The sequence below is a fragment of the Rhipicephalus sanguineus genome, chromosome 11 (assembly GCF_013339695.2).
Source record: "Rhipicephalus sanguineus isolate Rsan-2018 chromosome 11, BIME_Rsan_1.4, whole genome shotgun sequence".
NCBI lineage: Eukaryota > Metazoa > Arthropoda > Arachnida > Ixodida > Ixodidae > Rhipicephalus > Rhipicephalus sanguineus.
This window is the reverse complement of record NC_051186.1, coordinates 64,732,119-64,804,207: the sequence shown is the minus strand read 5'-3', so window position 1 is coordinate 64,804,207 and position 72,089 is coordinate 64,732,119. Positions and strand designations below refer to the sequence as shown.

The 72,089-nt window shown below is 44.7% G+C and overlaps 4 long non-coding RNA genes across 4 annotated transcripts in view; all 4 read left to right on the top strand.

The window, feature by feature from the left end:
• The window catches only part of LOC119373354 (uncharacterized), a 12,424-nt gene extending 8,011 nt beyond the window's left edge, over nt 1-4,413 (top strand). The window contains exons 4-5 of the long non-coding RNA XR_005179836.2: nt 1,229-1,333; nt 4,266-4,413. This is a non-coding gene — a long non-coding RNA (uncharacterized LOC119373354). The remainder of the gene's footprint in view (nt 1-1,228; nt 1,334-4,265) is intronic.
• An 8,371-nt stretch (nt 4,414-12,784) lies between these two features.
• On the top strand, nt 12,785-16,350 carry LOC119374739 (uncharacterized). The gene is made up of 4 exons (XR_005180280.2): nt 12,785-12,847; nt 13,693-13,779; nt 14,591-14,674; nt 16,287-16,350. It is a non-coding gene; the product is annotated as an uncharacterized LOC119374739 (long non-coding RNA).
• A 10,743-nt stretch (nt 16,351-27,093) lies between these two features.
• Nucleotides 27,094-29,484, top strand: LOC119374736 (uncharacterized). Its single transcript, XR_007414389.1, has 3 exons — nt 27,094-27,251; nt 27,748-27,817; nt 29,413-29,484. It is a non-coding gene; the product is annotated as an uncharacterized LOC119374736 (long non-coding RNA).
• Nucleotides 29,485-34,423: 4,939 nt separating this feature from the next.
• LOC125756347 (uncharacterized) lies at nt 34,424-46,625 on the top strand. The gene is made up of 3 exons (XR_007414405.1): nt 34,424-34,533; nt 37,606-37,707; nt 46,380-46,625. It is a non-coding gene; the product is annotated as an uncharacterized LOC125756347 (long non-coding RNA).
• The last annotated feature ends 25,464 nt before the right edge of the window (nt 46,626-72,089 follow it).

Genomic DNA, 72,089 nt, shown 5'->3' with positions numbered 1-72,089 from the left:
GGCATTGCTGTCGGTGTCAGCGTTGATATCGTTGGATGTGAGCGAAAAATCGGCGTTCTGCTTAAGCGAAAATTTGAGATAGATGCAAATAAATGAATACAAAAGAACACTGGTTTGGATTAGGTATCGAACCCATCCCTTCTACGTGGCAAGCAGGTGTTCTACGGCAGAACTACGTCACTGCTCAGAACTTTCTAAAAAAAAAACCTCTAAGAGTGTCATGTATGCGAGGAGTCTCCTTAACGCATGTAATGTTGCGTGGTAGAAGCGTAAAATCGGGCCATGCACAAAAAATCTGACTTGCGCAACGAGTGTGTGGCTTAAAGGCCCACCCATTACAAAGTACTATGACGTATGTAACCATCGACAGCAGCAGCAAAAACATCAAATTAGCAGCTACGTAGCTTCACGTGTTGCCTAACGGATGCGTTGTAGGTCTTTCGCTGATTCGCAAAAGCAGGAATTATGGCGTACTGGGCACTTTACTTGCAGTAGGCACTGTGGGAGAAGGTTGAATAAATAATTTTTGCGCGTACAGATGTTCCTTCCCTTCCGACACAGTTGAAGTGTCCACCAAGAAGCAAAGCGAGGCTACCGACTAAGAAGGCGATGCCAACGGGGCCCATTTACGTTATCGCGTTCTATTCTTGAGGCGAAGCTCATGCGTCCTCCTACTTTCATTCGACAAAAACTAGGAACACGACCACTGGCCGGTCATTTAACTTGACATAATGAAAAGCAATTTTCTATATGTAAGGTCACCATTGGATTAATGGTGCGTTCCACTCTGTAAAATATGATTTCCTAGTAGGTACATTTTTTTAGAATGCGCTGACAAATTTTCAGATCTGAACGTGTAAAGGTTATTCGTCTGTAGTATACCCAATCACTAAGTTGCTGCAGTAAATTAGCTTCCCTTCCCATCTATTTATCCGTCATTCGATCTCTTCATTTCTTGCGCCACCGCCATCTGATAAATAGCGTTTGTAACAGGTCATGGCTTCAAGAAATGTCTCAGTTTTACTTCTCGGTCCAGCGGCCACACGCCTAAACATCCGTTATTTACGTAAGCCGCCTAGGTGATGCGCTTGCTCCAAAGGTGCAAATTTTGCAAATTGCTGCACAAATGCATGTGCTCGTAGTTCTGTTTCGCTTTCATCCATAGTTCACGCTATTTAAAAAGTACTCGAAACTTTTTCCATTACCATTACATATTTTTTTTCTGCAGCTCCACCAAGACAAACATGTCTCATGAACTTCAAAGAAAATTGTGATGGTTTTCCTAACATTCTCACCTGCCATAACGCAGGCCCCTATGCATTGTGCTTTTGTGGTGAGTGTATCTGGCCTTCGCGTATGAATTTAAACAATTAAACAACTGTTTCATACTCGTCAGCCAAAGTATATTTCTGCGTGGTAAGTTAACTTATTAAAACAAACTCTGAGAGAAGCCCAGACAATATGGGCCAATCCAGGAGATATTGCCATTACGAGCTAACACTTGTTGAGTATGTTAATGGGTGTACTGTCGGCGTCAAGTGAAGCCCGAACAGCGGCAAGCATTCGCAGTTCTATAGTGCATGTCGTCCAGTTATCACCATGGACGGGAGCGCATATATGCGCCATGCTGAAGAACCGGATGCCCGCGCCGGTCAATAATGATGACTGGAGGGCTCGCTCTATAACACTGAGAATGCTTGCCGCTGTTCGGGTTTCACTTGACGCCGACAGTACCTAAGCACCGCACACACACGCACGCACGCACACTTACACATGCGCACACACACGCATGCAAGCACACGCATACACGCACGCACAAACTGTGAAGGAGGTTTGGGATTCACCGGAGGCGTTTATGTCATCACAACCGCAAACAAACAGAGTTGTACGTAATGCGTTACAAGTAATCGATTGCGTTCAATCAATTGCATTTTCTTGTTATTGATTCCGGTAATCAATTACTGTTTCCGAAATAATGTTGTAACCAGTCTTCTGCGGCAGTTCTCTTGCCATAAAATACGCGACCGCTCTGTAGGGACTCCCCGTCCTGTCAGGCAGGGGGTCCCCACAGAGATTATTTCACACCTTTCCATTGGCCTTACCTGTAACGCGTTACCCGAGCGCTAGCAAAAGCAAAGAGCGACGCTTCATAGAGGACATGGATACTAGCATCGAAGCATTCTGCAACTACGTACTGGTGCGCAAGGTGTTTTTACGTTATAATACCATCCTTCCCTCCAGCGCATGCATTGAGAGAGTGTTTAGTGTAGCAGCTGACCTCTTAACGAAGAAACGGGGAGGATAACAACGAGTAATACTATATTACAGAATCCACAGTAAGCTTCACAGCCTTCGCGCAAACCTCCAGCGTTCCCTCTGCCTTGCAAGTCACAGTAGCTTCTTGGAGTTTGAATAAACTTGTGTTTAATGTGTAACGACAGTAAAACAGTGAAGGAAAGTAAAGGAAACGTAATCGATTGAACTTCTGTAATCGCTGAATTACTTTTCTGGGGCGTTAATTGACCAGTGGTAACAATTCTACATTAAATGAATAATTTTAATTGTAATCGGTTACTTATTTTCTGTAACGCGTACAAATATGACAACTAAGAGTTACTGCAATAATCAGTATTTTACATATCCATCCCCGTTCCCGCACGTACCTCCCCACAACAACAGAACTACTCACATTGACTTACATATAATGGCCACATATTATGCATGAACTACCTGGATAGATTTCGTGCAGTTTTTACTTTATGTTTGGGAACGTTTTCCTCTTGAACGGAGATAATCCTCATGTAAACGCTACGAGAACCGGATGGTATATTTAAACAGACCATATATGAGACAAATGGCCATTTATTGGTTGGTTATAAACAACTAAGAATGAAGGGGATGTGGCTACTCTAAGCGCAATTATGTCAGAGAGAACTGCGCCGCACATACCACACCAGAAAAGGGAAATGGCTGGTACACGCACATTGTCGTATTAGTATTGCCTGTCAGTACGTCTGCGCTGACGCATCATTCGGGTGTATGCTATACAGCTCACTTCTTAAAGGCCAGCATAAGTTGGCAAAAAACGAGTTCACTCACTGTGACTCAGTGAAGGCGTTTTCCACTTAGAGGTTACTCATACTGAGCGTCATGGAAATTTTCCTAAACCCGACTCACTCAGAGTCACCGAAATATTAGTCACCCGGGCTCACCCGGGCTCAGACTAACGGATCGATCTGAGTCTGAGTGAGCCCGAGGGAGTCGACTCATGAGTGAATTTGCCGACCTATGAAGGCCAGTGATCTCGCCCACTGCCTCCTGCCCATATGTGCATGGTAGTCAAGCGGTCATGCCTCGATTAAACACCTTACATTTACTTGTTCGCCCTGTTAATTCACTGTTGTGCTACAGTAAACTATTTGTGAAGAAAAGGCTATACGAGTGCTGAAAAGTCTCCAGCTGCTTGACAGTGACATTTCTCAGTGTATTTTGTGCGATGTACCACCGTGTATGACGAGCTAGCCCGAGTTGTAGAGTAAATAGAGTTTTTCCGAAACCTATCATTGGGATTTACCATCGGAAAAACGGGTTCCTTAGTGAAATTGCCCCCTACTATTCTCCCAGCAAGCCTCCATAACTGGGCAACCTTGTAGAGTATTTCACAATTCAAGTCACGCATGACACAGTAATAGTATTAAAGGAGTATGGCGCACAAGCATGAATATAGGAGAACCAGAAAACACAAAATTAAATTATGTTTGTTTCAATGTAAAACTGTGCACAGGGATTAACCGCTGTGCTAGTTGCGCCGCAGTGTTTATTGAAAATTTGACATCACAGTAACAAATATTTTTCAAGCAGATCTACACAACGCGCACAATCGCCACGGAGGTTTTGTGGTTATGGTGCTCGACTGCTGACCCGAAGGCCGTGGGATCGAGCCCCAGCAATGGCGGCCGCATTTTCGATGGAGGTGGAAATGCTTGAGGCCCGTTTGCTTTGATTTAGGTGAACTTAAAGAAACCCGGAAGGTGGAAATTTCCGGAGCCTTCCACTACACGGCGTCCCTCATAATAGTATCGTGGTTTTGTGACGTACAACACCAACAATTACAAAGTGCACAAACTTATCATGAATCGCTGATTCCTAAGGCAAGTGCGGCATGTAGGCATGTAGCTGTGAATGTTTACGTGGTTAAAAACTTTTCTTTTTATTGTTTTTAATCATGTTAATACAAACTTTTGTGCTCTGTTTCTTGTTTTCAGTCCGTACTCCGGGCAGATAGAAGCTTCAGGTGAACCTTGGATTTGTTTCATGATGAGTCACATAAAAAATTTTCAGAAATATTACAAAAGCCCTTTTGTATGAAATCATGCGATAAGTGACATCTAGCCAATAAAAAGCTTTTTGAGGGATGTTGTTGAAGCCGTAACTCTATTGTAGCTTGATTACATAATTTTATATATGGAGTCAATCTTCCGCTCCGTGCGACCATATATTTAGGGGTATATGGGTTGCTCTGGTGCCGTTACTAGGACACCAAGTGATACGCGTTCATTTACCAACCGAAGTGCATGTCTTGCGTGCATAGATACGCCTGCAAAGATATGTGTGGCACATCATTTTTTTGGTCGAAACGCACTTTGAGCATTCGTGGAAAGGATCTTTTACAAGTTCATTGCAAAAAATATTTCTACTAAACATCAAAACGTCTAAAGCATGTGGAGTGTTCCCATAATTGCAATTGCAGTAACTACGTGTACCGCAGAGGGCATAACTATATATGACTACTCTATGTCCAAGATATATAAAACAAATGCGGTAGTATTCTGTTTCTTTATTCTTTGCGTGAGAGTAAATTCTTCCGCAGAAATTTTTTTAGAGGTCACGACATTTACTCGCATGGTGTCATTCTTTTATTTGCAATTTGTGGAAACAATAAGCAAGATGTGCGCAAGAAACAAATCGTTCGAGAGGCTGTAACTCCGCCCTACCACAGCAATTTATATGTTTCATTTTTTTTCCTTGTTTGAAACGCTATCCATGTAATGCCTATTTGATTCCGGCGCTGATTTGCTCACTCTTTTTTTTTTGCAATATGTACCGTTATTGTAGCCCTCTTATCATGCTGAAACAAGCTGTTCACTGTCAAAAAATTACACCATCTCCCGCTATAGGCACCCGGCAATGCAGTTTCCGAAATACGATGGTAGCGCCAGAAAACACAGCCTAGCGAGTAGACGCTGCAAAATCGAGTGTCTATCCTCCGCATCCTCCATGTTCAGAAACGCTCCTTGACTTGAACGTGACTTCCCACCGCCTCAATGCAGTGCGTTTGAAACGCGTTTGTAGCGTTTGTGCTGCCTTGGCAAAGCCTGAAAAGAGCGCGTTCAAAACGCGTTTGTGCTGCATTGAAGGCGGTGGCAACATCCGAACGCACGTAGGAAGCGTTCGTTGAAAGAGGCGCCCAAAAGGGAGACACTTGAGCACGTCCATGTGTCCAGCGAGCGTTTCATTTTCTTGGTATCCCTGGCGGCTGGTGCCCTCACCACTTAGGCGTTCGATAAGAGCTCCATCGCGCCCTCTGGTCAGTGACGGGTGCCTAAAGGGGACCATGAGGCGATGCGAAGCCGGAGCAGTTGCACGATCGCGTTCCGTTGGCGTTCGTTGGGCATGCTACCGACCTCGCGTCGTGGAACGCGAAGAGGGACGCTACGCGCGTCGTATCTTCCATCTAGCCTGGCCGTTAATTCTCACAGGGCGAGCGGGGAACGCGGTCGACAGGCGGGAGAGAGGGGGGCAGCGTAGGAGAGGAGAGAGAAGGGGAGGGGACGCGCATGCGCTCGAGCTCATCGCGGCGTTGCGCAGGAGAGAATTTCGGCATGTCTAGGCCGCGTTTCATAGGAAGAGTGGAAAGGGGAAGTGGAGAGGGAGTATGGGAGAGGGGAAGGGGAGAGGGGAGTGGAGAGGGGGTATGGGAGAGGGGAGGGGAGAGAGGGAAGTGGAGAGGGGCAGGGGAGCGAGGAAGGGGAAGGGGAGAGGGTGAGTGGAGAGGGAAAGAGGAGAGGGGTAGAGGACATGGGGAATGGTGAGGGGGAGTGGAGAGGAGGTGTGTGGAGAGGGTATGCGCATGCGCAGTAAGGGTGGTCACGCCGCACACCACCACCACCGGATTGAGCTCCGCCTTAAGATACTTCGCATCTAATAAAAGGTGTTATTCGTAGCTGACGCAGTAACATTTCTTTCGTAATGTCCCATTTCTAAAGGTACATAAATGTGCGTTCCAATGTGCGTTCCATTGGTTACGATGGAATGCGGCGTCACGTCAAGGGCGGTCGACAAATTTGTGTAGTGTCTTCAAACCAGGGGCAGCCCCGCCACTTTGATCTAGTGGTTGTGGCGCTTGAATGCTAACACGAAGGTCGCGGGATCCAATCCCGGCCGCGGCGAATGCATTTTCGATGGAGGTGAAAATGTTTGGGGCCCGTCTACTTAGATACAGATGCACGTTAAAGAACCACATTCGGTAGAAATTTACGGAGCCCTTCACTACGGCGTCTCTCATAATCATATCGTGGTTTTGGGACGTTAAATCTCAGATATTATGATTATTAAACAAGAGGCATCTTCTTTCATTTGTTTGTCGTTCACTGAGTGCTGAAGTGCACCCATGCAAGAAAACTGTCAGAAACTTTTGCTCAAGATATTTTTAGAGGAACGGACTGTTTAAATTCCTTTTCAAGCATTTAATGTCTACACAAATCATCCTTTAGAATAATAAGCACCGCGGCCTCTGAGACTAGCTCCAGCCGAGCGCCTTAGAACAACGCGGCTGGCGCTAATCGCTAGGGCCAGGTGTGTAATCATCATGGTTGGCTTCAGGGTTGCCACTGACTTTCGAGTAAATGTCGCCAAACGACGAGGAGAAAGTCGCCAAAAGTCGCCATTTTTTTTACAAATTTCGCCAAAAAAGTCGCCATTCTAGATATGTGCGGCATATCCTAGTAATAAGAACTTCCACAGATGTATAGCCCTGTAGAATACAATGCCATTCAAAGCCCTGAAAGTGTATTGACATTTCACAATGCCACGCACATCGCCCCTTCACCATGGGAGTGCTTGGTGCACGTGGTTCTCCGACTAGCCGCAAGATGTGCGCGGAGGCGCAAGTATGAAAGGATAAAACGCTCATGATATCCTTCCATCCCTGTCCGCTCGTTTCAAAGGTAAAAGTGTGGTAAACCTTGGGCGAAAGCCGCGAAGGCGTTGTTTGTAGACAGTTTTACAACCCCTTAAATGAAAAAAAGGATTAACAGGTTTATTGAAAGTAGTAAGACAGAATTCTTACAGGTATCGTTCATTAGTGAGTCTTATACCTTTCAGTGCGAACTAATATGATACCGGACGCCACTGTCCCTTTCATATATATTATATCTACCCGCGTCAATCCAGTGCGTTATAATTGAACAGGTACACATTGTAAAATGTTATATAGCAATTGTTTTCATTGCACACGCTCACAGAGAACAGTAGAAAATGCCTGAATAAATAATTTTTTATTGCACGAACACCCGCGTATCCGCCCATCTTCGCTATACGAGCTCGATTAGGGGATACTGCAGCGGTGAATAGGTCGCCAAGCTATTCAGAATAGTTGGAGCTTTGGCGGAACAAATGGCCGGAACACACGACCAACCCGTCATCTAGCCCCTTTAGAAGCGAAACTTTAGCGAAGCTCTGAAGCATCTAGATGAATCTAGATGAATTGAGTTAGAAGCACCTAGATGAACTGAGGATGTACACACGAATTACAGGACGGACATACAGAACGGCGCGCAATGTGCACCTCAAAACCCAGAAAAATACAGAGAATAGTGCCGCTCATTCGTTGGGAAAGCACTGAGCTTAGGATGCATAACTCAGTGGAGACCCAAGCTGAAAATCGCCAAAAATTCGCCATGTCGCCATTCATAATTTTAGGTCGCCACGGGCCTCTCAAATTCGCCAATTTGGCGAAAAGTAGCCACCATTGGCAACCCTGGTTGGCTTGTACATTCTACCGCGTTGCTCAGCCGGTGCGCGCCCTCTCCGTCGTCCTATTAATCGTCTGCTCGCTCCCCGAGCATGTGCGCTTGGCTGATTAGCTAATTGGCTTGGCGGTATACCTAGCTAATTAAGTCAGGACATACTATGACCGAGCTAATTAAGTGAGATCATGCTAAGATCGAGCTAATTAAGCCACATCGTACGAAGACCATACTAGTTAAGCCGTGTAAAGCTGAGATCGAGATAACTAAGACCGTGTTATTTATAATTTCGGGGTTTAGATTAATCCCCTACTAAGTAAAGCTTTACTAATTAGACCTGAGTACTAAATGTCGTGTTAATTAAATTATAACAAAAAACAAGACTAATAAATACCATGTTAATTAAGGTCTAGCTAATTACTAGAATCAAAATTGAAACCGAACTGAAGTGGTCTTCAATCCGAAGCAGACCGAGCTGACTGAGTAGACGACCCACCTAAAAGCTGGAAGACGCTAGGTGATCAAGAGCTCCATCGATGGCTCCAGCCTTTCACAAGTAGTGCAGGCTGACCAAATTATTTTATGTGCGAAAAAGCTGCTCCGTAGCGTCCAGTGCATGAAACGCTTGACAGTCATTCCAGCACTATGACAGTCACGAGTTGAACTGGGGCCTTTCCAGAATCGACGAGTTTGTACCCGAGTTTGCGCGTCAATCAGTTTAATTGAAAGACATCCGCGGTGAAGATCGGGTTCGCCTACCACGTTTGCTCTTGCCGAGGAGCACTGCTCACGCCATAATGTCAGTGAGCGGCACGATTAATCTATGAGCTTAATCACACAGACTACGCACACACGCACGAAGAACTATATGTTATATCATCGCGTGGCTACGACGCCTCACACAAAATTTCACCGCGCTCACGACGTACCACTCACAGGCATGAAGGAAGCGCCCGTTGTGGCTGTTGGCATTTGCGGCGAGTAATGTTACTATTTACTTGTTTGTGGAGACATTTTTCTACCGTTCGTTACTGCCGAAAAATCTTCAGATGTGTAATATAAGTAGCAGTAACCTGTCCATTTATTTATCTATGATATTCGAGGGAAGCCAAACGAGGAGAGGAGAAACAGCTGGCGTCTTTTCGTTTTGCTTTAGAAACATCTGGCGTCTTTTCGTTTTGCTTTTAGAAAACATCTGGCGTCTTTCGTTGGTTTATTTCATCAATCAACGGCGTTTTGAACAAAATTTTTATTGTTTAATCACGCAGAGAAGAAATCTCACCAGGCACTACCTTGGAGGTAAACAATGGCTGCTAATGGGAATGAGAGACAGAAGAAGTCGGCTTTTAGCTAACACTTACAGTTCTACTTCTACTAACGTTTCCTACTGGAACATGCCAATGGCTGCTAATGGGGAATGAAATACAGAAGAATTCGGGTTTTAGTTAACGCGCACGCTGCGAATTTTTTATTGTTCGACAACGCACAGGAGAAATCTCCCACCGGCACCACCTTGGAGGTCAAGATCTGGTACTAGCGTTAAGACTGGTTACGCACTACGACGGGGACGAACGGCATGGCTACGACGAACCACGTGCGTGGTCTAGCTGCCAGTCGCATAGTTTCTCGTGTAGTGCAAACAATGAGTCTGGGTGACCTAAAAAAACCTTGAGCGCGAGATCTTGCGACGCAGCAATGCCCTGCATGTAGTGCTGTATCCGGACCAAGGAGGTTTTAAAAAAAAATTCTCGCAACATCTTGCCAGCAAAAGTGAAGCCAGCTTTTGCCCACCGAAGAACTAGGAAACATGCTCTTTTCTGGTGGTGCCTACTTAGAGATCAAATGGTTTTGATCTGTTAGTGTAAGTACTACGTTAATTATAAAATAAATGATCGTTGTTGACGACAAAAGGAACCCATCGAGATGAGTATTGGCGATTGATCTCCAATAAAATTTGCCACGACTTTGAGGCTTATTTTGGAAAACTAGTAACTCAAAGAACACTTGGAGCAGTATCTGACCCGTAAACGTTGCTATATTAAACTCGACTGGCGCGCGATGATAACGCTCGCTTTCCTTCGCCGAACGCCGATGGTTTATCGTGCCCCTACTAAGATGGCGGGCGCAGCCGCCATCGTTTGGTGGGCACGGCTTCACTCTTGCGCAATAATGGCCACTCCAGCAATCTTTTTTTAACCTCCTTGATCCGGACACATCATTGTAAATTGAAAGTGCGTCGCTGAGATCCGCGCAACGCGAGGATGGCTCCGAGGGCTCGGAAAAAAACGCTACCGCCCTATGATGCGGAAGGCGTCGGTTGGTAAGCGTTTAGAATCTTTCTTTTATCGTTGACAGCATTGTGCCGAATAGAGCGCCGCGTGTTTCGCTTCTGCTGGTTTGGCAAATATCGCCCGATGCCGCAGAAGGCAAAACGCGGAAAACTATCGTTTGATTACCATTCCCACCAGTTCGACAGTGCACCTCGCGTCCTGTCCGTTGTATTGAAAGTACATCAGATAGAAACCGAAGCGACTTGTTTCTGAGAAAGCATAAAAAAGGAGTTTTATATTTTAAAGCTTGGTAATATGGCCTAGCTGACACATATGAATTTTACGTGCTACTTGTCGCGTCAAGCCAATCAAAACGCACGGCGTTTGTCGTGACATGACGAAACATCACTTCCCATAACCAAAATAGCCGACGTGTGTAGCGATAGTCCGAAATAAAGGTGGTTTATCCGGTGAAATAAAATGATAACAGGTTCGTTTTTGGCGTTGCTACTTGCGCAACGATGTCAGAGCATTCCGCAGTACCAGAACAAGCCTTGAAAACGACAGGCTATTTATTTGTGTCGCAGGGATCCCTTAAGTGGAGAAACGTTCTGCGACACGGAGTTAGGAAAGTTCCAAATGCCGCTCGCCTTAACCGCCATCGGGAGGAAGCAGCTATGGCTGAAGATGCTCTAGTGGTTCAACGAAATACCATGCAGCTCTAATGTGACGCAGGCGTTCTAGTAATGCTAAATTGGTGAAGACAGAGGCAGCATACCACAACAGTATATCAGCAGAGAGTTCCCCGCAATTTGTACTCGTCACAGCAAATACTGCTGGCGGCGACTCTGAAATTTTTATTGGAGGCTTAAGACAGCATGTTCTAGAAAGCCACGCCACGCTTTTTAGCGCTGAAAAGCGATACGCGGAGGAAAAAGCCAGGCTAAAGGCTCTATGCTAAGCTTTACAGCGTTGGCGCAAGATATCGCAGGGTATGTATAATGAAGTGCTGGACGGGACCGCTGCCATGGTGCACGACTCGTATGAACGGGCACCGTTCTTTTCAAATCCCAAAGGAACCGCAAGCGCCTTCACGGGAACTACGATGAAGGAACGTTAGATGGCGCAACGGGTCCTGTGGAAAGCACGCGAGAGGAATTCCGCCGCGGTAAGCACCTCATACATATAGTGCGGTAAGTATTTGGCAATACATTGGGTAACGCTAGATAACGCGACTGATAATCACTTTATTGGTGACATACGTACACTACAAGGAATTGTTTCAAACAGTTATTTTTTTAATTGTTCCGTACTTTTAATGGACCATTAAACACACGGCCCTTTATGCATTCGCCTAAGACAACTGGAAGACGAAAGCCATCTTCTTTTTGTTCTCAGTCGATATACTGACTCTACCCCGCCGCCCTCGAAAAGCTTTCTGCACCTAAAGTGCCCCTGCACTACTTTCAGGATCGGAGGCATTGCAAGCTTTGCACACTTCACCTGATTTCTGACTGCCTCAGTGATCGGCCCATCTTTGACCATGCGATGATGTAAGCACGGGACGTCACGTGATTTGACGTCATAGGGACATCACAAATTTTGACTGCCTACGACGTCATGATAGCGCATCTGTTGACGTCAACTCTGGAGGATGATTTTCTGTATCGCCCGTGATGGCGCCGATGCCGATTGTCATTTCTCGCGTTTCCTGATACGTCTAAAACGTTCACCTAAAAAAAACATTTTTGCGCTGACATTGTCTGCTCCAACGAATTAAAAAAACAGTAATGCGGGAGAAATTGCTCGAAAGAAGGTCATCCAAATTTGCACTTATATAGCTAGATGTATTACGCATGAATTGACTTCAATATGCCTACGAATCCCGGCACAAATACCCATTTATCAGTTTCCCCTTGGGTTCTTTTGCGCATTTGTAGAAGCGTTTATGAAAGGTGACACTTGAATTTTCTCTCTGAAATATAGTATATTTTCTGGTAAGTTCATCCCCCTAGACATTTCTTTAGAATAATTTCCAAAACTAGAAGATTTTCTCAGCGGCGCAAGCTGTAGTCACGCAAACATCTGCTATACTTTGCCCATGACCCGAGACGTCCCAGCTGTCGAATTTCTTTTCTCGATTTACAGTAGCTGTTTTCCCCCAAAAAACTGCAAAATCTGGATGCCTCCTTCGGGTCTCAGAAAGCACTGAAATTCGGGAGAAAGTTCTTTTTAGCCGCGCAGACACGTATTTTTTAGCGTAGGCAGCGATAGTCGCATGTAATGTATCTGGGCTACCTACTATTCACGCAATCGAGACTAGTGGCATATTCGAAATGTTATATAAAGGGCGAGCTGTTTCGCTGCGGAGTTTTCGTTGCTTTCATGCTTGCAGCTTATCAACAGGCATCACCTGTGTGCATACGCAAGTGGAGCAGCTGTGGAAGGAGTCATTGTTTTCCTCGGGAGTTAACAAAGCAATAGAAGATAGATCTCCATGTCAGAGAGAGAGAATAAACGTTTATTTGGAGCAAGCGCGCTGTTCTCCATGTAAGTGATCATATATTATATTCTCTAACCTGAACAAATTATATACGTTCAGAGTAGAAATAGTTTATCTGCTATTTTGTAAACTCAATCAATATTAACCTAACGCACGTACATTTATTGAAATAGACAACTGAATATTCAGCGACTATCATTTGATATCACTGATCTTACACTACACGCGATTTTAGGGACAGCACGTGCGAAAATACCAGCAGAGTGCACTTCAAAGTGATGGACCGTGCAGCAATATTATTGCTGTGATAGTGAAAGTATACCGGCTTCTTGCATATATCTGTGGCGCGTTTTCGTCAATTCACGTCTCGCTTCCTTCAAAACGAAGGACCTCCAAGCGTGATGGTGTTATGATCACTGTAGAAATGCGTGCACTCGAATTCGGCCGTCAAACAGACTCTGTAAAATTTTTATAAATTTAGTGGGGACGTTAAAAGCTTCATCGAACATTTCGCTTGTGTGCTTTCTTCTTCTTCGAGAGAGAGAAAACTTTTATTTGCGGAGGCCTCAAGGATTATCCTCATTGGGTGGAGCCCTTAGTTCAGGGCCCCATTGGCTCGCGCCAAGGAGAGAAAGTTATGGTGAGATGCATGCTCACCGGTTAGTGGTAGATCAGCACAGAGCTCTCGATCACTGAGCGCTCATTGATATTGACTGTGTGACGAAGAGATGTCAAATTCATGCACGCGGTGATACTAACTTAATATGCTATGGTGTCTCTTTTTATCTGGTTCAAGGGGCCATGACAACCAATTTTCGGTCAAAATCCGTGTTATGTGGGTTAATCATTGTGCGTTCACAAAAAACCTGATGACATTTTAAAATATTTTCAGAGGCCATTATGAGAGGGAGTGCCGTGTACGTTGGTGGCATTCTGCTTGGTTCACTTTTTTGCATATACGGAGGAACGCAAACACATTGTGAGTAGATGCTGAAGTCAGGGGCCGTTGACTTTTGTATAGTTCTCTTTAATGACATTATTGAGACTCAGATTATCTGTCACACAATATCTCTATTCTTAAGTTATTGAATCGGAAAGTTGTAAGTGCATGTCGTTGAAAATAATGTTGAAACATGTCGTTGAAAATGTTGTGGAGTAACTTTCCGAAGATGCTGAATAGCACTACTGGATCAACTGTTCACAATGCCACGCTCAAGACACCTGGCGATTCTATTCGAAGTTGACATTCTGCAAAACACTGTACTTTGGCGTAAAATGTCACATGAATTATAGCAAGGAAACTTCTGACATCTCGCGCTTCTTGAGTGTCTCTCGTTTGCTCTTGTTTGCTGAAAGCAATTAGGTACCTTGAGAACTTTTTCTCTTCCCTGTTATATATGGTGAGTTAAATCTCTTGGTGGCAATAACTATTCAAAGAATGAATGTGTCTGCAGACCTACAATTTGTAGCTCGTAGAAACTACTGACTTCTGCAAGGAGGTTTCTTTAATTTTCATATGCAAAGAGCGTGTCATATTGCCAATAAAACGTCTCAAAACTGTACTTTTTATGTGCAGCCAATTTTATAATATATTTTCAGTTGTTGCGTCCCTCATAACCATATCGTGGTTTCGGGACCCCAATAATTATCATTACTTTCAATTTTTTACTTAGATGAAGCGTTGCTGGTTCTGCTAATTTAAACTGTGAATGACGATTTCTTATAGAAGAAATATTTAATGCCCCGCGGTATGCTCTACTTTTTCTTTAATAATTTACTTTTTCCTCCAGATGGCCGTAGCTGCAACACTTCTGCTCAGCAAGGGGGAACACTCTGCTGCTTTCAGAATGTCACTGCATGTTATTGCACACTTGGTGAGAGCACATATTTAGAGTTCCAGATCTTTAGTTGGCCGTTCAAGACGCTTTTTCACATTAATAATTTCCATACTAGTAAAACAGCGCTTCTTGAAAGATTGTCACACGCACATACACTGTTTGGAAGGTCACTGACTGCGGGACGTGACGTCAGTTCAGCATCTAATGCGTAGCGCGCTACCCCGCCGCTGACCGTGCGCCGAAAAGCACAGTCAATGAAGAAAATAAGAAGAAAGTGAAGTCTAATCAGGTGAATATCATGTGCTGCCCCGATTCTTGTCAAATGAGGGAGAATTCGGAAATAACGCCGCTTGCGGGACTAGGGGAGGAACGAAAATAGACCGCTTGTGCTCACAATAGTCCGTGCATCCTGGTGGCTGGCAACATGACAGTTGAAGTTCTTCTTTGCCAAATAACGAACGCATCATAATAGATATGTTTGGCAATGTATTACCCAGACGGAGCGTAAAAACCTCAACGTTTAACCGAAATCCACAATTAAGTCTGGTGAAGGGGTGTTTAGGTCTAAATAAAAGTGAAACTTTGCAGTCCCACAAAGCTGCTTGGCACCTTATCTTCACTGACTGAATCAGCAGTGTCAGATTGCCCAACACATTCTTTCTTGCCATAAGTACTCTATGCCCACAGGCGGTCATACAAACCTGTGAAGAGGCGAATGCGCACCAAATGCAAGTTACGATTGGCTAGTTCTGAATAGCACAACAGCACCTAAATATGACCTTCTTCAATATGTGGTGGCTTTATTAGAGCGTCATAAGCACTTTGTTGCCAAATCAAAACGACGGAAGTACACTGCGACGTTAGGAAACTAAACAGGAACCGGATTTCCCCAAGTACCTTATATAATGTGTTGTGATCACGTTTTAACACATTCTTCACATGGCTTTGGCGAAAGTGAATATTGCCGACCTTTCACGTGCTTCCACCTACTGTACGCGATGGTTAGACCATGCTCACAAAATTAAGTATCTTGTCCATATGTTTTACGTTTTATTTTCTTATATATAAAGGAGTCATACGATAACTAACGGCAGCCAGTAATACTCTTCATTAAAAAGCGCTAATTCCGCACATATAATAGAGTAAGTGTGAATACTCAGCAACAAAATGTAAAAAAAAGAACTCTCACAACTGCGTCGTTCAGCTATACATAATAAAAGAAATCTCCTAATTGTGAGACCACCATTACATCAGTGTCACGAAGGAAATTAATAAAATACGCGTTTTTAACTAGTAATTGCTTCCAAGAATTTTCAGCCATGAACGCATAGAGTTCATTCGTTTATTGGTATACATGTTTGCTCAGCTACAGTTTTCAGTTAGTTGTCTTTCTCATGTGTATTTTTTTAATTGTCATTTCGCCTGTGCATCGTTCTCTCTTTCTAGTTCCCCTAAATTACATAATAAACATGCCACGGCATCGAAGAACGCCTCATCTTTATTTGTTTGTCCGGCTCTCCCACGCCTACTTCCGATATTAATGTCGAGCGTTCAGGTGAAGCGAATAGTGCTAAATTGCAAATTCTTCTGTACACCTGGTGAAAATTTTCCATTCATACAAGAAGAAATCCATTCTGTGTTCTTGCAGCTCTACAAGGAAAATCATGCAACGACATTTTTCAAAACAAATGTACGTTTCCTCGAATGCTTACCTGCCGTAAAGAATACCAATATAATTTGTGCTATTGCGGTGAGTGCCGCCGTCATTTTTCATATAGGTTTCAACATTAAACGCAACTATGTGACGTTCTTCCAACAACATAGAGTATCTTTTTCAGCAGTAACACGTCTAGGTTAATTAATAAAAGAGAACCCAGGAGAATAGGGGCCCATTCAGGAGACATTGAAAGTTGGAGCTAGCACCGGCTAGTTGCTGCTAGGACGGTAATTCATGAGCATGAGCTTTTGTTATTGTTCGGATGCAGGTGGTAAAGTTGATGGCTTTAGCGATACTGCGTCGTTTGCGGTCATCTTCGTTAATACGCAGCACTCACGGTAGCCGCAAAACCATGACTATTTGAGAAAAACAGCTATTTTCATTATTTATTTCCGGTAAAACACTCGCATTCATCATAATATCGAGGGGGGGGGGTCTCTGCCCTCCGGAAACTTATAAGCAGACATACAAGCAAACATTCTTCTAGCCCCAAACTTACATATGTCAGCGTATTACTTCACATATGAAAAAAAAGCAAACAGAGGTGCGGATAAATTACTGGTTTTTTGTTAAACTTACACTGCATCTGTGTTTTTTTTTCTTTCTTGTTTGAAAGTTGGGCCACATTCTTGGAACTGGTATTTTATAGATGTCTGGACATTTTTGTGAGGCATTCATGGAAGGGTAATAGTTCAGTTGACATGTTTGCATAAAGTATATGCGTACGCGCTATATGAACAGCGGAACAGAATTGTAGAATCACCCTCGCTATTTTATATGAGCCAGGCAAAAACCGCAAACGATGCATCTGATGCTCCAAGGTATTCGTAAAAACTACAACCGCCAATTGCATAGCCTGGTGGCAGTGCCGGTAAGATCACTGTAGCATGGAGACAACATTTTTTTTTTCAGGACAACCAGGTTTATGTACTTCCCTAAATGTGTAGGTACACAAAGAAATTATCTCCTTTTTATATATGAGTCACTGAGACTTTTATCGCTGCAAATGACGATGCTCTTTAGTTCGCAAAACTTCTAGGGTTGCGAACTGGCGATTTTGTACTACTTCTACTGCTTAGCAAGCATTCTAACATCCCGGTATTGTATTGAGCAGGGTGAGCACAACGTGCGTTAAGGCGCCTGTCATCAATTAGTCGAACTAGGAGTAATTACAGTGGTTGTTACTTAGTTTTTTGAAACAATGAGTGGAGATGCGTGGTGTGATTTGCAGAAGCTGCTGTAACTTTTGAAAAAGAGAGCTGATCCTAACAGACCCCTATTCTTATTGAACTTACCTATTCTCTATGAATGTAATGAAGTATGCCATTTAATATATCCCGCTGCTGATTTTTTTAACACGAAAGTGCTTTATGCCGGGGTCCACCAAGACATCAGCGACATATTTCCTTCACGGAAGTGACGTCGAAAAAATTTACACGATCAGATAGCAAATAAAAAAGCTCCTCAACGGGCATCGAACCCACGACCGCTCGGTCCTCAACAACAGATGCTGGGCACGCTATCCACTGCGCCACGGTCACAGACTCTAGAGGCTTCAGAAACGCACCTTTTATATCTACCACTCTCCCGGTCGGCGGGGTGGTATTGCCCTCTGGGAGCGGTAAAGAAAAGTAATCCGTCATTACTGTGGCCTCCGCGATTAGCACATCCGACGCGTTACACGTCCGTCCCATTCGGCGCGTTTCAATAGAAGTTCAATTTTGTCAATGCCTTAACACACCGCGAGGTGGCGAGCTTAGCCCAAGCGTCGTAAAAGCGTCGTAAAAGCGTCGGCCTCGCTCATAGCATCACCCTAATCAAACCAAAAAAATCACAGCATATCCACGGAGTGAATGATGGTGAGTGGGCGAAGCAGCGGTGGTTCTTCGGTAAACCGTGAACCTTCCGTTAATTCTGGCCAGTACATCATCACCGACGTGAGATCGGACGCGTTTATACTAAATGTTCGATGAGTTATGACGACTTGCAGCTCACTTTAATTTTACATGTACGCTGTGAATTTTCATTGTTTAGAAAACCATTGCTTTAGAAAACATCTGGCGTCTTTCGTTAAGCAGCTGGCGTCTTTTCGTTTTGCTTTAGAAACATCTGGCGTTCTTTCGTTTTGCTTTTACAAAACATCTGGCGTCTTTCGTTGGTTTATTTCATCGATCAACTGGGTTTTGAACAAGATTTTTATTGTTTAATCACGCACAGGAGAAATCTCACCAGGCACTTCCTTGGAGGTAAACAATGGCTGCTAATGGGAATGAGAGACAGAAGAAGTCGGCTTTTAGCTAACACTTACACTTCTACTTCTACTAACGTTTCCTACTGGAACATGCCAATGGCTGCTAATGGGGAATGAGAGACAGAAGAATTCGGCTTTTAGTTAACGCGCACGCTGCGAATTTTTTGTTGTTCAACAACGCACAGGAAAAATCTCCCACCGGCACCACCTTGGAGGTCAAGATCTGGTACTAGCGTTACGACTGGTTACGCACTACTACGACTACGAGGGACGAACGGGTGCCGCCTTAAGGAGCTTCGCCCCTAAAATAGCTCTGCAACGCGCGCCTGCCTCACCTGGCTGTAACACCGCGTTCCCCGCTCACGTGCTCGTCCCAGTAAAATCGCGGCCGGGCTACCATGGCAGCCCGGCACGCTTTGCGTTTCCCTCTAGTCCGGCCGTGGTCTTCAATCCCATTTTAACATGCCGCGGGATGGCGACCAAGTTCTGCGTCCAATGTGGACGCTGTTCTGGCTATCACACCTCGTTCTCTGATCACGCTTTCACCGTTAACTACTACAGCTACCACAAGGGTTTGTTTAATCATTTAACATGAACTTTAGTCGTCGGGATGGAGATGTAATACCAATCATCAAAGTGGGTGCATCCACGTTAAACGGTGCTATAGCTGCCAGAAATCGATACACATTGTACAAACTATCTTGTATCAATGTACAGTATACATTCAATTACTTCTGGAAGGGCACGTTTTACTTTCGTGTTATTCCGATTCCTATGACGGAGCGATGAACCATCTTTTTCTAATTAGGCAGCCTACCTGCTACTGCTTCCTTTACATAAACCTTTGAATCGTTCAGTCATTGTTTATTGCCAATGTGCGTAAATAATATTTTTGCAGTGAATATTTCAAAAAAGACAATTTACATAACGTAACGTAGCAAGGACAAAAAAAAACGCCAGGCCTGCGCTGAAACCGCAGCACAGTCACAGCGAAAGCTGGAAGAGCGGCGTTTCAAGAGCCCGTTGTAAGCTCTCTTGGGGCTACAATACAAGTACACTAGAAAGGTACCCACTACGCCATAAATCAAATTTTCGTGAAGTTGGGAAGCGCCTACTAAGCCATTATTCGTCATTCTGCGGAGAAGCGACGTACCAGCTACACGTCAGTAAGGGATTATGTGCACTTTTGTTGACGCGACGACTGATGACGATGAAGAATTACGGCTCAGCCCTTTGTAATGGGTTGGAAGCTTTAAACGGCCCACCAGTTATGTAATTTGCACTGGGTGACGCCCGGTCGCTATTTCCCTCTGCCGTCACGCTGTATAACATACGCTGACGTGGGGGAGAGACGGGGGAGGGGTGCGAAGAACTTTACTGAGACCCCGAGGAAATGGATCATGCGCTTATGGGCTTCCTTGGCAACCAATACAAGTGCACTTGCGAGGAACCCACTACGCTATAAATCATTATAATTTTTGAGAAGTAGGGCAGCAGGCACTGTGCCATTTTTCGTCATTCTACGGAGAGCCGTGCTATCTGCTAAACGCATGCAAGGCATTATGCGCACTTTGTTGATGCTGTGCCTGATGACGACGAAGAATTATGGCAGAGACCTTTGTAATGGGTTGGAAGCAATCAACAACCTACTCGTTGCGCAATTCGCATTGTGTGACGCCTGGTTATAGAATTCGCGTTGTGCGACGCTTGGTGCTTATTTTATTCTTCTACCACGCTATATTGCATATGCTAATGTGGTTCGTTCCCGACACGAAGCCTGTATAGGACCTTTTTGCAAAGCAGTTTCAACCACCGGCATGGCTCAGAGGTTGAATACTGGGCTCACACGCAGAGGGCCCAGGTTCGAACCTCGTTACATCCTGGAATTTCTTCTTATTTCGTTTTTTTTCTTATTTCGAGCGATACTGGTTACGGACACCGGCGGCGGCGGCGGCGGCGGACAACTACGGCGCCAAAAACGGCCGGTGAAATGATCTCATAACAGCTTTCGCTGTAAAACAACCATACATGCATCTCTTATGTTTGTAAGTTATTTAAATGATTCTGCGTGCCTCGTTTTGGGGCCTGATGTACCTCAATGTTTCCTAAAACTTGGCAGCATTTCTAGAGCATATAACAGTGATAGTTCTAAAGGGTACAGTGCACAAAACCGAACAATATTTTATAATAAGGTAATTCCTAAGACAACTGCGTTATGTAGGCAGTGAGCATCACCACCCAAATGGCCGTTCATATATAGGGCCTTGCTTGTGCAATAGGTAGCCTTTGTCTACCTGTCTATGTTAACACCGTACAACTTCGAAAGTTACACTTTCTGGCTTTACTGCTGCGCTTATGATAACAAATGTGTTATCTTTTCTATTTTCAGTTGCTACTCCGTAAGGATAGAAGCTCCTGATAATTATTGCAGTTTTTAATTATCCAGTTTTATTGAGAATAGTCACCAATATTCACAAGGACGCCTTTTTGGTATGACATTGCGCTATAAGGACATGTATATATAAAACATATTTGACGTTGACGACCCGACTGTTATCCACAAAGTTGTTTTAAGTTCATCTTATGTGAAGCTAACGTTCCATTCAATCGTGCATTCAGGAGCATATGTTGCGCTGCATGTCAGAGGAGCCTTTCGGCCACTGAATGCTATACGTCCGTTTCATTAGAAAAAAAAAGCAGCACTCGGCGTTCTGAAATACCTGCTGTCTAAAAATATGCATGTTACTCCAACGTTCGAGCGTACAAAATAACAGGAAAGCAATTAAATGAAAGTTAGTTTCCATTGTACGAATAGTTCATGAGACTCAAAGTTTGAATGGAAACACTCCCCATGCTTTAAAACGCTGCTTGTTGATAGCAATGCAATACGTCAGCTTTTGTGCCGCGTGCAGGCAATGACAACAGATGTCGAACCGCCAGCATAGGTCGGGAAACTCACTCATGAGTCGATTCACTCAGACTCACTCAGACTCTGACCAATCCATGACGTTCATCTTGAGGGAGTCTGGCTTGGAAAAAAATATGGTAAGTCTAACGGGAGTGAGCTCTCTCGAGCGTAATTTTAAATAATCTCAGTGCAGGTCAGTGTGGCCGACTATAATCCTTGTCAGTTTGCTTCCGAGTAAGCCGGGTTCAGCAGTATTTTGGTGAGTCTGAGTATGACTGAATCCGAATGAACGGAATTCTCGTGAGGTTGAGTCGTAGTGACCCCTTCGCGGAGTTTTTAGTGAGTCCGATTGAATTGTGTTGATTTTCTAACTATCATATAAAGAGTCAATGAAAATGATCAGTGGCAAACACTTCATGGGCACTTACTTGGCACAAAGGCGTATGTGATTACTCTAAACGAACCAGGATGTCTTCCTTGCCGCATATGTCCGACACGCAATACCTTCTGCTTTGCCATGTGGCACGTGAGATGAGTTAGTGACCGGGCATTAGCACTTTCGAACTTTGGTGTTTTTAATGGATTCGGCGGGCATAGGTTGCTTGGTGCAAAAAATATAAAGTTGCAAGCAGAATCACTTAATGTTTTGCCATAGAATTAACTACTATGTGTCAGGGCCCCCCATTTATGACTACCTGCACTCAAACTGATTTAAATGACGTTAGTATTAGACGGCGTAAGTGATGAGGGGAGTGAGATGGCGTAAGTAGAGACAAGTCCAAAATGGCGGCACTTTGTGTGTACACTCTTAATAACGTGCTGGTTATATGCTGGCTATATCCAGGAAAACAGAAAAAAAATGTCCGGTTTCTTCGCTATATCTAGCACTTTAAGCGGGGCCTGATTAAGAGTGCTCTACAACAATACTAACGCGGTACAAACGGAAGGCGGTACAAACACCAAAAAGAGACACTTCTTGCAATACTTCAAATACTGCAACTGTGACAAGAAATTATAAATAACCCATTACGGCTATGTATTCTTTAAAATGTGTTATGTAAACCAGCGGCTCAACCCTACGGCGCGGAACCCACTTTTGCCTTTGAAGCACACCAGTGTATTGGGCTATGACACCGTGGAAAAACACACGTGCAAGTTGCGTACAAGGATCGCAATGGAATTCGGCCATTCAAGGCTTCCACAGACAATGGAGGACAACACCCATCATTAGACCGAAAGCCAGCCCATCCTCGTTTCTGGTACGACAACCAGTTCTGGTATGGCAAATAGCCCGTCATGCGTCGCACAATCAGAAGTTATAAGGTTCCTTGTGCATTAGCCTAAGACTGCTCGAAGGCGAAATCGATGTCCTTTTTCTTGTCAGTCGTTTTTATCGATGCACTCCCTCCACGAAATCTTTCTCCTCCTAACGATAGCTATAGTTGTGCGAGAAAGTACACCTGCACCATTGCACAAGCTCGTTTGAAAGCGCTGCTCTCGCTTTTCGTCGTTTCTTCTTGTAGTGTGTATGTATGTTATTTCCTTCGCGCTGAGTGTAAATATGCCTCGAATAGTTTCGCACTCTCTCCGGAATAAGAAACATTGAAAGCTTTTTGCACTTCACATGCTTGTGCACTGCCTCCGGGACCAGTCCACCTTTGACTAAACGACGATGTCGTGTGATGACGTCCTCAAATGGAGTCATTTTATGTGACATCATCGTCACGTCACAATGTCATCATAGTGACGGCACAAGTTTCGGTGATCAGTGACGCCATAATGATACTATAGCTTATCGCATGACTGGTTGCACCGTTTCTATTGATGCCGCAGACACCGACGCTCACTTTTCGCGTGTCATGACGCATCTAAGGATTTCGCGTTAGAAGCTTTTTGTAAATGAAGCTCCAGGATCACTGAAGGAGGTTTTTTAAACCTCCTTGAGATCACTACACCAGACCAAAAAAAAAAACAACAAAACAACATCACATCATTCGAGAACTCATCGCATATTGTGTGTGTGCTGGTCGATATTCTACGTTCGTTTAAAGGTGAATCTGCGGGGATATTTCCTAGAGGCGACGATTGTCAGTTATCTCAAGCGCATCGACATCCTTTTCTGCTTACACTATATATACTAAAGCGAATAGGCGGCGTACACCTACTTAACTAAGGAACCCATGATAAATCAGATGAAGCCTCCACTATAATCCGTAAAGTCGTTGTAAAAAATTGGCCGCGTATCTGCGTGCTTCGCTACAAATGTCATCGAAAGACGATAGTCTCCTGCTGGCCGTACTACATGAGACATCCTCCTCTTTGCTGAATCACCGCATCTGTCTCATAGCGTCGCATGTTCAGGGCAGCCCAAAAAACACTAGCATTTTTAGCGCAGCCTAAGAAACACTGGGGCCTTTAAAATTACGTATCTATGTATTTTCTAGTAAAGGAACATACCACCTAATACTTACGCATTGATGTTGCGCCTCAGATATGCGCGTAATATTTGCTTTTTGATCGAAAATGTTCACAAGTATGAACGCCGCTACCAGTTCAAGAAGACTGGGCATTCAGCAAGTGGTTCAACTTTGTCCGGATGGCTGAATCGTTGGACAGACAAACAGGAAGACACACAGACAGACCAAAAGGTCCCCAAGAATGAATATCGTCTTTAAAATTCTGCCAAATTGCATTCAGGCAAAAGAGAACTTGTTGTATTAATTTATCTCAGGAAAAATATAACAAGAACAATGCGGGTAAACGCGCATATATATATATATATATATATATATATATATATATATATATATATATATATATATATATATATATATATATATATATATATATATATATATATATATATATATATATATATATTCTGAGAAGGACGAAGCGGCGGCACTCGGCGGAATAGAGTAGAAAACGAGTTCACAATAGCACAACCGGCCCAGCGAACGGGTGCTGTGTCTAGGACTTGTTCATTACGGTGGCGCAGTCGAGAAAATTCTAAAGCTACAGCCTTGAGGTGGACTCCATGGTTATGAAGACCGCTAGCCTCCCGCTGCAGCAACCACAGTCCGGGGACGGCATCAAAGCCGCCTCGGCACTAGCTGTCGCGCCGGCGTTGGAACTGACGTACTGGGATGGCGTTGGTCGATTCCTCAGCCAACATACTGAAAAGTAATTCCTGTTTCGACGTGCATGTTATTTCCGTGTATGCTGTAGAGAAGTGGAGAGAGTAACGCGCAGCTGTTGGAGAGAGGGAAGGAGGAGAGTCGTGCATGCGTAGTGTCAGTGCGGAGCGCTGCGTGCCGTTGACCACGCCGCGTTACATGCCCTCGAGCAAGCGTTACTTCGCATCTAAAATGTATACGGGCCGAAAAAACTGTTTATTTATGGACGTTTCTATCAGAGACCGACCTTCAAGAGGGTCTTGATTAGTGCTTGATGAAGATCGGTCTCCGATCGATACGTCGACAAATGGAGCTTTTTAGAAGCGTATGCCTTTTCCCTAAATTTATATATATATATATATATATATATATATATATATATATATATATATATATATATATATATATATATATATATATATACGCCCTAGAACTGTCCTGCAGGCCATCGACTATATTATCATTCTGCCCCTTTGGACTCAAGCGGTTGCATATTACCAGCCCGTTGATCATCCAAGGGGTACGTATTGGTCGATAATTTTAGCGCCATTGCCGTTTTCGAAGCTGAATACAGCAGTTTTACTAAAATAAGTGGCATGCAGTTGCATGACTTTCAGCATTCGCTGCGAAAAGGCCCCCGCTGGAATCCTGCGCTGAAGTGCGATGCAGGGACGGCGGTGCAAAGGCCAACTTGATACGACCTTGTCGTTGTTCAGTTGGAAAACTTTTTTCTTGCCTAAAAAAAACTATTTTCAAACTTGCTGTATGTTATACCAACAAAGCACACTGCGTAATGATGCACAAGCCATAATTTTATTTGAAAGGCTACATTGCGAAAATGAAGCCGCATTATGGGTCAAAATGCTATTTTTCTAACTTTGTCACAACACTGTGGCAATGTTTCTGCTTCTCTCGATGTTGCGAAAAAAAAAAACGAAAATTAAAACAAAACTGAATAAGCTATCATCTTCATGAAAGATAGCGCCTTTAAATTAAGAAAAACTTGTTTCGTAGTGATCGTTCAGACCAGTACTTTTATATATATTATTTAGCACGACATACTTTCCTTTCCGTGCCCAAAGTTCGAAGCGCGATCTAGGCAACACAAATGACCACGGAGGCGGCCATTTTGGTTGAGCTCCGTAAGCGCCGAAGAACTTGCTTTTTGATTCCTCACGTCGGTGCGCTGCGAAGGCAGTCGGCCGCGACGTCACGATGACGCGGCGAGGCCATTGGCTGGAGGGCGGTCCTCTGACAGTGAAAAGTCGCTTTTTTCTTGACGATGTGTACCGGAGTATAGCACGATCTTGTTCCGCATGATCGGTGATGGGCGCAATTTTACCTGTTAGACATATATATATATATATATATATATATATATATATATATATATATATATATATATATATATATATATATATATATATATATATATATATATATATATATATATATATATATATATATACTTAGCGGCTATGTAACTTTTACTTGCTTGCCAAGCGGTCTTCATTTGCTCATGAGCCCTGACGAAGACCAGACCACTGGTCGAAACCATTCGTAAATAATATTAAGTTAACCGCTAAGTTGTGTCTCTTTCCCAAGAACGTTCCGTCCATTGAAAGAGCTTCTCTAGTGTATATATATATATATATATATATATATATATATATATATATATATATATATATATATATATATATATATATATATATATATATATATATATACATACATACATGCACCTGCGCTTGGAATAATAATTAAGCAAGCCTACGCATCAATTATTCCAAGGGCGCGCCCTTGCCAATAGACGTAGATGAAAACGAGTCTTGAAAGAACGTAACAAATATCCCTTCCAGATTACCGAGAGATGAAGAAAATACAAGCGTATAAAAAGTAGCTGAAGCTTTAGAGCATGCCAACAAAGAAGGAGCCTTACAATTTCATAGGCCTAGATGATATTTTGCCTGCTCCGTCGACAGTTTCTGCGAGACAATAGAGAAAACAAGACGTGGGCACATAATTCACATCACTCTTCTGAAAGAAATGTTGGAACGCATTCACATATGACAGTGACTTCGTAAAATTTATGGTGTTTGTATGCTTAATTCGTTGTGCTTTCAAGCATATATGAATCTCAATATATCAAACGTCGCCCAGTATATTCAACGGCGACAACTAGCGCCCATGTTTAAGGCTGCATTGCATAGGCGCAGATTTATTCTGTATACTGCGCATTCACACACGGTCCTGCTGAAAAAAAGTGTTGCGAAAGCACTAGCAATTTTGTAACAATACGATTTATGTTACATTGTTCTCGAAGGGCCGAAAGCTTTCTGTAGCTTTGCTCTCTGAGAGACGTAATTTTTTTTGGGGTCCACGTGTTTCACCTGTAGAATCGGCAAACGAGCAGCAGCTGTTTCCAGTGTCGGCGTAGTTTTGCGACATGAATATGCGTTATCATGCACGCACTTGCTCTTATATTCATGTCACTGCCACAGATACACTCTACGCACTAAGTACAAGCCAATATATCTCACGCAACCTATCTCAACAGAGTAAGTACCGTTAGAGCTCAGACAAACCATTACAAGTCATCATGTAAGCGTGAAAAGAAAACAGGTTTATACTGTTCCTTGTTCCCTTTAAAGCGCTACCGTTAAAAAAGAGGGAATTCAAGAATTTGCATAGTGATCTGTGCGTAAAAGCACGAATGTAAATTTACGCTATCAGTCCCACTCGTTGCTCGATAGTTTAAAGATTTTTCAGTAGATGGAATGTCTTCATTTTTCCATCTAGCTGTCAAAGTAAAATGTTTGAAATGTGTACAGGACTGAAAACTTCCGTGCATGTGGTAGTTATTTATTAGTAAATAAATAGCTTCGCAAGTTGTTCACAATATGAAGCTGGACGATAAAAACGGGACTCGTAGATTGTTTAAATGTTTCTACCATCTTTTGCTACACTCGATGAAGCCACCCGAACGGCATAATTGATCACTGTATTTGCAAAAGTGAAATTCTGATGAAATTGTTTACATTTACCTCTTAATAGGTACACATGGCGACAATGCACCCCATGTTGTATTTGTTCCTGTATACGCTTCTACTTCAAATATATTCTAGTAAGTACATTTGCGCGCGAAAACAAAAGCATTGAGCATTATAAACCATTATGAGGGCCAAATCTGTCAAGCACAGCGAGTGGCTTTACCTTTAAAAACGCCGTTGCAGTACCACTACAGACAGACAATCAGTGATTATTAGGGGTGTGAGAATATCGAAATTTAATGGGTCTACGCTAGTGCATATCTGTAGCGACATAAAAGAAAACGTTATTCTCGCGTACAAATAAAATACGCTAAAACTGTATCACAGCAAAGAAAGGGTGATATCGCACGTGGGGCCCTATAAACAGTCATATGCCTCTTATAATTTACATGTTTAATGAACGTTGTCGCTTTGTCTTGATGTTTTCTTAAGAGATCATCTGTTAGTCCCTCAACTGCGCCCACAAGCCGCCAAAGAATATTGCCTCGGTTATGTACTCTGTATGACAACAAAATATGTCAACAGTTGACTTCGAATGTAGTGACCAAGCCTGATTATCCACTTCTTGCAGTTCGTGCCTTTGCAATCGAATACACTGGAATAAAAAACGGTTTTTTACAGGTATAACAAACGCCAAAAATTTATTCATGCGCAACGATCAATATTTTTTTAACGAGCACTGCGCTTGAAGAAGGCCAGAATTTTCAAGTGCGAAAAATGCCGTCTTAAGGTAGCGCGGACGCGATCTCAGTAACAATTAAAGCCGCTCATATTGCCGCGATAGTTGAATGATTCAGTGCATTGATTGTGTAATGCAGGCCTTATTCGAAGTGAGCGCAGTTGCGTACAGCTACCTACATTGGCCTGAGAAAAAAAGCAACTTGGAGTTTTCTATTATAGATTTGTGTGCTACTTTACTTGCATAGGCAACTACGTTATGCGTTTACATAAAAGCATATATACGATTTGTTTTGCTTTCCTGCGTGGGTATCTTTCAAGCTCTATGGGAAGTGGGTACTTCTAATGAATACTTGGTCTGTTTGTTGATTGTGCTATTGCAAATGTAGAGTAACGTACCGCACACCTAGTAACAGCGTAAAACATTCAGACAATTATGAACGCGGTCAAATAGTCCCGGTGTGTAAATTGAACTCCACATAGACAGACAAAGTGCTTGTCGAGATTTGTTGACATTTGTGCACAAACACTTTAACGACATGAAAGTTTGCGCGAATAAGGACACGGCCAGAAGGAGGGGTGCCGGGACAAGCGCAAAGAAGCACTATTCGTGCAGTTCTGAGCCGTTATTCAGTTCCCATTGTAAACAAATAAACCAGGTGCTCAGTCATTTCAATTGGGCACATATCACAAAGTTGTCTTTCCGTAGAATGCTTGATAAAGTACAACATCAGGCACTCGTGGCGTAGGGCATGTTAATAACTAACCCTGCTGGTTTACGGCAATGGCCAATTAAAAAAAATTGTGATTTTGACTGTCCTATTTCTCGGGTGTCAAATTAATAACCCGCCAGAAAAAAACGTATGAATATGTACAATGACATCCGTAGAAGGGCATGAGGATACAAAGAAAAGTTATTAATCCGTCATAATTACGCCATTACGTTTAGCGAGACACATTTGCAAGTAGAAGTTATGCCTTCGTGCAACAGGCTCAGAGTGGAAGTTTCAAGAACAAGAGCAACAGTCAGCAAAAGAACCCACCAGCAAAGATATCAGAAAAGGTGAGTGAGCTATGTTATATACATATAGATAACAGTGCGAAGGCTGCGTTTCAGAAATATTTATCACAATGTAAAACCAGACGCACATAAAAACCAAAGGTTTCTGGCTTTTAGAAAGTGTATTTTAGGAGCACTGGGACACAGGGGAGCTATGCAGGATGGCCCGAGTTTGGGGCCGCCATTCGACAGAATCTTTCTTTTTTTCAATTTTGGGTGAGGAAGCGGAAATACACCACTCTGTAACCTATAATGTTTTGTGACATCGTTGTATGTGGTCATTCTGTCTTCCCACTCCTCCTCGTCTACCGCGCTGTGACATCTGGAGTGTGCTGAGCCAGCACTTGAGATCGCAGCTCGGTCCGTAAACCCTCGGGCCGCGTCTTGCACCGCCCTGTTGTTGCTGTCTTCTGCGAGGGTGTGAGCGGGTGTCCATGTAATGTATATATTTCTTTTGCGCGCTTCACCTCTCGCAAGTAGAATGCGTAGTGCCTCCGGGGAGATACGGCTCTTCGCAAAGTTTCTTAGTGCCGTCTGTGAGTCGCTCATTATCACAGTTGAGTTTGTCTGAGCTAGCGCGAACGCTTTGGCTCCCTTTCCCGCTGTCGCGTTACTTGTGCTGCGTACCGTCGCGCAGGTTTTACAGCGTTTGCCGCCATCGATTACGGCTGCCGTAAACCCCCGTCTGTGCTTGTATCGAGCAGCGTCTACGAATACCGCGTCCTTTTCGTTGCCGAGCTTTTTTTTTTAGATGCGAAGTATCTTAAAGGGCCCCTCACCGGGCCACATAGCAAATTTTAGTTAGACGCTGGAAGTCATTGTATGCCGAATGAAGAGCAGTTTGCCGCAAGAATTTTTCAAATCGGTTCGTTATAAGTTGAGAAAAACAATAATTTGTAGCGGCGCGAAACCATGATGCGAGGAGGTGAGCTGCAAACCCTTGCCGCTCGCCCCGTGTAGCCTTCACAAGCCAAATCCCTTCCCTGCCCTCTTCGGCACGCGAGCGGGAGGATCACATAACGCATACGCATGAACACGTCATGCGCACACAATGTCACGAACGCATGACGTGCCCGAACCAGCCCGAGCCCCCGAGACGCGAGCGGTGTTGTGGCGGCGTTCTTTGCGCTTCGTCTCTGCAAGTTATGCCGAATGCGCCCTCGCCGATCACTTGGCTTTCAACCTAATACTGAACACAAAAGCTGCGACATTTGTACGGACGCGAGACTAGCGGTGTGCCGCATGAACATCTAGTTAGACGCGGGAGGATAAATGAGCCTAATAAGCGCTGGAACGCGGTGGAAAATTAGTTTCGTTGTAAGGGGTGGCGTCTGCACGATGCGCAAAGAGCGAGAACACGAACGCGTGCAAAACGGAGGCAGATTAGTCTCGAATCTCGCTGCGATTCGCAGTAAAAATTAAAAAACGACAACGCACACATTCCGTTTGTGTGTTTTATTATTGTTCTCAAGTTTTATTCATCCATTCAAGCAACAAATTACGCAAGCTACACGTCGTGTCAAATATTTATCGCAGTGTCACGTGCTACTGTTGGCGACGTCAGAGCACAGTCGTCTACGTAGAGGACCGACGTCACAGCACTACCATCTACGCAGGGCCATCTTCTCATGTACGTCATCCCCTCATTCTCTAAAGCGCGCGCCCGTGAGAGGAAGGGCAAGCAGCGTTCACCTTGAAATTTGACCCATTTCCGCGGCGCGTAGCGTTGCGAATTTTGGCAGACGTGTTCGTGAACGCCCAGTGTATGCATTGCGCTCGTTAGCTCAAAATTGTCAAACCTGGTGAGGGGCCCTTTAAGGCGGAGCTCAATCCGGTGGTGGTGGTGTGCGGCGTGACCACCCTTACTGCGCATGCGCATACCCTCTCCACACACCTCCTCTCCACTCACCCTCTCCCCTTCCCCTCTCACTTTCCCTCTCCCCTTCCTATCTCCACTATCCCTCTCCCCTCCCCTTTCCACTTTCCCTCTCCCCTCCCACTCTCCCCCTCACCACTTTCCCTCTCCCCTTCCTCTCTCCACTTTCCCTCCCCCATCCCCCCTCTCCCATCCCCCTTTCCACTCTTCCACTGAAACGCGGGCTAGACATGCCGAAATTCTCTCCTGCGCAACGCCGCGATGAGCTCGAGCGCATGCGCGTCCCCTCCCCTTCTCCCTCCTCTCCTACGCTGCCCCCCTCTCGCCCGCCTGTCGACCGCGTTCCCCGCTCGCCCTGTGAGAATTAACGGCCGGGCTAGATGGAAGATACGACGCGCGTAGCGTCCCTCTTCGCGTTCCACGACGCGAGGTCGGTAGCATGCCCAATGAACGCCAACGAAACGCGATCGTGCAAGTGCTCCGGCTTCGCATCGCCTCATGGTCCCCTTTAGCGGGAGATGGTGTAATTTTATTTCATTCCCTCTGTTCTCTCGTCTGTCCATATTGTGTTTTGGGTGCATCTTCTTTCATATGAGAGGTATTATCATTTCCCTCGTCTCTCTTTTGATGTCCACCTTGACGCCATGTTGTGTGGGATGGCCTATGCCTAGTCACTCTAGGATATGTATTTCTGCTCGTGTCTTAGAGAGGCGTTCATATTGTGCCGTACGTTGCGCTTAGCGGCGATCAAACACATTGCGGCGATCACTTCGCGGCGATCAAAGAAGCGAAAACAACCATTTCTCATAGTCGACGATTTTAGCGTAGAAGGCGAACCTTGATAACGGTGTTGGAATGGCCCTCAGCCAGTGCTCACCTGTAAGTGATTGCAAAAGAGTATCTTAGATCGAGGTCTTCGTCATATCGGTTGTGGTGGTTGTGATTATCTAACGTGAATTGTGGCTGCACCGTTGGTTACCTGCTTTGCACTAGTTCCATAAACCTTACACATGTGCTAATATACCTTAGCAAGCTAATGTCTAGTTTTGCTCTTGCCCTCAGAAAGAGCTGAAATAACTCTGCTTACACTTAGTTTCGACAAAAATGTTCTTGCTTCAGGGTGAGTGTCGATGTAACATCGGATCATTATAGGCTACCTTTGCACGTCAGTTTAGGCGACGTACCGTGTAATCCTACGCGATGTACATAACGACTACATTTACACATATGCGTTGAAACGCCTCGGAAGACTTGTCTTAAAGCCACAAAATGACGCATACGCAAATACTCGCTGACTAATTCGCCTGAAATCGATTCCCACGATACGTGAGACCAGCGAGAATATTTTCTTTTTTTGATGAGAGAGAGAAAGAGAAGCGGAAGGCAGGGAGGTTAACCAGAAGGTTGTATCCGGTATGCTACCCTGCACTGGGGTTTGGGAATAGGGGTAGAAAGAGAGAGAGAGAAAAAAAATAAATAATGAGGGGGGAAAAACAATCACAAGCACACACGAGGGCGTTCCACTCAGAGGCACTCTGACAGGCCAGTAGATAGCAGGAAGCCTAGTTGCACTTGTAAAGCATTCTTCTGCGACGTTATGTCAGGAAGATGGCATCGTAGTCTTTCTTCTAATAGAGGCTGGTCGTCTAACTTGTTGAAAGCATGACAAAGGGATTGTCTCTGTGTGCTATACTCCAGACAGTGGCACAGAACATGTCAAATTGCTTCTTCGTCGCCGCAGTGTTCACAGGCGGCGGTGTCGGCCATCCCTATGCGGAACGCATACGCCTGGGTAAACGGGACGCCCAGTCATAATCTACACAGAACGGTAGCGTCTCCTCGGCAAAGTCTTGATGGGAGTCGAAGGCTTAACGTGGGATCAAGGGAGTGTAGTCGTGTATGCATGAAATGTGGCTCACTCCAATTTGACATGGTGCAGTGGCGAGAGAACATGCGAGGCTTCCGAGCAGCGGCTGTCCTAGAAAGAGGTATCAACAGGTCGCGGTCCTCTGTATGGGCTGAACGGGCAGCTTGATCGGCCCGTTTATTACCGATAATCCCACATTGACTTGGTAGCCATTGAAATATAATACGGCGTCATTTCTCGGTTAGGTGGTGTAACATCTCAGCAGTCTCAAATACCAAATGTTCGTGCGGACCGCGGCGTAAGGTTGACAGTAGAAACTGCAGTGCCGCCTTGGAGTCACAGAAAATCGCCCACCTTTTTCCCACTTGGTCGTAAATGAAAAGCAGCGCGGCGCGAAGCGCTGTGAACTCTGCTGCTGTCGATGTTGGGTGAGCCGTCCTGAACTTGATAGTTGTGGCGATCGTTGGAATCATGACCGCCGCTGTTGAGCTGCCCGGTAGGACGGGTCCGTCGGTGTAGACGTGAGTCTTATTACTTCTCGTACAATAGCACTACAGCGAGCTGTTTAAGAAATGGCGCTGACAGAACTTGTTTTTTCTGGACGCCTGGTACTGTCAGGTTGATGATTGGCTGTTTCAGGCACCACGGAGGAACTGAAAGTCTCGCCGCCGGCGCGAAGCCAGTTGGTAGATTCGCCGTGTGTGGTTACTGTTCGGCAAAAGGAGGTTCGTGGTCTTTCCGCTGGTAGAGAGGCTACGTGGTGGTGTGGAGGCCGGGCAAGATGTCTTATGCGGGTCCTCAGCGCTTCAACCTCGATATGAGTCTTTACGAGGTGGTCCTTGGCGATGGCTATGGTCGCCACTGTCAAGGCACTCTGAGGCAGACCTAAACAATTGCGGAGGGTCTGGACCTCACAAGTGGTAGCACGCGTCGACTTTTCTTGTTTGCGTTAGTTAATGCTGGCAAACTGTAGTCTTTGATGCGTTACTCTTTTTTTCATGTTTAATCTCGGCCGTGGCGGCCGCATCTCGACGGCGGCAAAATGCGCGAGGCTTGCGTATTTAGATTTAGGTGCGCGTTAAAGAACACCACGTGGTCGACATTTCCGGAGCCCTCCATTTCGGCGTCCATCATAACAATATCGTTATTTTGAGACTTAAATCCGCAACAATTATTGTAACGTTTTTTTCATGCCTGCCAGGACCTTCCTGCTCGAGGAATTGTTCGCATGGTTTTAAGTTTTCTTGTATGGCGGACTGTACAAAATGCATCCCGTGCAGCCATTGCAATGTATGCAGCTGCGAATGCGGTAAGTGTAATGTACATTCAATTTAAACACTCTGTTCCAGGTTGGTAAAAATACAGGGCGGAATAGCCTTTTCAATATAATCCCTCACCTTTTCGTTGTGAATAGAAATAGTGTACTATAAAATGGAATTTCTTAAAGGGGTCATCAACCACTTTTCCAAGTAATGATCTAATGGCCTCAGTATCGGAGTGTACTGCCTCCCGAATCGATTGCCGCAAAAATTTCTCGAATCCGTCAAGAATCAGCGGAGTTACGGGGGTTTGGCGCACGCTCCCAGCGCTTTCTCTCTTTTCTCGTGCCGACGAGCGCACTGGAAGCTAGACAGGGAGGGATGGCATGGGGGAAAGAAGTTACGCCAGCGCGCGTCATGAAACGCGATCGCTCTCCCGCTGTGATTCGCTTGCGCGAGTGCGGCTACCGTGTACTGAGGAGTGCGGCGCCGGCAAGTGGCGGCACCCCGCGGCAAGAAGCGCATCTGATCCGAACGCCGCTCTCGATTTACGTCGGCTATCGGCCAATAAGCATGCTATGTCTCTTGCGACGTACAGCGGACAGACGCCCCGCCCACCGACGAGAGTGAGAACCGGCCTCTGTTTGAAAAGAGGGTGCCTGGGGAAACGGCAACTTCGCGCTCCGCTTGTGGCCATTACGCGGCGCGCACGACTGTAATATTTGGCAGAGCAGTTCATAGCCGTGTCAGCTTTCCGCAGGATGTGTTTTTTCAATCAGCCCAAGGGGTGCTTCATGACCCCTTTAGAGATTAGCATTCTATTACTCAGAAATCCACAAATGTTAAATAGAGGTGGAGATAAATTCATTTATTTCCGGCACTGAGCAGCTGAAGTTTCAGAAACTTTTTCGTGCGTCGTCCTGCAGTTTATGGAAGTGCATGCCAGTTCGCGATCACATGGCGGGGCTTAGCTATATCGCTGTGCATATAATGCTGTCGGGTGTAGATATGGGCGTCAGAAAACAGACGTGAAGAAATAAACATTATTTCTTCCTAGCATGTAATTACTCGCAACTCGGGCGTGAACAACACATTTGTTTGAGACTTCTGATAGCATACAGGCGTCGCGTTGTACGCGCTATTGGTAAAAGATTATGTAGCAAGATACATCTCTGCCCTACGTGTTGTGAAAGATTAATTTGATTTGCCCGTATTACATGTTTCGGTGTTCACAAGTGATATCTTCTCCGGTATTTTATCGCATATCGAATTTTTTGCGCCCTGATGATTGTACAGAGTTGTACTTTCTTCTAATGGTTGCGCTGAGTCTCTGAGTAGAGTGCAAAGTGACGCATGTTTATTATTTCCAGAAATAAACCCTGTATATGTGTCTCACGAGGAAAAAACAACAACTCATGAATCCGTTAGCACTATTGAATGGACCAGGTTGCTATCAGTTCAGGAACACAAACACCTTGGTGCATTTCACATGTATTCTTATTCGCAGCCATCAGATCATTTGCGTCACAAATACATTTGATTATGCTCGAGGTTTCCTGCGCAGGGACAAAAAGAAGTTACCAGTGGGGCTAATACACAACTATATACGTCAATATACGACCTAAGATTACCCTTGTGCCGTGTGGGTCCGTGGACGGCATGTGATATGGCCAATTTAGAAAAAATTCGAAACCTGGCTGTTCGGTTTGTTTCTTCGGTATATACTAGAACCCCCGCCGCGACGCGGTTACCCAGGGAGCAGGCACCGCCATTGTTGTGAGGGACTCCGATGGAGGAACGGCGGTGGAGGCCACCGGCTCCGGCGCCGCCGCTATTGACACCACCACCACCTCCGTTGTTGCGGCAACCGATGTCGTGCCGCAAGGAGCAAGGGACCAGATGTACGCCGACTGCTATGCCGAAGAGTTCCCGGCCACGTACCACGAGGTGCTTGGGCACTATAGGAAAGACCGCAAGATATATCCGGAACCCCACGTGCGTCTGGACAGGTCGCAGGCGGTTGACCTGAGGCGGCTGCAGACGGGTACTTTCACCAACCCCTACCACCTGCACCTCCTGTGGCCCGCGCTGCACCCATCGCCTGGCTGCCCGTGGTGCGAGCACGGACGGGCCGATATGGCCCATGTACTTTGGGAATGCGGAAGAAATGAAGATACACTACGAGGAAGGATGAGGACACCTGAAGGACCCTCTGAAGCGGGGCGCCTTGCTGAGCAATGGCGAACCGCCCTTCTCAGCGAGGCCCCCGAAGACCAGGAGTGGGCCGTCCAGCGGGCCAGGGCCGTCGCTGAGGACCTCGAAAGATGTTCCTCGAATGGCGGATCCCTGGCAGCCTAGCCCCGGGCACAATATCAACCGTTGGGCAAATAAAGTTTATTCAACTCAACTCAACTCTATGTTTCCAGAGAAAAATAAAGGCTCTGTTTGGAATCGTAGAGAAACCAATGCAATATCGCATATTGAAACGTTTTCATAACACATTTCATACAATAACAGGCACAAACCCTCGGCGAAATTTTGTCATACCTGATTATGATTCTTTACGTTTGGAACATGCACATAAGATATAGGAAATATCCTGCGAACCTGAAACCCTTAAATTTTCATTTTTCGCACAACAATAGGTCAGCAGAATAAGCCGCCATCCGATATTGCAGGGATTACGTCACATGGTGTTTTTTTTTTTTTTTTTGGTTCACTACACGCGCTCAAGTAGTGTATTTACGAAGTTGTGTGAGTATGAGAGCGCAACGTGAACCCATTTTTCAGGTACGCTCGATGATGTTGTCACTCTGAGCCCCCCTCCCCTCATTGTTATTCACATGGGCGCTATGGGTACTGTATTGAATAAATAAATAAATAAATAAATAAATAAATAAATAAATAAATAAATAAATAAATAAATAAAAATCAATAAATAGGTGTGGTTCTTTTTTTGTAACTGCTGGATAGTACTACAGCAATACTTCACTCTATGTTACGTGATGTGATAGATGTCTTTGTCTTCTGACGACTCGACCATATTATTTTATAGTGGCAACATAATTCCGCGCTTTGCGGTTTTGATCACCTGATGTCGTTGAACCTTTCTTTCGTTTTAGTTAGAGATCGCGATCCCTGCGCTCCACTGCGACGGCATGACTGCGGTAATATGCTTGAAGTGAAGTGCAGCGTTTATAAAAATGGATGCGTCTGTTATTGCGGTAAGGACATTGTAATTCTTTGTAAAATGACGGAAAGGAAATATTTGAACTGATCAATTCAGATTCTTGAATATATCACCAGGCTAGCCTTTTTTCACCCTGATAATCATTCTGGAAACTTATTTTTCATTCCTTCACGGGTATTTCTGTGCATTAGCATGAAGCGCCATATATTTGCAGTGATTGTCCCAGGGGCGCTCTTTGGCCATCATTGGCCCTTGCGCCACAAAACAACACATATCATCGTTCCAGGGGTTGAATGTAGAACAGATATGAACAACCTCCGCGCAATGCAAAAGGAGACAACTGCCAGTTGCACGATTGCCGCAATTATACTTAAGGTTACAAACATGCGCAATAGTATACTGCGGGTACGCACGACTTCATTTTTATCAAGAGAGCTACTTCTTTCCGTGCTGCTTATTTAGGTATTTCTCAAGCATAACCAAGCGTCACTTGTTTTCACACGTTCTATATGTGAAACCGGATCGTAAACAACCAGATGTGTGTTATTTTGTGAACATTGACTAATGAACTCTGGAAGCTCAATTTCAGAGAAAGTTTGCCACACGTTTGTTGTGTAGAAAGTTTGCGCGTTAAAGTACTTCACTCAGTCATCTGCCGCTGAAAGAAAAGGAGCAACATAATGAAGAAAGTAGGCCTAATAGCTTCCTACCTGCTCAGTTTTTCTTATATGTTTTCTTATGGATTCTTATTTTGAATTTTTTCTGATTATGAATTCTTATTGGTATTTGTGTTCACATCATGGCAACAGCGAGGAGGCGGTGTACGTGGACGCCGCGCGATACCCAGAGGGAAGGTGTGCTCACGCGATCGCAGTTGTGAATCACACGGGCAAATGCATCGCGAGCGCCACGGTGCGTACGAAACACATAGAGGCGGCCGAAGAGGCGGCGATCGCTCTAGCACTGGTCGCGGCACCGGAAGCTGCGGTCGTGATCAGCGACTCGCAGGCTGCCGTCCGTGGCTTCGCGCGCGGCCGCATCTCGTGGCAGGCGGCCCGCATACTTCAGACTCGCTATGGAAGCAGGGACGGCGGCGACTTTCGAGGAACGATGGCCCCGACGTCACCGTCCTCGCATTCAAAAACCGAAAATGCGACGGTCTTTCTCCTGTGGACCCCGGCTCACACCAGCGTCCCGCTTGCAGGCAACCAGGCGGCCCATACCGCGGCTCGAGGTCTCACTCACCGAGCCGCGGCTGACTCCATCCCAGAGAGAGTAAGAACACAACAGCAACCGGAATGGTCGTGGGGCGATCGCCTGACCACATTCAGCGACATCACACAACATTACAGACTAAACAGACGCAAATACCCTCCACCACACGACAAATTAAACAAAAGACAGGCCGTAACTTGGAGATTACTACAAACAGACACTTACCCCAGCCCGGCGATCCTACGCATCTGTTATCCGAGCTTGTACCCGACGGACGCGTGTAAAGCGTGCGGGGAAAGAGCCACACTGCGGCACATGCTTTGGGAATGTGCCGGGAGAGTTAATGTCGCTGCCGCCGCTCACTTCGCGACGCATGTTAGACAGGGGCGAATTGCTACCACCGCGCGAGGGCAGGGGCCGACCGCCGCCGCGGCTGTGGTCACTGCTGAGGATCGGCTGCGTCGGCGTCGCTGCCGCTGGGAGGCGGCACTCACCAGCGACAAGCTGACCGACCAACTTTGGGCCGTCCGGCAAGCCGAGGATGCCGCCCGGGTGCAAGGGCTTCAAGCCGTCACCTGACGCCATCATCGACGGAGAGTGGGACGGGACAGGGGTTAATCCCCTCTTCCCCCCGCCTCGTCCGGACTTTTAATAAAGTTTATTCACTCAAACACAGAAACGACTTTTAGGCGCAATTATTTGCTTTTAACGAAGAAACAAGCCCCTAGAACTGTTCCGCTTACATATAGATTGCGTAAAACGAACTCCAGAATGGTTCGTAGCAAAGAAGGCGTGTGGAAAAAGAAATAATTTCACGAGGTTGTTCATAAACTACCGCACAATACATGTAGTTCACGTCCAAGGAAATTAGGCCAGAGGGTTATTTTATCGTTTTAGGCAATAGGTCTCGAACACGCGTCCCGCGGCTTCACATGGCATGAAGTGCTGTGACACTGCTAAATAGTACATGCAATAGTTTCTCGTTTATTGCATTTAATAGCGCTTTGTTCGGGTAAGCTACAGAGACGGGACTGGTCTCAGTTTTTTTTTTTTTTTTTTTCGTGAGGCACCCCATGCGGCCACTATGCGTTGAAACATCACCGTGGAACTATTCGCCTCGTGTGCCATCGATGGCTGCGCTGCGAAAGGTGATCCCGTGACGCAGGCAAGGGGGGTTCTGCTTTCGTCGTCTGCTAGGTTCTGGCTAGAACAGCTGCATTTTCACTGTAGTTCGCTCGCGTTGCGCGTCTTTCCTCGACTTCTAGCTGTATTTTCTCCTATTGATAGTTCTATGGATGGTTTGCAGCATTACAGGAGGTGAAAAATCGCTTACATTTAATGTATCTTCAATATACCCGCAGCCATTGCGGTCAAGATCATGCACCCGAGTTAGTAGTATAACTCACTGGACTGGGTGGCGTTGCAATATCTTGCGTGAAAGCACGAACATTTCGCCAAGTGAGTTACCGAAAGTCTACGCATCTTCGGGAGCGGAGCGTGACCCATAGTAGCTTATTCGCAAAGCTTAGTGTTGTAAAAACAGCACTTGAGTTCAGAGTGTCGGAACGAAATGTTTTTCGTTTCGGTTTTAGTTTCGTTTCACCCCAAAAAGTTCCGTTTCGTTTCTGTTCCGGAACGAAAAAAGAAACGTTCCGTACTGGTTCGTAACGGTTTTTTTTCTTTGTATAAAAAAAGAAAGTATGAAGAAGGTAAAGCAATCATTAAAAAAACATTGGATTTGTGATGTAGTTACTTGCTCTCCTCTTCAAGTGGGACAAGGGTAAAACGCGTTCATCAAAGGAGCGGAAGCAAGTGTACCACGTATTCCTACCAACTAGCACAAACCAGTATTCATTTCAAAGTCATAGTATTTATTTTCTCACAAGAAAAATACGATTTTTTTTAGTTGCCTTAATTCTTTGTGTCAAGGGAGTGACCACGATCTCATAAGCAGCACGTCATTGAGTGTACTCTCTCATGTGCGAGACCGCTGTTCTGATAAAAACATCGCCAGGCCTGCGTGAAAGACGCAGCAAGTCACAGCAAAATCTAGAAGAGCGGACGTTGTAGAGCCCGTTGTTATCTCTTGGGGAAACTAATATAAGTAAACATGCAACGTACCCACTACGTCATAAATCGTCGCAATTTTTCTGAAGTAGCGAAGTTCCCACTATGCCATTTTTCTTCATTCTTCGGAGAATCGCGGTACCCGCTACACATCTGTAAGGCATTACCTGCACTTTGTGCTGTGGCTGATAATGAAGAATTATGGCTGAGCACTTTGCAGTGGGTGGGAAGGAGTGTTGCGGAATGCGCGCCTCCATTCGGTTCCAATTCCAATCCGGGGAATTAGAACTTGCCGCAATTCTATTCCTTTCAATTCCTCGGAATGAAAAATAAAACTCAGCCCATGGGCACTCAGGGAATGGCCTGGCAGTCCGATTCCATTCCTGTAATTCCTCAACGTAGGAAATGCATCTTGGTAGTTTTATCGAGTTAAGAATGAACGCCCCACAAAGCTGATGTCATCAAATGCATAAAGAACTGCAAAAGTACGCAAAACACGTTGCCAAGGTCGAGGAATAGTAGCTTGGTGGCATATATCGTGCAGTACAACCACCCTACTAATTCCCATAGGGGCAGTTCTCCTGCTACCGATAGTATTTGCGTGGTCAACATGTTTGAACGAATGGCGGTGTTTCAATATTGTTTAAACAAAAATCTGGTAATGCTAAAATGACGAGATAGCGTATTTTTATGCTGACAAAAGCGCCTTTGCATCGAATACGGAACACTGGGCCGCACTGCCCGTCAGCACTCACGCTTGTCAAGCGCGCCTCGCAAGCATGGATGGGGTGAGGATAACTTTGTGTTCGCCTGTGCGCAGGTATGCAATGTCTTCCTAGTCGCAAAGGTTATTTACGTGTGTCAGGTAGTAAACTGCTCGTGAGATAAACATCATGCTGCGCATAGAGTATTCGCCACTTTCGGGTGGGGGTATCAATGGGAACCAACGCGCAGGGGTAATTTGTTTCTCCCTTCGGTATCTGCTGGGATAATGCATTTGTTTGTACACTAACTTATGCCTCCGTTTGTTGTAGGCGCGCTGCTTATAAATGTACCGTGCTTGTAATCAGCTAAGCCATTTTAAAAATACTGCTTTATTGTTAACTTGCGAGGCTCTGACTTACTAACGTTTGAAGCTTGAAAAACAGCACGTAGACGAAAATGTCCTCTATTTTCGGAAAAAGACGTAATTCCATTCCCGTTCCATTCTTCCGAGCGTTGTCCCCATTCCATTGCGGGGTCGCGAAAATGTTGAAGATTCCGGAGACACTCCAATTCCGGAGTGGTAACTCCGCAACACTGGTGGGAAGCATTAAAGCGCACACTCTTTGCGCTATTAGCATTGTGTGATGACTGGTTGTTATTTTACTTTTCTGCCACCCCTATATTACATATGTTAACGCGATTCCTTGCCCTACATGACGCCTGTGTAGAGTATTTTTGCGATGGAGTTATAAGCGCCAGCGTGACACTGTGATGGAAGACCCGACTGCCACGCAGAAGGTGCGGATCCTAGAAATTTGTTTCTCATTTAATTTTTTCTTATACCACGCGATAGGGGTCACGTACACCGGCGGCTGCGGACAACTATGCAGCCAAAGTCGGCTGTTGTGATCTCATAACAGCTTTCACTGTAACAAACTTCAGTGCCGACAATGCCCTCTCCACTTTGGCCTGCTTGACAGGCGCGCAAAAGTCCACTTGCGTTAATATGAACATCTCTGGTTGCCACTGTTCTCGTTTATCGCACTATTTCAACATATCGTTGCTTTGGATTTCCTGTCTGAGGTACGCGCTAATACTATACCCTGAGATATGCTCACATTGCATGAGCTCAGTTGTTCCGGATTGCGAAATTTTCTCGTGAACCGAAAAACGATTGAAAAAATTTCGGTTTCCCTCCGGAACGAAGTAATAAATAACGTTTCGGTTACGTTTTCGTTCCGGTCAAAAATATCGTTTTTTTCGTTTTTCGTTTTCGGTTTTCGTTCCGTTCCGACACTCTGCTTGAGTTGTACGAAAACTCACACTTCGCTCAAAATTGTAGTCATGTGGACCGGTGTACACAAAGCCTATGCCGACAAAATGAAATTGATAACTTCATGGACCAGTGGGTTATTGAAGAAAACTAGCGTGGATTGGCCAAATTGACACAATGTATTAAAACTTGTTACGCGTACTATCGGCGCCGAACGAAACACCTGCAGTTGTGCGCGTGGTACATTTCGCACCCTCGTAGTTAGAGATAGATAGGCTCATGCGGTTCGCCACTCGTGCACCACATTGATGCTTTCGATCGCGAAGGGCTGCCTAACCGGGTGTGTGCGCCTCTGAGTGGTGATGGCAGGACGGCGCGCACTCTACGGTTGCTAATGCTTAGGACGTACTCCGCTGTTCGTGTTTTATTTGACGCCGATAGTACAGCTTGACCATAAAGAAGAGAAAGAGTGCCCTTTCCGACCCTCTTTTTGGACCCTTTTGCTGATTACTGCAATTCTTTACCATGCTGTTAAAATAGTGAGTATTATTACGCACAATGATCGCATCACCCTCTATCAGGGGCCAAGTGTTGAGAGCGACTGACGCAGTTTTATTACAGATGCATATTATTAAGAGTTTCCCATGCGAAAGCTTTGTATCTATCTACTTTAGTATAATTTCACTAATTCTGTTAGGCATATATCATCGTAAGTACGCAAATGTACGACACAACAGAAAGAAAATACGAACACAGATGCCTGTGTTCGTCTTTTCTTCCCGTTGTGTCGCGTCGTAGCGACACTTGACACCAAACAGCAACTGCCCAACATTCAACTCTGTTGAGCATACCTTGATGACCATCAACGAGTCAGCAAACATCGATATATTAACCTATTGTATCTAATATGTTGCATAAAAGAACTCCGCACAACCTGTCAATATCTCATATCACCGTCGCGCATCCCTTTTTTTCCTCGTGCTCCCAACCATTTTATTGTCTTGTTTAAGTTTGAAGCACTTACGATATGCTTACACAGTAGAACTTGTATGTAATCACAGCTTGCTGTCTGTAAGAATAACTTGACTTATTTGAATGACATCGCACGTCTCTTGCAATGTGCCTAAAACTCCGAACACAGAATCGAACTGATAGAGCAAGCTTGGCAGCTGAACAGGGGCAGCACGCTGCATACATATATTGCGCTATAACGCAGACACCGAAGCCACAGCCCAAACTCTGAAGTCAGTATCGAATACGGGCCGCGGAAGGTCATTTTGAGTGCACCACAGCCACCGAACAGTCAGGAAAAAAATTTGCAGTTGCTTAGCGCGTCTATGCCTGGATATACGTAGCGTTAGCAAAGGTTCAGCTGATTATTCTTAGCTTTCCAGATTGTCTAGAATTATTAGGCTTCTTCTGTTCATTCTTCGTACGTTGAACCGTTAATTGCCAGGCAACTACTTCGGGATCCGATGAGATAAGCTTCTCGGCTCTTTTGCGCCTTCGAGCAGCACTTGTGCTTTCCTTCTCCATGGCGTTATCCACCTGCGAACGCCAGTCAGAGGCGCTATCAAGCGGCCCCAGCGCAGTGTCAGACGGCGAGTGCACAGCGAAGGCGAATAGCTGCGCGCGCGCCGGCGCCACTGTGTCTATGGCTACGACGTCACTCCTCTCGAATGCGGCGCAGACCAGCAGCGGCGAGCCGCGCGCGGCAGTGACGGAGTCTGCGCGCGCGCCGGCGCCAGCGTGTCTGCCGCGCCTACGACGCCACTCCTCACGAACGCGCAGACCAGCAGAGGCGAGCCGCGCGCGGCGGCGTGGGAGAGCGCGTGAGATGCTAGTTTTGGTGACCCAGCTGTGTGACATCACTGATCCTCGCGCATGCGCAGCACGGCTCATGACCCTCCACGCGAAATCGGCTCCGGCTAGGCAAGTGCAGCTAACGCTACCATAAATCAATACTATACATGGACATGTACATATTGATGGCTAGCAAACGGCATTAGGAGCAATCGACACTGCAAGTGCCCATGTCGGCAACTCCGCTCGATTACGCGGAACATTTTGCTTGAATGTTCAATGCAAGTTATTTGATGAATTTGACCACTAACGCTTCAGTAACTCGGGCAGGGCGGACCGGCTGGTATTATCGAGCAGCCTTCACGTAGCGAGCGCGCCCGCGAAGAACGGCACACGAGTCCTCCTGCTGACGTCACAAGAGAGATGGCACCACTCAACGATCTAGGGCAGAATATTTCAAGATCGGCGTCGACATTTTAGCCATTGTGGAAATAAAGACCGATATGTTTTTTCGACCCTGACGTCAAATAACCTTCAGAAATGACCCATATATGGGATATCGGAAATGCGCTCTTCAAAATGGCACGTTAGGTGACGTTTTATTCAAGGGGAGAAATTCGGCTTTGTTGGTAAGACATTAGAAAAAATTTGCAGCGCAAAATAACAGAAGGACGAGAAGGGAGGACACAACACGTGCGCTAATTTGTCTAATTTTTTTCTAATTTTGTTCAAGCTTTCTCCGCCTCCCCCCCCCCTCCCCCTCTTTCACCATGTTCACGGTCCCGGCGCTTGTGGGGCTAACTTTCGGTACTGCGGCCGGCTAGCTTTATTTCAGGCCAGCTTTACACCAACCAACTTTATAGCCAACTTTATTACAGGCTCCTATTAAGTCAGCAAAAGACACTGTTTGTCTGATTGCGATTGTAATATTTCCTTGAACAATGACCTTTCGTAACAGCAAAATGCGAAGTAAATCACCTCATGTTTGAACTTGTAAATGCCAAATAAAATAGAAAAGAAGTGTGGGCATTTTTCTTTCCTGCCCTTGCGAAACCGTGTGCTACATCAAAAAATAAAATGTACCAACTAACCTGTAGAGCTACCGATGACAGGAGGAACCGAGCAAAAGTTATATCGTGTTCGTAAAATTTTCTGCGCTCCAAAATTTGTCCACTGTACTAACTGTAAATGCATGTATGTCGTGCCCCAGTGACCCAAACCAATATCAAATTCCTAGAAATACGCGTCCTGGTATCGTGGGTGTTATGGCGCTGTGCGCTAAGTGCGAGGGCGTGGGCTCGATACCGGGCCAAGGCAACCGCATTGTTTGAGAAACAATATGCTCAAGCACCCGCATACAAGCACCCATCTACCCCTGTGTACTCACGGAGAAGCCGTTTCCTCCCTAAAACATTCTTCCAGCGAAAGCCGCCATCTAAAAACTCAACGCTTACGCATCACCAGACAACTTCCCAAGGTATGACGACTCCCGATGGAGACTCTGGGTATATTTTTGTTAGTGCGATAGAACATTTCTAACATAACTTCACGCAAGAAAAGAATTATGTCTAAGGAAAAACACTTAGACTGAAACTGGCATAACAACATTATGGACTAATGTGCTAACCGTAACTTTTTTACAGGGATTGCGCCACTGCGGCAGATGAAAGGCGGCTTATTTTTGGTGTAATGCATATTGCAGGCAGTACAACTCATACAAGCTTTCGTAGGAACACGTCTACTAATAATAAAGGCTAGTTTAGAGAAATAATAAAAATGAATCAATGAACTATGCCGAAACGATAGTGCAAATAAATTTACGGATTAATTGGATAGATGCAAAGTTTGTTCATCATCATTTGCTTACATATATATCTAAATATTTATATTTTGTAATCTTATTAATTTTGCTACGGTTGCCATTGGAACGTTTACGTTGCACAGGTGATTCCAATTCAGTTTATACTACAGGACCTCCTTGTGCATATCCTTATCTTGTAGAGTTTATTGTGAAATAAAAAGATTGATTGATTGATTGATTGATTGATTGATTGATTGATTGATTGATTGATTGATTGATTGATTGATTGATTGATTGATTGAACGACGCAGCGTTAACAAACAGGCTTTGACAGCTTTGACAGCGGGAACGCGGCAACTAAAAGAGGTAAGTAACCAAGCTTGAGCAGCTAGTTCACGTTGGCTGCAAAGGAAACAAGGACTTGGCGAATTACTTGTGATTAACTACTTAATTGAGACTTGCTCTAAAGGCAGAAATTGCGTGCACCCTAATTTATTTATTCTCACCTGTGCATAAAAGATATGCATTCCTGATTTCCGGTAACCGAAGAAATCGCATTGTGATATTTCTTCCTTTCATTTTTTCTCTAAATGATCACAAATGAATAAACCTTAGCTTCTTCACTTTTAGATTCTGTACTCGTAGTAAGTAAGTAGATTCTCGCGACCATGAAATAGGAACGTGATAAATATACTTGTAACATGGAGATAACAAAGTCGCACTCATAACTGTGGCAAATTATTGAGTTTTCGCTACTTCTTAAAAGAATTTCTCAAAGAGAGGTAAAAGTATAAAAACATTTTCCATGAGGACTACTGAATTTTTATGTACAGAAGCTGCACACACTCGTCTACATGCACTTTGGAGACTTGCATCTGAGACCATCTAGATATATGCCTTAGACAAAATAAGCCCCTGCGTAGTCCAAAATTGCGCAGGCAATGATCGTGAATTTACATCAACCCTTCACGCCCTAGCTGTTGTGTGCAACACATGTACATGCTCATCTTTAGCACAGCGGCAGCTGGCTTCGCTTTAAGTTTCAGCACCTAGTATAATAAAATTGCATTTCTTTAAGAGCATAGAACAGTTGCACTTACCATAGTACTGAATTCACAGCAAGTACAAAGAATAGTGTTGTATACTAGAGTTGTGACTACAGTATAGGAATTGCGTTAGAGCCAAAATTCTTTTCTTGTTAGAATAACATTCCTTCTGCATTGTCCTGTCAAACCAATATTGTGTTTTAACCTTACCTTTTACAAGATCTAATAATATGCTTATGAGAACACTTGTTTCCTCATATCGGTGTGAGTTTCTGAATTTTCTTTACGATCGCATGCATGGAGATAACTTCCAAGCAGTGCGAACGCCAGATGTGCCATTTGTAATTTAACAGGAGTGTGGTCAATCGCACTCAACCTTATTTTTCATAAGTAAGTACTCACAGCATCACTCGATGCAATAACTGGGATGTAGATTAGGACAGAAAAAACGTTCTTAATATTTATTCTCGGTCCTCGATGCCTACCACAATGAACCTTGGACAATATTTCGGCTCATTGCATAACCTAGGCACTCTGGTGACTGCACGTTGTCTGAAGATGTTATGATATTGAACAATTTGTAAAGCTATGACAAATAATAAAACATTCGGTAGCATGTCACCCTCTCTGTAGCACTTTAAGGTGAAAACCATCTACACACTCGGTAATGCGTTAAGTTATGCAATAAGGAACTAGCCTTGCATGTCATGACTAGCCGCATTGTGAGAGACGTGCATAAAGTTAGGTTGACGTCCTGAGTTGATTGCATCTCTGCACCTTGCGCAGCTGCATGATCACAGCTGTAATGCTTACCTTATTCTGATTCACTACCACAGGACAGAAAGCAGGCGCACGTAAATCGTAACGCTCTGCTCAGTCGTCATCGAAACGGTGTTTCTTGAATGTTCCTCTATTCTATTACACATTCAAATACATGTCACTTATGTACCATATTATCAATACTCAGTTCGCACGAGTGCACATCGCTAACTATATTAATTCCAGTTTTGCTAAGTAATAGTCCTGCTAATTTGATGTTGGACAATGATGGCTTGCTCGTATTAATACTAAATGATGACAGAAGACATGCCTCATGTGTCAATCATTTAATCTATTACTGGCGGTGTGCCATAGCACCTTGAATTGCAGCGCTTCGGGCAGTTAAATTTAATTGTTTTCTTTTTCATCACATTACGTTATTCCACTATTATTTCGTTATACTTCTAACCAATGTTTATAGTCCTAATGCATTTCCCATATTTGTGTGACAAATCTTTGTTTCATTTCAAGTAATTTTTGATGGTGTAAATCATTTTTACAACACTAATTTTTAACGCATGCATACTGTAACACTGCTCTTTAACACGTAATAGATGTTGGCTGTGTCTCAGTGTGTTGTAGATTGAATCCACACTGTTACTTCTAAGAGCAGCAGGAACGCTTGGACAGCGCAGGACGAATTTCATAAAGGTGCAATATGTTATAATTGTACGTTTTTTAGATATATATGGCGACAGCACACCATGTGTTCTCTTTGTTGGTGCTTACGAGTCTACTACTTCTGGTTTCAGGTAAGCTGCCACTCTAGAAAAACTGCAACCATTTTACATTATCAACATTATTAATACTACTTCATTCAACCAAAAAAAGCCTACTATTAAAGGAGTTACTGGCACCCCCCCCCCCCGCCTTTTATGAAATTTGAAATTTTCAAAGCGACGCATTCTAGACCCTTTTCCCGTGTAGTGCATATGGATAAAAATGTTTTGAAGAGGCTTATGACAGACAAGAGCTATGTAATATTTATCAGAAACGAAAGGATGTGGTCTATACAGCAAAAAATACGCGTAATTGTGGCGACTACACTAGAAACATAGAAGTACTAAACAAGAATAAAGTGGGCTAAAAAAAGAATGCCTTGAAGCATAACATGCCTATTTAAAGCTCTCTTATTCATTTATGTAGTCGTATATGGCTCTCGTGCGCTTATAAAAATTATATGAAATAGTATAGTTCTATGAAATGTGTGGGAAGCTTATTGAATTATTGGAACGACATGTGGAACGTTTCGGTAGGTATCAGGTGGGTTCTCACTGGAATCACAGCTGTGATTACGTAATGGTAATAATAATTGTAATAATAATAATAATAATAATAATAATAATAATAATAATAATAATAATAATAATAATAATAATAATAATAATAATAATAATAATAATAATAATAATTTTTGGGGTTTAACGTCCCAACAGCTGTGATTACGTATTCAATAAGTGTATAGCTTAAATAGTAAGATGTAGCCTGGACGGCTTCCTTACATTGGAGATCAGAATATGGTTTTATATGACAGAAGTGCTAATTCATGTACTTACCCTCTAAAGTCAAAACCTTTTCCAGCAATGTTCCGCGACGAAGTTCATGCGTCGAAAAAATGCACGCATATCGACGAAGTGAATGATCATCAGTGGGCGAAGCACTGGGAATCGTTCGGTAACTGTGAATCTCCCGTGACATTAACCAGTCGAAGCATGTAAATGAGTGACAAGGCGTGCGTACAGTTATATACAATGTTCATTGATCATAAATGGTATGTGGTGTTGATTTGTGGATTCTGTTTTCCCTGCATTATTACTGCACTGTGGCCCGTGAAATGTAGAGCCAACGGTTCTTCGATCGGATCTAGCCTGAAGTTGGCAAAGACAAGGCCTTGCACGTCCCCCTCGTGGTAGCTCGCTGTCTGCGTCGGCGTTGCCTTTCGCGGGCGAGAGCACGTTCACGGCCGTCCATTGCAGAAATACGTGGTCTAAAACGCGCTTATATATGTCCATTTTCACTGCAGCGCCTTATCGTGCTTTTTCTTTCACATATGTTCTTTTTTTCACTGCAGCGCCCTCTCGTTCATTTTGTGCAGAGATGTTTGTTTTGCGCTGCAGCGCCCTGTAGTGTATTTTTTTCACAAATTTTTCTTTTTTGTCGGTTTCGGTTTCGTTTCGTGGACCGTGACGGATGCGGACGACGACAAGGCTAGGCTCTAAGGAGCTTCACCTCTGCAAGTGTGGAGACCCTACGCGCGACGACACGGTTTTGCTGCACCGCCCTTCGTGCGGCAATCCAGCGGTGAACGCCGTCGAGGCAGTGGCTGAAATGGTGCCTCCTGAGTGGTTGGGAGCCCCGCCACGGTGGTCTGGTGGTTATGGCGCTCGATTGCTGACCCGAAGGTCGTGGGATCGAATCCCGGACGCGGGGGCTGCATTTTTGATGGAGGCGAAAATGTTTGAGGCCCGTGTGCTATAATTTAGGTGCACATGAAAGAACCCCAGGTGGTCGAAATTTCCGGAGCCCTTCACTACGGCGTCTCTCATAATCATATCGTGGTTTTGGGACGTTCAACCCCAGATATTATTATTATTATTATTAGTGAGTGGTTGGGACAGATTGACGCACGCTGAACACTACTGGAGGTGCGCATCGGCCGTGCGCATCCTAATTTTGGACGACAGTCGCTGCGCGGCCGTCGCCGGACGAAGTTCACCGCTTGAATGCCGGGAATTCGTTCCATGAGGGTCGCACACATATACGCAGGTTGGAAACGTCATGCAAGAGGATATGTTGATCGAGCCAACGCTCGGACAAGTAGACTTGTTTCCGTCTAGGCAGCAACCGCCTTCCTCAGCAGCATATGTACGTACTTACGGAATGAATGTGTGCAAGAGAGGAAAAGGGAATAAAGGGTAGTAGCTTCTATTGAAATGCAGTGATTAGCGCACAATATGGGGCTTCCGCGTTGCCTAGTAAGAAAGCAACAAACAATAAAAAAACAAGAATAAAATGGAAAAAAAGGCAGATACACCTCTTTCATATCGCTTTTCCTTGCGTTCATAGAAGAGAGGAAGGAAATAAATGCGTCTTTTTAATATACTAAGCTTGAGCCGTGCTTTCCCACTCAAGTAAACAAGCGACTGCTTATCTCAGTTGCCACTAGAAAACTTGAAGTGCTAGTGATCATTGTCACCAACTAGTCCGCTCGCAAGCACTGTTCAGTGGGGAGCTGCCAGCCCAATTTTCTTACCCTGCCTCATTCATCGGTCAGGCTCACGCAACTAGAAACCGACCTGCAGCTAAGTCAATCAACGATAAATCTGGCGAAGCATAATTTCCTTCTATAATTAATGATGCAGTCGAAGGCTTAGTAATACATGCGACAGGAGAGAGGTGGGGAGCCATTTCGTCGCGAATGTTCTGCTGAACTTCCGGTACATATGCTGAATATTCGGTGTGTCTGCCGCTGGGCAGGAAGGCTGAGATCACTATCGTTTGAATGGTGGTACGGCGGGTGCAAATTCTCAGTTCACGCACGTTATCAAAATTCTCAAAAAGCTGATTTACATGAGCAATGCTCTGAGGCATTTTCGTTCAGTTCAGCTTTAATTATCAACATCAAGGTCGTGCTTGTTATGGGCATCATCGTTTATTATTTTCATTATATGCCTTATGTTGTCAATTCCGGCGTTCGCAGCGTTCACGCACTTACATTCCCTCCTTAGCTTGTGAAATTCTAGCCGTTTTGCTGAGCTCGACCACGGAGGCAGTGTTGAGAGAGAAGCTTCCAGACTAATGGTGAACTGAAGAAACAAGCGAATGTGGCTATGTTTGAAAGTCGGCCAGGAAGTGAAATCAGCTACGTGATTCTCGAACCACATGTTGCACACGCTGGTGACACAAAATATGTATTTAGTGAGCTTGGCACGACCATGCAACTTGTTGTACACGATAACGCGTTCATGCTTTGCCAGAGCCATTCATGTTATTCTTATGAGTGCCACTGAATCGTAGAGGGTAAGGCTGACGAATGACGCCGGAGCATGCGATAGCCGGGGCGGTGGAAGCAGCTCTCGAAAAACTTGCCCTCTCCGTAATAGCCAAGGCGGATTGTAAGTTACGACTGCCGAACTCTAGAACACGAAAAGCAATGATCCAACACATCCACTAAATGAAACAGGTTTCTTCTAAATACTATCGCAATGACACTTTTAAAAAAGCCGCTAATGTAAGGCAGCTTCAGGTAAATATTGACGGAGCGTGTACCATGTACGAGATCGTCAAGGTCTTTGGTGTAATAACCAAACCGCCAATTCTGGACAAAATTCTGTTCATTAGCTGCACGCAGTTGAACAAAAATGACAGAAGCAACACATGTGGCACACGCCACATTCTGTACAGTATTATTAAATAGAATAGCAACGTAAGGCACAACTAACCTAATGCAGACAAAATCGGACATTATAGGTAAAACTACACTTTACAATCTATGAAAATTAAGAGAAGGCACATAAACAAGTTATGTCCTTGCGTAAGTGAAACAGTGTCACCGGTGAGTACTAAAAGCTGATCTGGAACACGTCTACGAAGAAGAGATGTCAGCATGGCAATTTCGTCGTCACAGGAGATCGAAGAAGAGTAGGGCAACGCTCAAGTGGATGCCCCGCCGGAATTGGCAAGTGACAAAGACTCTCGACGCCGAAGTCACGCAGTCTTCTGCTCGAACCCGTTGACAAGAGACCACAGCCAAACACTCGGGTCTACACCAGACAGTGTTATGATGCCTGCGGTAGCTTCCCACTGGCTCAATGAACTCGCCGCCAAAGCTTGAGGCCAAGGGAAGCAAGCCGCTCTGCCCCATGACCTCTGTCAGGCACTCGGGACTACACGCGACCGTGATGCTGGCGACACCCTCCACGCTATATCCGCTCGATCGAACACCACCTTCCCAACGGCGTGGCACTGCACGCGCACGCCTTTCGCGCCAACGTCTTACTCGCACTCGTAGCCTCGTGTCGCAGGCCATCGTGGCCTTCCTTTTCGCACAAGGCTTGTCACCATGCTTCTGTTTCACCACTCCATCCGCTCTGTCCATGCCGGCTTTGTCACACCACACACGACACTAACGCATACCACTCATCACAGCATAGCATTGCATCTTACCAGATCAATGCTGTCAATACCGCACAATATTGCGAGTACCTGCATTCATCGGAGCTCGCATTGTGCACAAAATGCATTTCCCGCAGTATACCCTCGTATTACAGGTTTTTCGACAAGTTTTCGACATCAAGACCACCATCCTAGAAAGCATGAAAATATACTATACACTAAAGGTGAGTAAGTATCACTTGGTATCAGTGTTTTGCGGATTGCTGCTTAAAGATCAATGTACTCGCTGAATACAGGAGAAATTTCTGTGAAACCTGCAAATCAGCCTACCGTGAAAACCTGCATGGGACATTCTTGAAGTGCAGGTGTCTTTATCAACCGCAGTACGTCCAACCACTGTAAACCTCTAAGAAATGGCTGCAATAACATACAGGGTGCTCCAGCTATCTTTAGCCAGCGTTTAAATATATCCCCACACATTCAATGACGACGTGACAAAATGCATGTTGCTGACTGTTGCCTGGAGTGCGACAGCCTATTTTTGTGTTCTGAATAATTGCCTAATTAAGACACTTTAATTAACTAACATTTGAAGCAACGAAGCAGGGCAAAACATTTCAATGAGAAGGTTGTAGGTACATCGGTTTGCAAAACATCCGGTTACACAGTTTCTAACTTTCTATCCATTAGGTACGAGCGTTTCTTCTGCTTAGTACAAGTGCGAGCGAACTGGAGAAAAATATCACGTGACATGCCCGCTTGCGCGCCTATGTGCGCCGTGATTCCAGAGCACCCTAACGTTCTGCGTACAAACGATATGCTTCCTTCGCGCCGGTTCATGACAGCGATAAGCAGACGCAGGAGTAATCGCTTGTGTTGCAGCTAGCAAAACGTGTTCGTCGCACAGCCACCGCCATGGTCACTGCCCTGTCGAGGCACCACAACCGGACAAATGCTATGGTAGATTGCATTCGGAATGCCAGGGAGCACTAGAATCATCGCGCGCACTGGCGTGCAAGCGGGCGTGTGATGTAGTATTTTTTTTTTGTATTTCGCGGGTATCTGTAGCAAGCGGAATAACAGTAATACCTAAAGAGGTGATGCCACCAAATTTTGATGTTATCAAGAGCCTGCTGCAGACTTCCTCTGTATACGAGGGCATGCAGCACGGAAATGTTGGAGACAGCAAACATTTAGAATATCTTTCAATTCGCTTACAAAGTGTGGCAAATGATTATTCTAGCAATAGAGACCCATCGCTCAATCATCGCACACCGACGTCGCTGTGTAGGAAGCGTAACGAAAGTTTCAGTGACGCCATACCACATTAGAGTGACGTACAATGAGCGGAGACCCACAGCTACCACAGCTCCGCAGCACCGGGTAACCAAGAGAGCATCGGCTGTGAACTGCACTCATTTTTTCTGTGCTTGTTGCCGAAGTATCCGAAGTTCCTCACATTTTGCAAGGTGCTTCGCCTCGTCGCACGAAGCTGCGAAGGCGACGTTAGGTAAATTTAGTTCGTTCGCACACTTCTTTGCTTTAGCCGAAACGGGAGAGGCCGGATAGGTGGACCAGGCATGCAAAGAATCAGGCAAGCAAATAATTGCTGTTCCAGAGGCCCAGTGTATTCTACTTCTCCGCTGTGGTAAAATTTCGGCAGCGGTGTAGTTCCGAGTGCGTTGCGTTTTAAAATATTTTTTGCGCCACGGTCCCTCAGCGGAAACAAAGAAATGTGCAGCTTTATTTTGGCTGCACGAAGCGCCACAAGATGCCTGTAACATCATCCGGCACTCCGGAAACACTTGGCACCAGTCCCGTCTTTTCTTGTCGTGTTTCTTTGTGCCTCCAAATTTTTGTGACTCTAGAAACATCTCTAGGCAAACCGGAATACCGTGTACGCTAATATTCTCTATTAGAGAATGTTAACCTTGAACATTTTAGGGTGTGTGTGCGAGAGCAGACGATGCAGCACTGCGTGCGTCACAGCTTTGGGGGCCGACGTGTTCAAGCTTCCTACACAGGGACGTCAGTGCCCCATTCGGCACGCAGACATCAAAACCGAAAGTCGCTCCCATAAATAAGGCGATATTAATTTACTAAGGGAAAATACATGAATCTTGGAGCGTGTATCATGCTTCCTGGAGCAATAAGAAACTTTGTAACAAAGAACGCGCAAGCCACACATTTGATGGCGCCACCCCTTTAATACATAGAAAGTTAGAAACTTTCTAATCCATTCCGTTTTCCAAACCGATCTACAACGTTCTCTTCGGAATTTTTCGCCCAGCTTCATTGCTTCAAACGTTAATTAAAATACCAGAAATGGCTATCACGTTAAAAGGTCACGGCAAACCATCAGAGCAAAGGGGCACATACAGCAGCTAATTGCACGGGCAGTTTAATGCGCGTGACGCGTCTAACAATCTGGCCTGACACGTATACACAGTGCGAAACATTTTACAGAATGTAATCAATTGTTTAATCCCAGCAATGAAATTAAAAAGATGCAACTGAATGTGTCACAATGGCGCAACAGAAAGTTCCTGCTTAAATTTATTGCAATATTATGAAGGCTAAGAATGTGGCTAAAGCTGCACTTAAAACATTATGACGGGATTATGTGGCAATCTTGATTTCGTTCATGCTCAAGCAGATCAAATCGCACTTAAAACAGCTTTCCAAAGAATGTTCGCAACTGAATGGCTATTACTCAAAAAATAAGCTTAGAATGAACAATTTCTTATTTGTTCTAACTAGACCAGAAATTAGGTTGCTCATCGTATGAAGCTATCACTGTCTGCCTCATGTAAACAAATACGCGAAGATGAGCTCTTCATGCAGCTTGCTAACAAATGTTCCGTCTGTGATTGGTGCTTCACTATTCAATTTATATGCCTAGGTGAGCCTCCGTGTTCGGACAAATGTGGCAAAGGAAAAAGGTTCTCCTGTATGGCCAATTGCACCAATTGCCCCGTTTGCAGCAAATGTAACAAGTGTAGTTGTAAATGCGGTAAGTGGCCCGTACTTTACAAACTACATTTGACTGTCACGGGTCATTAGAGTAAAACCGTGGTCCTTTTATACATTTCCCTAAGTCCACTTTCTACGAAAGCCATCTTCTTTTTCTTTTCAGTCAACTGTAGTAACCCCCCCCGCCCCCCCCCCCCCCCATAAAATCTTGCTGGATTCAACGTGGTTTCGCGCTGCCTGATTTTGCACTGCCAACATATTTCGCGCTCATTTATATTTAAATATACATGTTCTAAGTCAGTACACAAGTGTAGCAGCAATTAATTTCTATTACAGCGAAAGCTGTTATGAGATCATTTCACCGGCCGTTTTTGGCGCCGTAGTTGTCCGCCGCCGCCGCCGCCGCCGGTGTCCGTAACCAGTATCGCTCGAAATAAGAAAAAAAAACGAAATAAGAAAGAAATTCCGGGATGGAACGAGGTTCGAACCTGGGCCCTCTGCGTGGGAGCCCAGTATTCAACATCTGAGCCATGCCGGTGCTTGAAACTGCTTTGCAAAAAGGTCCCACACAGGCTTCATGTCGGGAAGGAACCACATTAGCATATGTAATATAGCGTGGCAGAAGAGTAAAATAAGCACCAAGCGTCGCACAACGCGAATTCTGTAACCAGGCGTCACAGAATGCGAATTGCGCAACGAGTAGGTTGTTGAATGCTTCCAACTCATTACAAAGGGCTCTGCCATAATTCTTCATCGTCATCAGGTACAGCATCAACAAAGTGCGCATAATGCCTTACATGGTTTAGCAGGTACCAACGCTCTCCGTATATATAGAATGACGAAAAAATCACAGCATATCCACGGAGTGAATGATGATGAGTGGGCGAAGCTGCGGAGGTTCATCGGTAAACCGTGAATCTTCCGTGAATTCTGCCCAGTACATCATCACCGACGTGAGATCGGGCGCGTTTATACTAAAGGTTCGATGAGTTATGACGACTTGCAGCTCACTTTAATTTTACATGTACGCTGTGAATTTTCATTGTTTAGAAAACCATTGCTTTAGAAAACACCTTGCGTCTTTCGTTAAGCAGCTGGCGTCTTTTTCGTTTTGCTTTAGAAACATCTGGCGTTCTTTCGTTTTGTTTTTACAAAACATCTGGCGTCTTTCGTTGGTTTATTTCATCAATCAACGGCGTTTTGAACAAAATTTTTATTGTTTAATCACGCACAGGAGAAATCTCACCAGGCACTACCTTGGAGGTAAACAATGGCTGCTAATGGGAATGAGAGACAGAAGAAGTCGGCTTTTAGCTAACACTTACACTTCTACAGAGACAGAAGAATTCGGCTTTTAGTTAACGCGCACGCTGCGAATTTTTTATTGTTCAACAACGCACAGGAGAAATCTCCCACCGGCACCACCTTGGAGGTCAAAGGGTAAGACTTGTTACTCACTACTACGAGCACGACGAGGGACGAACGGGTGCCGCCTTAAGGAGCTTCGCCCCTAAAATGGCACAGTGCCCGCTGCCCTACTTCTAAAAAATTACAACGATTTATAGCGTAGTGGGTTCCTCGCAAGCGCACTTGTATTGGTTGCCAAGGAAGCCCATAAGCGCATGATCCACTTCCTCGGGGTCTCAGTAAAATTACAATGATTTATAGCGTAGTGGGTTCCTCGCAAGTGCACTTGTATTGGTTGCCAAGGAAGCCCATAAGCGCATGATCCATTTCCTCGGGGTCTCAGTAAAGTTCTTCGCCCCCCCCCCCCCGTCTCTCTCCCACGTCAACGTATGTTATACAGCATGATGGTAGAGGGAAATAGCGACCGGGCGTCAGCCAATGAAAATTACATAACTGGTGGGCTGTTTAAAGATTCCAACCCATTACGAAGGGCTGAGCCATAATTCTTCATCGTCATCAGTCGCCGCGTCAACAAAGTGCACATAATGCCTTACAGACGTGTAGCTGGTGCCTCGCTTCTCCGCAGAAAGACGAATAATGGCTTAGTAGGTGCTTCAAAACTTCACAAAAATTGTGATTTACGGGGTAGTGGCTACCTTTCTAGTGTACTTGTATTGTAGCCCCAAGAGAGCTTAAGGGGCTCTAGAAACGCCGCTCTTCCAGCTTTCGCTGTGACTGTGCTGCGGTTTCAGCGCAGGCCTGGCGTTTTCATTTCAATAGATCTCTCTACTGACAGCTTACCAATTATTTGTTACCTCAGGGCTTTTTGCGCTTTTAACATGCTCCTTTTAGTTTCAGAGAAAGAGCCCTGCTCCACATTGAAAGGACATAAATGTGATAGTGTACTCCAAGTGAAGTGTAAACGTTATAAAATGGGGTGTTACTGTTATTGCGGCAAGTATCTCTAATTCTTCACGTATTTTATGCAAAGGGACTGTAATCATACCACTACCATGCCTTGTTATTTCAAATGCACATTTCAATGGGAGCAAACCACTTAGAATTCGTAAAAAAATAATTTTTTCTGAAAAGGTGAAACGTTCCCACAGATAGCAATCTATCGGACAAAGCTACAAAGCAAGGTTTATAATTTACCGGAACATTTATAGCGCAGCAAGCATTCAGTTGAAAATTCAATTAGGGAGCCACATTCCAAGGCTGTAAACGCAAGCATAAACAGATAAGTCTCAATGAATGCGAACGCTTGCTCTTCTAATGTTGACATTAAGCCAGAACTGTTGAAAGCATCTTTGGCGTCGCCTATCGCTGCTATGGCATAACCGGACCTCCAAAGAATTGCGCGCACTAAAGTTGCGACCATCTCGCTTCGCTGAGTCTTTGAACCTACTCCCACCTTTTAAGACCCCCTTACGATTCTCATTTTCCTCGTTTCCTTTACAATGTACTTCTCTTTGTCTCCGCTAAGGCTCCGTCTCATCTAATCATACTACTCTGCTCCTAACCTTGCCAGCATATGATCGTCCTCTCGCTGTGCCCTTACCACGCACTTAGCTGATTCCATCCTCCCCAGAACGACAACGAGGTGCACGTGCCTCACTCGTTTTCCTGTTAACAGCAAAGCTGTTCTAGCTCAGAGTAAAATGTGGGGTGGGGCCCGAAAACGTTCATCGTCATGAAAGCGCATGTGCCACAGAATTTGCAAAAATACCACTACTCACCGTTACGGCGTGACCTGTATTAACCTTGATGCGTGAGAGAACGAGTACAGAGAGATAGAAAGGTAGAGAGAAAGAAACAGAAATACAAAGAAAGATATAAAGAAAGAGAAACAGAAAAGATTCTTGCCGAAAAAAGATACTGCACGAGGCGGGATTCGAACCCGCGTACCCTCGATCAGAAGGTGAGCGTCCTAACCACTCGGCTATTCAGCCACGCTGCCAGAGGATATCATAGCCTTGTATAATAGAGTGTAGGAAGGTGGTGGGAAAGGGAAGACAGTGTGAGGAGGAGAGATGAGATTGTGAGGAGGAGAGCTGTGATTGTGAGGAGGAGGAAGGATAAAGTAAAGCGTAGCACAGAAATTATGAGAAAGAGAGAAATAGAGAGAAAGAAATGCGAAAAGAAAAAAAAAAGAGAGAATCAGTGTTAGAGAAAGAGCGAGAGCAAAAACGAAAGAAACAAAGAGCTAGCAAACATCGCGTCGTCTAGTGACCAGACAGCGCACCACCTATCCAAACCACGCATGCGCAGTAGCTAAACGATGCCCAGCCACAGAGACATCGAGAGGGAGCTCTATAGTGCATATCCTCCGTTCTATAATACCAAGTCTGGCTGCGCCCGATCATGTCGAAATAGTTATGAGGCGTCTCTAGAAAGTACGCACTCCTGAGAAGGAAGCCGCGCATGTCGCCCGTGTCGGTCGACGAGGAGTACGAGCGGCGATGGGACCTTGCTTCGCTGTGCCAAGTGTTGTGCGACTTAGTGCGAACTGCCCGCATTTTCTAGAGCGGAGCGCTTAGGCGCTCGTTCCTGCGTTGAGCCGCGTCGCCGTCGGTGGCGTAATCGATAAACACGAAAAAAACAAATACCCAGGATCGAATGAGATTTGAACCTGGGTCCTAAGCGTGGCAGTCGACTATTCTACCACAGAGCCACACCGGCTTTTTAACACGAAAGGGCTTTATGCCGGGGTCCACCAAGACTTCAATGACGTATTTCGGTCACGGATATGCCGTTGTAAAATGTGCATTAACAGATGACAGAAAAAAAAACCTATAAGAAAATGTTCCGTCGCTGGGAGTCAAACTAACCACCCATCGCTCCTCAGGGCGCGGCGCTACACGACCTGGCCACAGAGTATAAGTGCTTCAGTACAGTAACGGCGAGCTATTTATATACACCATTTACCGCTGGCGGTAGTCAGAGCTTGGTGGCAGTTCAGCGCGTTCTCGTTGTCACCAGCGAGATGGCGCGAAGGGCGCGCGTTAAAGGTCGTCGCCCGCTCGTTGCGATGCGCTCGCGCCTCCTACCACTGCTTTGCCCAACAGGGCGTGGTCCCCGTGCGCGCGCGCTTATCTCGTGATGTGGGCGGTTTGTACGTCTTGCGCGTTCACTGAAGAGCTTGCGTTGAAGTTACAGAACCCACGAAGGATATATCGCTCGCTGCAGCGGCCGAGTTTGCGAAAGAAGCGCGCTGCTGAAACACAAAAAAGTAAGAATTGTCAGAGTCGTTAGTTCACGCTCGTCCTGAGTATACTTGTGCGTTAGTTTTGAACGTGCTTTTTTGTGTTTGGTAGGGATATATGTGCCAAACACTAATAGACGTTGTACACGCTATTATATATGAATGAACAATAAACGCTCAGCAACCTCTGTGAATATACGTTCCACTGTCGTGTTATACCTATTCCTATGACGGAGGGATCAGCTATATTTTTTTAATTACCAGTTACTTCATACGGCACAAGTATCAATAGCCGACACTTCTCAAATAATCGACACAACTGTAGCAATACCAAGAGAGTCGACGAACCTATCAGTAGTTACATTCCAAAAATTCATTTACGCAAGCCAGGGGCTGAACCATGAGAGGCCGGTCAGGAACAAAGTCTTGTTGCTTTAGTAAATCAACGTACTGACCAATGCTTTCGCGAAAAAGCACACGTGCAGGTCGCCTGTCAGGGTCGCAGTGTAAACCGGCCATTCGAGCCAGCCATAGACAATGGAGGCTAAGAAGCATTATAAGATCAAAAGGCAGCCCATCCTCATTTTCTATAGGTAAAAACCTGATTCCAAGTGAGTGCAAGGGAAGTTCTTTTTTTAGCGTTCTCTGAAAAACGTCCTTCAAATAGACCCCTTCCCAACAATTCAAATATGCATGATCAGTTGTCTTTGGCTTTCTGCAGCGAAAACAATCTAAACCCGACAGCATATCGAATCCTTGATCTTCTAAAAAAGTCCGAACCGGCAAGGTGCCCGAATGTAACTTAACAAAAAAGGTTTCCGTGTTTGGACATCCTTGCCCTCGTCCCCACTATTTATTAAGCTGTACATAGGTACCGGAAAAGTCCCGTCGCATATGTCTCTATGCAATTTCTTTCGGCCGACTGAATAAAGCTATCCATTTGAAAACCTGGCCAAATATGGACGCTGTCCACTACTTCTTTCAAAAGCCCTGCGTGGCTCCCTGCATGTTTGTGGTGCTATCAACAAAGTTAGGCAACACACGACAGAGGCGCAACTGGCCTACTGTTCTCAAGAAGGTGTGTCGAACATCTAGAAAGAAAATAAGCAATTCACAAGTTGCCTCACAAATAGATGTGACTGGCTGAGTCCCCGATCTGGCTTTTGATTGTGTACCGCATGATGTGCTATTCGCCATACTGGAACATGTTAATGTCGGATCGGTGATTAGGAAGGGGTCAATCCTGTCGTATGGGAACTGTACTATACGGTTAAGTAAGAAGATCCCGGGTCTTCCATTAAGCTGGAACCTTCTGTACACTAGGGCTGCCCAGCAATCCCACCTTTGTTTGAAGTGTAAATTGAAAGCCTATGCTTGGCCCTAATACATAACGAGACCATTCGTGGTTTTAGACGGCTTGACGTAGAAGTAAAAGTTTTGGCATATGCTGACCATCTAGCAGTGTGTTGTACCGACAGAGAAGTGTACAAGAGACAGTTGCCGTTGCTAAAATGCTTGGAGGAATTACAGGAAGTCAGGTGAATTGGGGAGAGGGTCTCGGACTATGGCACGGAAAATGGTCATGAACCCCAGGTACTTATGCTAACGTTCGGTGGTTTAAATATCTAGTAAAGTACCTAGGTGTGCCCTTCAAACACTACAAATACATCAATGAATGCTGGACTGAACAAAAAAAACAAACGCGTGAAAAAACAGCGCAATGGAACGGCGCCTGTCTCTCAATGTTCGCTGGAGCCACTGTGTGCAACATGTTTTTCATGAGCAAATTGTGCTATGTGATGCAGGTGTTGTGTTGCACACGAGTGAACGCGCAGAAGCTTTATAGAATATTTGCTGTTTTTGTATGGGGTTCCACTCTGGATGAATGTTGTAGGACGAATCTGCACAGAGCCACGCTGGTGCTTGAAACTCATTTGCAAAAAGACGCAATACAGCCGTCATGTCGGGAAAGGAATCATGTTAACCTATGCAATATAGCCTTGCAGAAGAGTAAAATAACAACTAGTCATCACACACTGCTAATTGTGCAACGAGTGCGTGGTTTCATGCTTCCCGCCCACTGCGAAGTACTCAGCCATTATTCTTCATAGTGATCAGCCACATGCACCATCAACAAAGTGCGCAAAATGCCTTATAGAGAGGGAGAGGGTGCCTCACTTATCCGCACAAAGACGAATAATGGCGTAGTGGGTGCTGGCGTACTTCACAAAAATTATGATTTATGGCTTAGTCGATACCTTGCGAAAAGTCAAAACTTCAAATACATTTGACCTTGCCCCAACAAGATGATGCACTCAGAATTCGCATTAGGCAGTACCGTAATGCTCAGTGATTTTTATTGAGTAGTTGGCGCACTCGGGACCGTATAGTATCTTATCGCTATTGCACCTTGTTGGAAACTTCACGCCAAAAGCGGCGCCAAGGGTTCACTTTTTCTCTTTCATTTCTGCAGCAATGACAATGACTTGTTGCGAAGGCGAATTTATATCATAGGGAGATTTTCCAACCGTTAATTTCGTTTGTAAACATATTGATATGAGTGCGGTGATGCGCCATATTAGCGATTTGTCACCTTTCTTAATTCTTTGCTCCCGATGTTTCTCTTACACAGTGCGCCCAAATGCAACTGACTATATTAGTTCATGCAATGCTTTAATAAACTCTGTGTGGAATTGGAAGATTGTGGAAGATTTTACCGCCAATGAAGAAAATTGTTAAGATTTATGGCCCATATTTCAGCAGCGTTCACTACCGCCTTCATATTGTAAATGTTTCAGTGTAACCATTACAGCGTCAGTGCGGCTATCAAGAGATAAATGTTGTTCATATTTAAAAACTTCGCAGATTTGCGAAGCCGCAGTAATGTATTGGTGGCTGGACAACATAGATACGAAAATCGAGGATGAACTTCATGAGTGCTGCTTCTTCACCGAGTTGGAATTGCGCGATAGTACGCTTGAGGTTTGAAGACAACCACATTGTAAGGCACAAGGGACGACAAACGGGAGCACAAAAATATACGTCATCAGTAAAGTAACTGCACATGACTAGCATAAACGCAATGCATTGTGCACAGAACGAGCAATGGAAGGAAATTTTAGTAAATTCTATCCGAAACATATATGTCTTCATTTTGTTTCAGGAATTGCGCCATTGACGCTGTTGCGAGGATGGTAACATCTCAGGCAGAGTAGAATGTCAGCTGCTCTTCACTACCCACCATAAGGCTAATTATAGATACCTACGAACAAGCTGCAATAAAAATACTTGTACAGCTGAGTAAATGGCATATGCTTGACATTAAATGTTATTCGTGCTATCTACCAATAAATAACGTGCCCAGTTATGGAGAAGTAAGTTTTATTCGTGCTGGAACAACAAAAAGACCACTGAGCTATAAAGACAGGGCGAGTTCACTTTGTGAAAGAGCAAGTAAATTGTCTCATCATGCATGCTGATTCACGTTGCCATCTGCGCAGGCGTGCGATCCATGGCTTCGTGATGACAGGTATTTCAAATGGAGCTGCGAAAACCGTGCCTCGAATTTGTTTCCTATTTTTTGCTTAATACTATATATTTAGGACAGATCATTTTGTATTATTGCTTTACGAGTTCTGTCTCAGAAAAAAACACAGATTTCCCGGCCACAAAAAGGAAAGGAGCTGCAGAGTGCTTAAGTTAAGATTATCGTTCCCTCGTTAGTTCAGGTACAGGCCTGGAGTCTGTCTGGTAAGTCTTTCAAGTCACCGTTGTAACCCAAGTTTTGGGTTACCTTTTGACAGTTGGTATGTTTGGCTGCCGTATAGCAGCCGTTGTCTTCCTATTCTCATTTGAGGACTGTCGTTTGACCCTGGTCTTGCCTTCGTCGCCATTGTATGGTTCCGCGGTCATTGTCATGATATTATCACATCGTCATAGCCAATTCAGAAATGTGCTGCAATCATTGTCACGCCGTTATAAGCATGTTACCTTCGTGTTAAAATTGAAGTTGATCTGTAATTTTCATCCTTATGCAAACGCTCTGCCAGAATTCGCCCGTGATTACGCGGCCGCCATGACGGCATTGCCGTCACTGTCTAATCATCGCATGCCGTCGTCGCGCATTTGTTGTAGTATCGTCTATTTAACATCCCCGTCGTAATCTTATCACCGTCAGTGCAGATTCGTCATCAGGCTTTCATCACGTCATTGCGTTGTTTGCACCACAATTTGGTACGTTAGGAGTCGCTATTCCATTGCCGGCATGCCGTGAAAATTAGACCTGAAGAAGTGGAAGTGTGATTCAAACCCACTCCACAGGTATTGCGCGATCGCGTCGGTCATATTACTCATAACACAGCTAGTTGACATTTCGCGATACAAAACATAGAGCAGCTTCGCACTTGCTGTGCCAAGCATGAAGGGAGTGTGGAGCTGGGTGGCTTTCTTTGTTTATTTCTATTTTTAAACACGAAACATTTCTTAGCGAATCTTTCGCACTTTGAGCGTTTCTATCTATCTATCTATCTATCTATCTATCTATCTATCTATCTATCTATCTATCTATCTATCTATCTATCTATCTATCTATCTATCTATCTATCTATCTATCTATCTATCTATCTATCTATCTATCTATCTATCTATCTATCTATCCATCCATCTATCTATCTATCTATCTATCTATCTATCTATCTATCTATCTATCTATCTATCTATCTATCTATCTAGCCGCCTACGCCTGGGTGCTCTCATGATCGCCTCCTTAACTTGGTGCAGACCAAAATTGGCATGGGAGGGTAAGACGTTTTGACGAATATGACTGTAGGGTCTCGACATGAATAACGTGAAAGTGAAAATCCTGTCGCGCAAGTCGTTAAACCCTTTCCCCTAAACACGTGTGACACATACCTGCTTACCATGGCCCACGGTGTACGGGTATGCGCCACAGGTGACTGACAGTTTATATCTACCCAGGAACGGCTAGAACAGACATTGGAAACTTAAATGCGAGAGTGCTAAGAAAGACCAACATCGGCAGCGTTGACCCGACGAATGGAAAGAATAAAATTCAGGACTCCAGCAGGGATCGAACCCAAGCATTCTGCGGGGCCATCAGGTATTCTACCACAGAGCCTTGGCAGATCTATAAACTGGTTTGGAAAAGCAGCCTGTGCATACGTAATGTCGATGCAACGTCGATTGTGGTTGTGGTGCTGGCTATCTAATTTTACAGTAAAGCAATAAACATTACATATGCACCCAAGAATACAGGCGTTATATCAGATTAACGTCTGTGGTTCCAGTGTTGGCTCCGCTTTCATAGCAGTCTAATAAGCATTACATTTGTATTCCTTAGATTCAGCAAGCAATATTGAAGCATTGCTCCAGCCCGGTGATCAACCTGCCTGGTAAACCTGCGATGTGCACACAGCTACTACATTTACTAAAACACATCGATCCACCTCGTAACGCTTGGCTTAAAGCCATAAAATAGCGCATAGGAGTACTACCTGACTGCTTCGCATGAAACCGATTCCACAACGCGCGGAATCTACTGAATTCTTAAGTTTCTTTTTCTTCTTTAAGTTTGTCTTTGCATGATCTTTATATTTATTGTGTTTTTGTCGCTGTTTATTTCTATTTCTGTCTTTCTCTCTTTATTTATTTCTTTCACTTTCTTCCTCTCTCTTTCTCTACTTCTCGCTTCCTCTTTAGTTCTATCTTTTTCTCTCTTTATTTTTCTCGCTCCTTCTTGCTCTTTCTGTCTTTATTCCCTTTATTTTTCTTTATTTCTTTCTTTGCTTTTGTTTGTATGCTATGCTGTACGCTCTGCCCTCATCCATTCGCTCTTCCTCACCCTCATGTCTCTCCTCATGACCAACACTCCCCTTTCCGACCCTCTTGCTGTGAGATACTATACAAGACTAGGCTGTCTTCTTCTAGCGTGCCTGGATAGCCGAGATTTTACCGGCAGTCTTTAAAATGGAGTTTTTAGAAGAATATTTTTGAATTAGGAGAGATATACATTTTGCGCACGCGTTTCAGCAACATGGTTACAGAGAAAGGGCATTTTTGTTTCTTCTGTTGACTATCATCTTTGTGGTGGGCCAGAGTCAACAGAATATTGCTTTGTTTGCTGCAAAGGCGCTCTTCTGTTCCGGGATCTCCTTCAGCCAACTCTGAAAAAGAGTTTTCTGATTAATTCTCACAGTATGCGCTATCTTTTGACAACATCTCATGATGAAGTGCCGCTTGCAACGTTTGTCAGGTATGCAGGACACGTATGCGAAACCGTAACGCAAAACTCACCATTTCTTAAAGCAAACATTTTGTTCGAATGGCTATTCACCTAAAATACATTTTTGATGAACTATACATTTAGACTTGACATGCGCTCCATCTTGTTGAGGCGCTCGGCCACACCACCTTTCCTGCATAACACGATATGAAGAACTCTCGCTGCAATATCGCAGCTTTGGTTAGCCGTCGAACTGTTCCTTAGTAAAGCTTGTACGCTTATGGGTGCTGTGGGATTTTACTTCCGTTATATACAATTTGTGCCCTTTTTAAGCGCGTTCTAATATGAATTTTAATAAATGTCATGAAAGAATAAAGAAGTGCGTGGCAAGCCGAGTGGTTAAACTGCTCGCCTTCAGATCGTGGGCACACGAGTTCGAATCCCGCCTCGGCAACAATATTTTCCGCCATAAATTTGTCTCTTTCTCGTTCTTTCTATCCCTTGCTTTCTAACTCTCTATCTTTCTGTACTCATTATCTCTCGCATCAGAGCTATTGCATCCCACGCCGGACATATCGGCGCACGTGTTCTGGGAGCGAAGCAGAATATGAAGAAGAAGGCGAAGAGGAAGAGAGCGGTCGGATACACGTGTTCGGGGAGCGAGCAGGACGTGAAGAATGCCGATCATGATGATAGTTTTGTGGTGACTCCGCACATCTGCTCCGCTGTTATGAGTATATGCTGTCACCATACTTGCTGGGGTTCGTAACCTTCAGGCTTATGATCGAAAGGGCCAAAGTTTGGGAAAATTGTGGCCACAGGAGCAATAGAAGAATTGATAGCTGCGCTAGGTTGAAATAATTCTTGAACTTCTTGAAAGCAGTTCAAAAGTGTTATGGAAAAAAGAAGCTAGAAGGCTTAAGTGCTGTGCTGTGTCCTTCTATTTTCTTTTGTCCATGTCGTCATTGCGCTGTTTTGAAGATGTTCAAGGACGAAAACAATGTTTGAGATCAACAGTAGATTTGTCTAAGAAACACTGGTGTGACAGCCCTCACTATGTAACAAAGGTATCTCCGTCTTTTGGGGTCGCACAGAGCAAGACTATTCAGAGAATTTAGCGGCGACACAGGATTTGGAAATGTTTGTTTAGCTTATATGTCCTCTTGTGACAGAGGACAGATTTACGCTATTGCATCTATGACTTATGGCACTGAGCGAAACTACGTTTATGACATACATATGCATCGTAAATACCTTAAAATAACTTGCAACTACTGTATTGCTATTTATTTTGAAATGTAATTGCTGGAACCAGTGCGCGCATTCAACCAATTTTCGAACACCAAAGCAGATGCACAGACACCAAGAAAATTAAAGCTGCGACGCTGCTGTGTTACTCTTAAGGTGCGCAATTCGGCAAGGCGTTTTCCCATGCAGGTGTTTTAGAATACAATGAGCTCTATTTTTCTTATTCGCTGGAGATCATCGATCATTTCTTACGCCTTCTGAAACTTGCTGGTATGTGACAACATATGATATAAATAACCACATTCTATTTTTTATTCCACTTTTATTACATGATGCCATACGCAGTAGAATGGCGATGGAGGATTACACATCTTGCTGGTTGTCCTTGGCGCTTCTATGTTCGGAAAGAAGACGATCCAGCACGTATAAATGACAAATATTTTCTTTCCTTTAAGCCTATAGCGTTAACAATGGCTCCCGCAGAGCAATGCAGATTGTGGTTTCGAAAGCCTTTTGAACTGCTAGTGTCATTTTAATTTACATGATTCAGGGTACTCCTGTTTTACCTAGATTTTTAAAACCTTTGTATGTCAATAAACAGTACTTGAACAATATATTTTGAAGCCATTCCACATTAGAAACATTTTTATCAACATCTTTTATATCTTCATATATTTTTCCTCTGCGAGTATATCTTCCTTCTGTATCTACAGTTAGGAAAAAAATGTGCCCTTGAAACACAGGGGAACACTCGACCGTTTTAGCGGTGCCGCGCAGGTGCATTATGCAACTCCCTGCATCTGTGCGCTCTCCAGTGCAGCAAGCAGCGGGGGCTATTGCTCACTGCAAGGACACCACAGACAGGCACTCTTTATGTAGTACGGTATGTTTGGCTATGATTAACTTCGGTGCGGTACCGTAGTTTAAAGCAGCTTCTCCAGCAAAGTGTCGCAGACGAAGTGAAATATAAAATTACATTAATACCATTTTATGTCCTGTTAATGCGATCTTATGAAGTCAACAATTTTACTGAGCTTATCTCCTCATTGTAACAATGCGACGATTCAGTGTGCCAAGACAAGAACTTTCCAATGCGCTAGATAAACTTGACAATCGCCCTTTGTCGGAACAAAGGGTTTTGGGACCCTGGCCGAGTCCATCGTCAGCACAGAAGGCTTTAAAAGCAATATTGCGCTTCTTCCGGACAACTGGTCTTAGAGACAGACTCTAACTAGCGCCATATTCTCGTTTCCTTTTTTTCCCTTCTCTTTCTCTTTTTCCTTTTCTTGCTCTCCTTTTTTTGTAACATCTCTGTTCTATCATCTTTTATCCCCCTTACACCTTCCCCCAGCACAGGGTAGCCAGCCGGTCTAAGAACTGGCTAACCTTCCTGTCTTTCCGCTTGTTTCTTCCTTCTCTTTCTCCTTCTCATAGCTCGCACAAATTTTTCGTCTCGGCCGAGACAAATGAACATTAATATTGTGGAAGGGACAACTGACAATCACCCGTTTTAAGCCCGAAGGTACCAGGAAATTCAAGGCTATTCTTGGAAATCCACGTAGATTTGGTTGTGGATTTGTGCTACAAAATGGGCGGTTGTCAAATATCCCTTTGAAAACTCTTCCGCCACCTTGTGGGATTCCGCAGTACTCATTTGCAATATTCTATGTCTATTCTGTGGACTATTCTGGAATATTCTGACGAGCACACAGGCAGTTCATGCCGCTAACAGGGGCGCTCCCAAAAAAGAAATCCGGCAGATCCCGCGCGTTGTGGGAATCAATTTTTTGCGAAGCAGAGAGGCAGTAGATGCATATGCCGGATTTTTCGTTTTGAGCGAAGCGTTACGATGTAGTTCGAAGTCTTCGTGTACATTCGTGTAATGTGCGCCTATCATGCGCTTGACCGGCACACTGATTAAAATCGCGTGTAAACGGTAGTTCATGGTTTGACGTAACGTCGGCACTCAGAGTAGAGTAGAGACGTCAGTTTCGCTGCAGCGAAGTGCACGATACATGCAATAATGCACTATCACACACTGCGGTCTTAGGCGTATTCGCGCTAAGCTTGACTGTAGCTTCAGAAATCATTGATCTAATGTTTATTATGTTGATATAAAAGCGGATAGCCGACACTGCCACCCAGTTTATAATTTTCTTTACAGAACGCTCGCCCAGTGTCTTTTCTAAAAAACAGTTTGAAGCGCTGGCGTGGCTCTGTAGTAGAATACTTTACTGGCATGTAGAATACGGGGTTCAATCCAGCTCGAGCACTGATCTTTATTATTTTCTTCTATCGGGATATTTAACGCTGATCCCGGCACTACATTTTATGTGAAACGGACTCCACCACACTGTCGGGTTCCTTCACACTTTCAAAGTTGTATTTACTTAGTTCGTTAATGACCTGGTGCGCATACCTTGATACAACGGCCATTGTTAGGTGGTATGTGCCGTACTTAACTGATGGAATGGATTTCATGACGTACGTATCAGGGAATCCCGTTATTCATGTCATGACCTGCAAATAGCGTTTGTCATACAGTCACGTCATCCGACGGGAATGCATTACTCGGTCGAGTTGAAATCATGAAGATGCCGAGACTGTACCACGAGCGCCTCTCGGCTCTGACAGTGTCACCGCAGAAGAGGAGAGCACCTTCTTGGGGACTCTCAGCCGAGAGAATCTCATGGCAAAACAGCGGACGGACGCTGAGGTAAGGCCCATAAGGGATCATTTAAATGGTGGCGCCGCGTCAATCCTCGTCTTATTGGGGAACGTTGCCGCCATTTTGCTTACGATAGGGCACATTATACAAAATGAACACCAGTTTCGGAAGCAGATCCCATCTTCAGCTCGTGCCCCAAGGCCTTTATAATGACATCCTGTTACCTTGTCGCAACTAGCCGACATCTGGCAATCAGGGCTACTCAAGGACTCTTGGTCAATTGCGACATCTATATCACTGGCATATTGAGATGCAGCGGGAAAATGACCAATACGGAGTAAAACGGAAGGGGCACGGACGAGCGCATCATTAAGATATCACTGGCATAAACTGGCTACTTATGTCAATGGCTACGTGAAAAGATGCCGTGAATTTCAGCGCCACAAGTCACCACTCGCCCAACAATCAATCCTTCTAAGCCACCACCCTTAAAGCCTGCAGGTGACCTACAACCCATCGACCTATAGCGCACGCCATTTGATCAGACGCTAAATATTAAACAATTTTTCGTATTTAGACATTTGGTGTTGTTTTTCCTATATCCAATTTGTTCAGTTTACAGAAGCTGTATGTCGAAGTTTGCGTTAGTCGTTTTCCCGCGCTTCCTCGAGATGACATTCTCTGCAACGCTGAACTGTTATGCGGTTCGCTTTGTATATCTCACAATCATCACCCAGCACCTGGAGTAGCATGTCAGGCGAATAGCCAGCCTAACATCTCCAGCTTTTACATGCGAAGCATCGTATGACGGAGTTCAATCCGTTGGTGGT